We start from the raw sequence: 71675 nt of genomic DNA, 5'->3' as shown, positions 1-71675 counted from the left end.
TCTCTTCCTACCCGGACTCGAGCCCATCTCCCCTGGGGGGCGCAGGAGGTGCCATGCTGAGCGCGGCCCCGTCTGCCTCACTAGCCGGCTCGCCCAGGTCGTCAGCGCGCCGCTACTCGGGCCGTGCCACGTGCGACTGCCCTAACTGCCAGGAGGCAGAACGTCTGGGACCTGCGGGTGCCAGCTTGCGCCGTAAAGGCCTTCACAGCTGCCACATCCCCGGTTGCGGCAAAGTGTACGGCAAGACGTCGCACCTGAAAGCGCACCTGCGGTGGCACACAGGCGAGAGGCCCTTCGTGTGCAACTGGCTGTTCTGCGGCAAGCGCTTCACGCGCTCCGACGAGCTTCAGCGGCATCTGCGCACGCACACGGGCGAAAAGCGCTTTGCGTGCCCCGTGTGCAACAAGCGCTTCATGCGCAGCGACCACCTGAGCAAACACGTTAAGACCCACAGCGCAGGCGGCTCCGCGGGGTCAGGCTCCGGCGGCAGCGGCGGAAAAAGGGGCAGTGACACCGACAGCGAGCACAGCGGGCCTGGGAGCCCGTCATGCAATTCCCCCGACCTGCTGCAGACCACCGAGGCACTTCCACAGAATATAAACGGCCGCGCCAACTCCCTCGATTAAAAGAGCTTAAGACCACTCTGGATTGGAAGCGGCAGGGTTCATGACCTTCACAAACAAGGTCCTGACGTTTACATAGAAAAAAATTAAGAACAACAGAGGAGCCAGTTTCACTTCATAACGTTGTCAAAACATAAAGTTGTGGTAACGTAAAAAAAAAAGTCAGCACTGGCCCGGACATAACCCTGTCACACAGTCGCAGGAAAGAAGATAAAAACTTTTGAGGAAAATCTGGGCACAAGGCGAATTTGCTCCAAAGGCCCATTTTGAATGGATTCGTTTCGGATACCGTCGAATTCGTTTAATCGAAGTATTGAAATGTCAATCAATGAAAGGGTCAGCAATGTTTCGCTTCTGTTCTGTTTCCTCAAAATAAAACAGTGGCACTTTATTCATGAACACTCCTAAAAATTTCACATGTGGTAACACGAATTAAGAATACACCAGTGTAATGTTGCCAAGTCTTTTGTTCTAATTAATTTCTTTAATGTTGGAAAAAATAGCATAGCATATATGTCGCACATTGGTCTTTATTCAGGAAAAATACAAAAGCTGACAATATTTGTATGAAATTTACTTATTTGCTATTGCTGAAAGACGAATGTACATATTGAAACTGTATAGAATAGTTTAGAGGATTACATACCTGTGTAAAAGTTTGGGTAACGTATTGTCCGAGATACAATTTTGTATAGTAGCTATTTTTAGTTGCATATTGACTCTAGTAAATATATTAAATTGTATGGGAGTGCATTTTTGTCGTCATATTTATCCATTAATTGGACTTCTTTTTTTCTTTTCTTTTTTTTTTACAACTGAATTATATTTTGCGGTCCAACAGATTCGCACCTTTAAACTGTAAAACTGAAAAACCGAAATGAATTCGCTGTTAAATCGGGTTTTATCATTTATGTCAGCATGCACATGTGAGGGAAACACTCATTTCTCTAGCGTTTTTTCCTCAAAAAAAACATGCCTCTCTTTCTCAAAGCCACTCAATAAAGGCAACGAGTTAAGTTTCCTATCAATTTGCAGTTTATCTGAGTTATTTGTCTTCTCCGGTCAAAATACAAAATAAAACAAGGCAAAAATATGATTTCAGTGAAAATAAAAAAAGTTGTATTTACTTATCGTTATAAACACCAAAAAAAAAAAGGTATATAACCATTTCTTTTGGACGAAGAACATTGGGACAGCCAAAGCAGCCAGTCTTCAGACTTACACAGTCCACTGATTTATTTTTTATTGAATTAACATTTTTAATGACACAATCCATAAAGCAGGAATATTCGATTTATTTATTTTATTTTGCCTTCTATTTTATGAAGGATAATTGTTAGGTAGCTAACTAAAATCTTGACAAAATTACAAAAAATCTTAAGGCTCGCAATATGGCGTTGTCTTCTATTGGAGTTGGAAAATTCTACTTTTTTTATTATATTCTTATTGTTTTTTGTTTTTGTTGATTCACATTAAACGATTCTGCATTTGTAAAAATTGTTTGAGGAAGTGTCAATTTATTTAACCTGATAGTTAGAGCATAGATATGAAAATCATAAAATTGACTACGTTCATTTTATAAAATTAACTTTTAAACGTAATAAATTGCACTAAAATATGTTCTAAATGTTTCAGTCTTATATAGTTGGTCATTTGTAATGAATCATCTGGATAAGTATGAAGGTTTGTTCCGATAAACTGTAGATTAATTATACACAATGAGAGAACCGCAGCTGTGTGGATTGAGTCACAGTGAACTCTTCTAAAAACCTTAAAAATGTTTCAAACACGTAGAAAACAATACGAGAAGAAATAGATTTTCCGACTGTGGACTGTTCATGGGTCTTTCACATGTTCCACACTTGTCTTTATCTTGTTTCTTTTTGTTTGTTCGAAGTTAGATAAGTGTAAATGCTCAACTGAAGAGTGACTGTGTGAGAAAAACGTGTCCGAGAACGCTGAAGTGTGAGTTAGCAGCGCCTCACCGCGGTCACAAACCGCAACAGCAAGGCGCTGTATTACATGGGCTAAATTTGTTCGGCAAAAATAAAACTAACTAAAAGTGAGAAAAAAGTAATAGAAAAGCAACAACTAAAATCAACACCCTGGCTGACTAAATTTCGCTTATAAAAAGCAACGCGATGTGCTGGGTCTGGGGCACACTTTGCGAAACAGGTCTGAAAGAAACAATTAGTAACTGCACTGAATTGATAAAAATAACATTTTGAAAGATGCAAGTAAATTATATTAATTACTTGAAACGAATTCAAGTTTTGAATTCGTTTCAAGTAATTAATATAATTTACTTCCATCTTTCAAAATGTTATTTCTTAATTTACAAGGTATTTTTCATTTTATTCTCACCAAAAAAGTGCGCCAGGTAACTTATAGTCTAGCTGAACCTGGATTCGATCAGATTTTTTGTAAAATTAGATTTATAATTAAAATTAAAATATTTACATTTATTTAAATTGAAATACTGAAAGTATTAAAGTGACTGGGGATGTGTATATCTCTGGTCTGGAGGCCACCAATTAGTCATTTTTAGCCACAAATTGTAATTACAGGTAGATAAGCCAAGGTGGAACTTTTAAAACAATTTCATTCTATCTATCTATCTATCTATCTATCTATCTATCTATCTATCTATCTATCTATCTATCTATCTATCTATCTATCTATCTATCTATCTATCTATCTATCTATCTATCTATCTATCTATCTATCATCATTTGTTCCTTTATTCATTCTATCATTTTTCTATTGCAACAATGATTGCCATTTCATTTTTTACAATTTTCAGAAATAATCATTAATCATTAAATGATTAATAGTTCAACTAGAACATTCAACTTTTCTGTTGGCATTTATTTCGTGATAAGAAAAAAGCATTTTAAAGGTATTTAATCCAATTTTGTGGACAAATGCCAATGCAGGAGATATAACCACGAAATGCATTTTATTTGCAGTTGGTAAAAAATAGGTGTGGCACCAAAGAAGATACTCATCAAACCTTCAAACAATTTTATATTTGATTTCTTAGATTACCTACATTCCTGCCGTGGCTTAATGAAAAGCACAAAAGATTAGTTATGTCTATGTAGAACAGTAGACAAGAACAGTATTACTGTATAAGTGAGTTGTCTCATCCCAGCATAAAAAAAAAATACTTTTGAGATAATCTTTTGTACTTTCTATCAAGTAAGTTTCATTCTTCCACAAATGGCAGAAATTAACATAAAAAAATAGGCCTATGGGACTGGTAACACAATGTGACTGGCCCCCTATTTTATTAGAAAAAAGACAGTGCAAAATAATATTTTGTAGTTGTTGAGTTTGTATATAAAAGAATAGTGCAACACAATGACAGGCATATACACTATAAGCAGGATACACTTCTTGTTTTGCTTGTTAGCTTGTGGCTTCACTTCTCAACCACCTTGCCCTTCTGATAGACCTAATTAATGCCAGCATTCTGGAAATCGCTCATGCAGTGGCAAAAAAAGGATATACCAGTGGCGTTTATTATGTAGAGGAACTTATCTGCCTTCAAAAAAAAATTAACAAATCACACATTCAAAATATTTTTGTATTCTTATATGTAAAACTATCTTTAAACTATGATCTACAAATGGGCTAAAAGTGACAACTGTCTTTGTTTCCATACAAATAAAATGTTCAGAATAATAATGAGAAAACAGACTTTTTTATTGCAGAGTATAAGCCAATCAAATTTATAAATCTTTTAACCAACATATAAAACCAATCTATATCTAAGGATGTAGGAACTTGGATTCTTTTCAAACTCAAAGGTATTCTAGAATAATTGTAATTGTACTTTCAATTAAGGTCATGTCTGTCAGGGACAACTGACCATGTCACTAAAAAGCATTCTCCACTGAATTTCCAGCACTCTTGTATAGTTGTAACACACATTCTATTCCTGGAGTATATAAGGTGCATGGACACTTGCATTTACTGTGAAGGACTGAATCCCTTCTGCATCCTGTAAATTGAAAAAGTGAGAAAACGGGTAAAAGTCCTACATTCATTCCTCATGTCATAAAAACAACTATTGAGTTCTCATACTCACCAACTACACCAGATTTACACTGCCATGAAGAAGCGTATTCTGTTAGAGGGCTGTTAGAGAGAAATATCAAGCTACAACCCAGAAAAAAATTGGGTAACTATGCAACAAAGTATGACCATGTGCGCAAATGCATTGTGCCTACGGCGAGCATAGTTAATCTGCTGGTCATGGTGTCATGGTGCTCACAATCCCACTATTTTCCAGCCTTCATCCACTCTGGGGCAGCAGGAAACTGTACAGTAATCACAATTTTAAATATTCTTTATACTTCATGATGTTTTCTTGATATCTTTATGATTTCTTTTACTTTACTTCATGGTACTTTTATACAACACAGAGCCTGGAAAGTATAGTTTTTAATTATCGAATTTGAAATTGAATGTAAGAATTTTGTGTATGAAAATTATACACAACCTTCTAGATGCATTAGATTAAAAAGCAAAACGTTTTTACAGCTGATACGGTGATTCAGTGGAAAATCACTTGAAACTGGTGCATTAACAGACTTGCTAATTTGCAGTGGCAAATAACATCAATTGAATGATTAGTAGTGACAATACTGGCAAATGCTAAAAAATGTAATACCCTTTTCTCATTCAGATGAAAATAAACCAGCACCAAATGAACTACATGGACTCTTCTTTCTATAAAATTTTGTTTGCAAGTTTACCAAAGGCTTAAACATTTCAAGAAATCAAAAGGAAAAGCAACCCCACACTGTTACATTAATAATTTTGTTAATTCCTGTTAATGGTTATACATTTTTTGTTGTTGAGACTATTACAGTAAGAGCTTAACATTTTGCTGAATGGCCTTGACCCATTTTTTTTCCAGGAATGTATTTCCTGTGTTTAAATACCAAATGTTTTTGTTTGTTGTAAAACACAGCCAATAGATTCCAGATGGTATATTCTTCTAGTAACACTATGATTGTTTTTTTAATTTGACACTTTTTTGTTAGTGGTGAAGGATATATGGGCTTTAATGGATTAACCTAGAAACAGGTTTTAGTAAAAGGATAAGACATATGACATAAATCTTTCCCTCACAATGAACTTTGGTTGCACTCATACCCAGAAATCAGACCAAGATCTTTCAAAGAACAAAACTGCCTGGTAGTTGGCCCCTAATGTATTTTGAGGTGAGTCACAGATTTCTGAAATTTCTAGCTCTCATCAAATATGTTTTTTTAACTTCTATATGACACCTATTCAAGTGTCACGTCTTTCTTCTGCTCCAGTATTACAGTAATACATGTTTTATTAAATATTTTAAGGATATGCTGTTCCCATGTTATATTGGCAGAAAGTAGCTTGCACTTTCAACACTTTTCACTAAAAGGAAAATAATACATGATAAAGGTAAATGCTACCTTAAAATGTGTGGAGCAATACAGTATTTTTAAATTAACCACATTATAAAAATCAGAAAGATCTTTCTGATGGCAAAAAAAATATAGGACTACTCACTTTAACCATGTATATCACTTAATTAAAAAATAGCACTACAAGACAGGTTGTTTAGGTAGTTAAAGTTGCTGGTCTTTTTATTTTGATACCCTCCTGCATGTACAACACTGACATTCATTTTCTTCATTAGTGCCAAGTTTCTCTGATTCACAGAAGCACATTAAAAAAAAAAAAAAAAGTATATATTTATGTATATGTTTATATGTTAGGTTATATGTTAATTTACACTTAAGTCACTTTAAAATCTCTTTATGTACACTTTAAAATCATATTTACAAAACTGTAGAAAAAAATATTATGAAAAGTCTCACAAAATGTTGCACATTTACAGATGTACTAAAAACGTATATACACATATGGCTAAATAAACAATAAGAATTCTTTGGAAATTATTTTATTAAATGAACACACTGTCTGCCAAAAAAAAAATGTGGACACCAGATCATCATCCTAGGATGTGCTTGTTCACCATCCCAGTCCATATTTCTTCTCTCATATTACTTTGTTGCTATATGCCATTACGTTTTTGTTTTGTTTTGTTTTAACAGCCTCCATTCTTTTAAGAATGTGTTCCACAGAATTTGGCAATGGAAGTTTCTGCCACAAGACTGTTAGTGAGGTCAGGCACTAATGTTTGGGAAGTAGGCACAGTGCCATTCCAGATCCTCCCAAAAGTGTTCAGTTTGGTTGAGGTCAAGACTCTGTGGAGGTTTGATTTTGTCTTCATTCACCCTAATGGACCCACTTTGTATGCAGGGCCGTTGCCATGTGGGAGCAGGTTTGGGATAGACCTCACAGTGTTAGTGATTATTGAGGGCTCAGACACGTGTGGGAAGAACCACACATGAATGTGATGGTCAGGTGACCACAAAGTTTTGGCTATATAGTGTGTCATTCCTTGTATGAAACTAAAAATTACTTCATTGCAAAAAATGTGGTACAAGTATGTTAGAAGTAACATGCAATATGTACCTATTTTCCTTCAACAGTCATTGATTTCTAAAGTTAAATCAACAAAAACATTTGGTTAAATGTAACCCAAATATATAGATAACAGATTACATCAAGACCATATATTGCTTGAACTTAATTATTGTACACATAGTTCTACAAAAAATATATTTTGATTTTGTGTCAACTAAATAGTATGAAGATTAATAAAGTTAAGAGATTTTTGTTAGACAGCTAGCATAGAGTATTAGAACATATTACAATAGCAGCAACTAATGTGTACATAGGGTTGTGTGCAAGATTCTGCTGAATGTAAATTGGCATGACACATTAATGCTTAAGCAAATAAAGTGACATTTAGTGGGAGACCTGGGCATTTACAAGGTCATAGTATGCTCCTTGTTTGGCAATTAGCTCGCTGTGTGTGCCTTGCTCAACCACCCTGCCATTCTGAATAACTGCAATGATGTCAGCGTTTTGGATAGTAGACAATCGGTGAGCAATGACGATGCAGGTGCGGCCCTGTCGAGCATCATCGAGGGCTTTCTGCACAATCTAGACCATAGCAAAGAGAAGAGACAGTTATCAGAAAATGGTTCTCATGATGAAAACTTTATTAAACCTTATATGTTACCTACAAGGGTCAATATGGATAACTATTGTTTACCATTGGAGTAGCTGTATTTGGAAATCAGGCCAAAATGTACTAGACTGTTGGAAATAAATGTAATGTTGTAATATTTAATTAGCCATCCATTTCATTGTAACGTCACTTAAAATAATAATCTGTGCATGGAATCAGCATTTCTGTAACTTCCTCTAGTCTAGAGAAAGTTTCTTCCCAGTGTCAGCTAGTGAAGTTCATTTCATCCACACTGGAGCAGACAATCTTCAATTTTCTTTATCATTTCCCCAGGTGGGTTTAGATTGGTCTACTAGATTGGGCTATCCCAAAGTTTCCTGGTCCTTTTTGTGAACTTGTGTATCTGTTTTTCCTCCACAATCTCAAAAGCAATGATTTCTGACGTTTCTCACTAGTTTCTAATGACATGCTAGACAGCACATGTAACCCATGAGTAAATGTAGCTAGTTTGTAAGTTGTATGCATTGAGATAAAGCAAATATTTCTTAATGGAGACATGAAGGACAGCCCTACCACCATGAACTGAAGATGCACTTCTGTTCCTTCACACCTCAGTAATAAAGATATGTTTGTTGAAACAGTTGTGCAACACTTTCTATAAAATCTCTATAAAGGAAATTCCAGTTCCGAGAGGAAATTGTGTAACGTTGCACCTATTGTTCACCAAACAATGTTTCATAACTTTGTGCTGAGGATGACTCTGTGCTTTGATGGACTGTGTTTGTTCCTTTGGTTTTTTTTTGCTCACTGCTGCATATAGTGCATCCAGAAAATATTCACAGTGCTTCACTTTTTTTTTTACATTTTATGTTACAGCCTTATTCCAAAATGTATTATATTTATTTTTTCCTCAAATTTCTACAAACAATACCCTGTATTGACAACATAAATAAGTTTGTTTAAAATCTTTGCAAAAATTATATAAAATAAAAAACAAAAACAATTACATGTACATAAGTATTCACAGCCTTTGCTTGATACTTTGCAGAAGGCCCTTCAGCATTAATTACAGCCTCAAGTCTTTTTCAGTACAATGCTACAAGCTTGGCACACCTACAGTATTTGTGGGCAGTTTCTCCTATTCTTCTTTGCAGAACCTCTCAAGCTCCATCAGGTTGGATGGGGAGTGTCAGTGCACAGCCATTTTGACATCTCTCCAGAGATGTTCAATCTGGTTCAAGTCTGAGCTCCAGATGGGCCACTCAAGGACATTCACAGAGTTGTCAAATAACCACTCCTTTGTGATTTTTGCTGTGTGCTTAGGGTCATTGTTCTGTTGGAAGGTGAACTGTCACCCATTCTGAAGCCAAAGAGCTCTGGAGCAAGTAGAGTCCTGGTGGTTTCAAACTTCTTCCATCTATGGATGATGGAGACCATTGTGCTTATTGCGACATTTAATGCAGCAGAAATTTTTCTGTACCCTTCCCCAGATCTGTGCCTTAATACAATCCTGTCTCAGAGGTCTTCAGACAATTCCTTGAACTTCATAGCTTGGTTTGTGCTCCAAAATACACTGTTAACTGTAGGACCCTATATAGACTGGTATATGCTTTTCCAAATCATGTCCAATTAACTGAATTCACCACAGCTGGACTACAATCAAGTTGTAGAAACACCTCAGGATGATCAGTGGAAACAGCATGCACCTCAGCATACTGTTGTGTCATGGAAAAGACTGTAAATACTTATGTATGTGTTTGTTTTGATTTTTAATAAATTAGCAAAAATTGTAAACAAACCTTGCATGCTGTCATTATGGGTTATTGTTTGCATGGAAAATAATGAATTTATTCAATTTTGGAATAAGACAAAATGTGGGAAAGGTGAAGCGCTGTGAATACTTTCCGGATGCACTGTACAATCTAGAAATACAAATAATACTGTTGTACCTCTCTTGAAATCCTTTTAGTACCGATGGAATACTCAAAAGGTGATTTTATTTTTGGTGCCACATGACATAAACCTTTAACAATTTAAAAAAAACAAAAAAAACAAAGCATAAACTAAATACAAGACAGAAACATTTTCCTATCCCGTTTAGGTTCAGATTAAAGGGGATTCTTTATAGAAATGTGCATATTTATCTTGATAAATAAACACTAATATATGCATCAGTCATCCAGTATATAGTCTATGGCCATGCAAACTTAAATATATTTTAGTGCCACATGTTAAAGAAATCCACTAACTCTTTGAAGCTCACATGTTCTTGTTGTAAATATCAGAGTTTTGTCTCTAATGTAATGTAATGTAAAACCTGTAATTAACCTGTCTCTAAACAAATAGCGCTGTTAATTGTAAGGTTATTCAGTCATTTGTAAAGAATATAAAGACTCTGGATGATTGGCAAGAAGAAATTACAACCATAAAGAGTTGACGATTGTGGAGTGGGGATGAGGCAGTTCATTAACAATAAATCATCATATCAATATGTTAAAGTTGTAGTTAACCTTGAATTTTAATTCTAGATCTCAAAATCTTGGCTAAATTCATATAAATGCTAATTCATAAATTCATATGCTTATTTCTTTACATATATTATCACTTTTTAAAGTGGGCATTAATTTGCATTAAGGGTTTATCGCAAAGTATGAAATGTGTTGTCTGGTTGTCTGAGCCATTAGGTGTTCTACAGACATGTGGTTTTATGATTGTTTCTGTTTATTCTGTGGAACACTGAGGGAGGAGGTTGTCATGCCCACCAGTTTTTGGTGGACTTTTCTGTGGCTACCACCAAGCATATCATTTGTTATGGTTAGGGTGTGTTTGGCAACAAAAGTGCATTGATTTCATATTGCTTATTGGTCATGCTTCTTTTGGTTAATGCCATCTTATTTCAGTCAAACCTTTTTTATATTAAAAGTTTTTAGGATTGTCATGCATTGTAAATATATTATTGCATCGACAGTATAACAAAGACAATCAGAAACCTTTTACCTACCTTTTCACTCTCTGTGTCCAAGGCTGAAGTAGCTTCATCCAGAAGCAGCACTTTAGGTTGTCGGACCAAAGCTCGAGCAATTGCTATCCTCTGTTTCTGGCCACCAGACATCTGAGTGCCTTTATCTCCCACACGTGTGTTGTATTTCTAAAATTATATTGAACATGGTGTTCATGAATATAAAGTTAAAACTGTATAAATGTGACATGTAAAGCTTCAAAGCATAAATTATATGGTCAAAGGTTTGTGAACACCTGACCATCACACCTATATGTGGGTCTTACCCAAACTGCTGCCAAAATGTTGAAGGCACACAATTATCTAAAATGTCTTATTATCCAGAATCTAGTGAAAACTTGGGACTAAATCTGATCTGTCAGGTATTCACATATTTAGCTAAATATTGTGTAATTCATTGTGCAAGGGCCTATACCTATTATGCCTATAAAAGCTGTTTTATGACAGTTTGAATGTTTCTTGTATGTATGCATTTTGCAGTTGGAATGAATATTTTGTGGTAAGAGAAATCTGTTCTCTCGCTAAGTGAAGTTACAGCATTTTTAACATAAAAACATTTCCTCAAGGTAAAAAATGCCTGCACCTACACATTTTGTATATAAATTGTTACATATTTACAAAGAAATACATTCTTTATGCAATGAATAATTATGCTAAATTAACTTATTGAAGAACATGCACTGGAAAAATAATGCCTAGACTGAAATTTTACCTCTGGCAGGCCAAGAATAAAGGTATGGATATTAGCATTTTTAGCAGCCTCCTCAACCTCTGCCTGGCTGACCACACGGCTGTTGTCTCCATACTGTATATTCTCAGCAATAGTGCAGTCAAACAGGATGGGCTCCTGAGAGACAAGACCCAGCTGAGAGCGCAGCCAAGCAATGTTCAGTTTCTTTGAGTCCACCCCGTCCAGTAGCTAAACAAGAAAATTCCGAAAACAGTCAGTTTAATGGCATCTAGTGTCTTTTTGTCACAAAAAGGAATTAAACTATAAATGCTTATGCATAGCTGATATGACTGAGGTCAATTTAAAAGTAAGCTTCAGAAAAGTGTTTTTATTGTCCTAACGCACCACTTCTCCACTTGCAGTGTTGTAGAACCGTTCCAACAGCTGGACTGATGTGCTTTTCCCACAACCACTGCCTCCCACCAGTGCGAGCGTCTGTCCTTGAGCCACTGATACGTTTAGGCCTTGCAGAATTTTTGTGTTTGGACGTGTCGGGTATGCAAAGTGCACATCATGGAACGCTATATCTCCCTTAAAGTTTGTCTGAAAGAAGCGCAGGAACTCTTCTTATTAATATATTTTGTATGTATATTTATAAAGACTATACAGCAGAAGCGCTGAGCTGGTAATGTTTTAAAAAAGTAATATAATAAGGGATACAATAGGTTTAGAACTTAAAAGTCAAAGTCTGAGGTAAAAAACACTTACTGGTTTGTCTCCTGCCTCACTATAAATGTCAATCTCAGGCTCTTTCGCAAGTAAGTCTAAGATTCTCCAAGTTGCAACTTTAGCTTTGGCAAAGTCTGGGGCAAATGATGAAGACTGGCCGATACTCATGGCAGCAAAGACAATGACTGAAAACACCCTGATATAAATAAATAAATAAATAAATAAATAAATAAATAAATAAATAAATAATATATATCACACATTATCAGTGTGATGATATGACATAGCTCCCAAATTATGCTTACAGGAAAACATTCTCATATTGAGTGTAGCAATGTGCAATCAGCCAAGAGCCAAAGCGGAAGATTGCAGCATTAACAAAGAAAGGAATTGCTTGAGAAATCGCAAAGGTGAGTCCATAGATAGGTGCTTTACACAAGGCAGACCTAAAAAAAAAAAATTAATTTGTAAGATCAGACATTTAATCAATGTTGATAAAATACAGACATGCAACAAATGAAATGAAAATCTTGCTTTCTAATAGGTCAGGTGAATTTGGTCCATGATGGCCAAACACCATAATAAAACAGTTTTGTGTCATTTTGTTTTCTTAAATTTGTCACCTGTCTATATGTATCAAATAACTCGAATGTATTCCTTTATTTATTCTGTAAATAAATGCATTAAAAATAGAAGAACTGGAACTAAGATGTACCGATATGGTTTAGACAGGCTTTCATTAAACTTGCGGAAGAAGACATCTTCTCTTGTTAATGCAACAACAGTCTTGAAGTTTTCTACTACTTCTGTGGATATCTGTGAAAGATAAGCATCAAAGTAAAGTTGTGGTTTAAAGACATGTCACTTTGCATTTTATTTGCTTAGAGGATGTCAACATTAGGATAATGCAGCAGCCTGACATACACACACTTCATTTTGAAAGTTACTACTAAGTTATCTACTAAGTAGCAAAAACAAAACTAATCTTGTAGTAGAATTATTAAAGTGTGCTTTTTTCATTTTGGTTTGAATTGAATTGTAATAATGCAACAATATAATACTGTACCTTGCCAGACATCTCTAATGCATTCTGGTCTTTGGATGCATGACCTCCCAGAGCTCTCATCTGGATGAAATGGGACCCAATGAGAAATGGCACACAGGCGAGGATAAGAAAGGTAAGTTGCCAGCAAAAAATGAAGGCTATAATCACAGCAATGCCTAGGGAACAAACTGTGCCAACAGTCAAGCCCAGTCGAGATCCTGAGGCCTATAAAAGAAATTTAGGAAAGAAGAATTGTAAGAATGATCAATATTAATGTTAATAGTAACAAAGCAATGCAAACAAAAAAATTATGATAACAATATAATATTGTTGAAAACACATGAGCTTGGGTGTAAATGTGCTTTCTAAACTAATGCTGTGATGTGACAGTTTACACAATTTGGACATTTATGAGTGCAGTTTATAAATGCCTGTACAAGTGTTTAGCTGTGTTAATCTCTCATTTCTCATATCTCTGTTAGTCCAGACTTACCTTCCTCACTTACTAACATCAGTTAAAAACCTTTCCCTGTTTTACAGTAGGTTCTCAATAATTCATAGCAGATATGGAATTACACAGTCTGTGTTTACATTTTATAACCAAACAATAGTTTTGTACTTTTGAAAGCTACACAGACTAAATAAAGAGTTGCTTACTTACCCCTTTAACCATTGATGCATCTGTTGCTAATTTAGTGGTTAGAACTCCCACTGCATTGTCGTGATTATCAAACCAGGCAATGTCCTAAAAAAATTACAAAAAGCATGACGGGAGTACTAAAAGCAGCCTGTGTAGTACAACAGTGCAGCACAGTGTTGGTATACCTGTCTCAAAATGGCTTTAAATGCCTGACTCCTCAGCCTCATGGTTAAAATCTCCCCAGACTTGCCAAACATGAAGCCCTGGACATAATGGTAAGCATAAAGATGTGAATAATAAAAAAAAAAAAAACCTTCAAGAAAACATCCGGTTTAAAATAATAAAGTGGGTTACATTAAAGATGTTATTTATTCGTGTACCTGGAGGAAATAGGTGATGAATGACACAGCCCCAAGGAGGAGGAACAGAAGAGAGAACATTAGAGTCTTCTGTCGCTTCACATCAGGGTCAGGCTCAGCAAATACCTAAAGATTAATCAAATTTTTTACAATTGTAAAAAACATACTACTACTACTACTACTAATAATAATAATAATAAATACCTAAAATGTGAATGTATGCAAAATTGTGCCCTTGGACCAGTCTGCTCACTGTGCATGAATCACATGCATGCAAAAAAATAAAAATAAAATAAAATAAAACTGTTTGACAGCAAGCACAAGGAAAGACAGATACTCACACCAATGATTTTGGCAAACAGGATAGCCACACAAGGATAGACAGCTCCTCCCACAAAGCTGGCCAGTATGCCCACCATCATGTAGGGCCACTCAGGTTTGTTCAGAGCCAGAATCCTTCCAAAAGAGACATCTTCAACCTTTTCCTTCTCCTGAAAAAGGGACAAAAATATTTAATAACAAAACTGCATTTGTGTGGTTAGAATGTGTAGTTAATCATTCAATAATTCCATTGCTGCAGCTGTACAACAGTAGTGAACAATTAGCAAGGTCATTTCATTTTGTTAATTTATACCATCTTAAAATGAAAGGCAATGCGTGTTTGCATTGTACCTTCTTCTTGGATTTGGTCTTTTTTGACTTCTTTTTCGATTTCCTTTTTGATTCTCTCCTTTGAAGATTTATGCTACGTCTTATTGAATTCCTTGCAATACCATTATTTTCAATTGTGACTTCCATCAAGTCGTCAGCATTGTCGGATGATTCCTCTTCCTCATCATCATCCTCGTCAAAATCGAAATCCTCACCATCATCGTCACTGTCATCGTCCGGATTTCCCTGTGTCTATATGAGATAAATATAGATAGAAGTTTAGAGAAAAAATGAAGCCTTTTACAGTAATTAGACTTATGCAAGAACTGTTTATTCAGACTGCTTCCACCGCTTGTTGCACGTTTTACCTGCTGTGTGACAAGAGAATAGTAGACTCCTTTCTTGCTCATGAGTTCCCTGTGAGTGCCGTGCTCCACCACCTGACCATCTTTGAAGCCAGCAATTATATCAGCAGTACGAATTGTGGACAGACGGTGAGCAATCACTATAGTTGTTCGGCCTGCCCTTGCCTGGGAAGGAACATAAGCAGGTTATTCATCAGCTATTTTCCATCATGTAATCAGGATGGAAAAAATTACTATGAGGTGAATCATTAAGTGGTGCTTTGAGGGTACTTCTATTTGTTCTACCTTATCTAAAGCAGCCTGGACAATAGCTTCACTCTGAGTGTCCAGGGCTGATGTAGCTTCATCCAGCAAGAGGATTTTGGGATTTTTGACCAAAGCACGAGCAATAGCAATCCTCTGCTTCTGCCCACCACTCAATTGAGCTCCACGCTCCCCAACCATGGTGTTCAGCTTCTGTTTTCGAAAAGCAAGTTCAACATTTATGTGGTCTCTGAACAAAACTTGAAGAATTTATTTAGATGTTGTGCCTTTATTAGTATTATAAAGATTAAAATATTTAAAACCGAACACAGAGGCAAGCCTTCCTTCCATATAATCCTGCATATAAATTTGGTCATAGGTATGAAATCCACAACTCTTACCTCTGGTAGGTTAGAGATGAATTCATAAGCATTGGCCTCTCTCACAGCTTGTTCAATGTCCTCATCAGTGGCATTCTCACGACCATAACGTATGTTCTCAGCAATAGTAGTGCCAAAGAGTACAGGCTCCTGGCTCACAATGCCCACGTTTTCTCTCAGCCAACGCACATTTAGAGTGCGGATATCTCGACCATCCAGGGTGACCTGCAACCATGGATGCCCTAATCAGAGCAAGTAACCAAACAAGTATCTAACCACAGAGGCCTGAATTCTCAATTAACAATTTGATCGCCACTGATCTCCATATACTTACCTCTCCTTGATCTGTATCATAAAACCGCTGCAGCAGCTGAATGGTGGTGCTCTTCCCACAGCCACTCTCCCCCACCAGAGCAATTGTCTTTCCACTGGGTACTTTTAGGCTCATTCCCTGCAGAATCTATGACAGGATGAAATATAAGTGAGCAAAAATAATAGGTTACCTCTCTTAAAAAAGCTATTAAATGTTACATTGATTACCTTCACATCCTTTCTGGAAGGGTAACTGAAGTGGATGTTTTTGAATTCAATGTCACCTTTCATCGTATCTGGTTTGTAGCCTTCTTTTGAACTGCTGTCAATGGGACGAGGCTATGACAGTAAATCAGGATCTAATTAAGTTTTATATTGTTATAACATACATTTGTTATTTACTTTACATGGCCAATTACATAATTTACCAACTAATTATTAAAAGGTGTAAGGTTTAAAAAAGATAACATCATTACCATATCAATGGTATTGTAGATGGCGCTTGCAGCACCACGGGCTTTAGCAACACTCTCCAAGTTGGGAGCTGCCTGACCCAGAGAGAATGACCCTATCATCACTGAAAAGAAGACCTGCTCACAGAAACCCAAGATAAACATACAACAGTTGTAGCTATTACAGATTAAGCAGAAAAGGCTGTTACATGCTGGGACACAATGAGGGACCAAACTCACAGTAAGGACTTTTCCAATGGAGTAGTTTTCTGGTTCATCCACAGAGAGCTTTGTGCCATACCAAAATGCAAGGGCATATGTTCCTAATATGAAGAACTGAGTTACCCCTATTGACACATTTGTAGTAATAGCTTTCTTCACTCCAAAGTTTTTTGCATCTACCAAGTTAGTTTCATACCTACAAATAGGGAAATAAATTAAATAGAGTGCTTTTGGTCAGCTTGTAAATATGCTGACCTTTAAACAACATAAATAAAATTCAACAGGTTCTTACTTATCCAGAGCTTTCTTTTGACCATTGAATGCAACAACTGTCCTAATAGCCACAAGTATTTCTTCAGCCACAGCTCCTGCTTTGGCATAAGATGTCAACTCTTTACTTGTAAGAGTGGCAAGAATCTTTGTGAGAAGAAATCATAAATATAATCATTATGCACTGTATTGTGTTAGTGAAATCACACCTAATAAAAAGCTTTCCAAATATAAAAATGTAATCCTAGCAATCTAGTGTTTATTACTCTTGAATGGCAAAATAATGAACATTGTACATAACGAAAAAGTTATTAAAAGTTTGTAAGATTTCCTAGTAACAAACTTTACTTACTGTAGACCATACAGCAGCTGAACCTGCCAGCAGTGGACTCACTGCCAAAATGACTAAGGTCAACTTCCAACCGAAAATAAATCCAATAATTATTCCTGTAAGAAATCTGCAGAAGAACTGCACAAATATTGCAATCTTGTCTCCCAGGCCATCATTAATGGTGTTTATATCACTGTTGATGTCAAAAAGATCAGTGATATTAATTAAAGTGGAGTTCAATTACACTCAGCTTTGAACAGCAATAGTTCTAGCAGTTTTAAAATGTTCAATAAAGTGTGCAGAATGAATCATGGACCTGATCATAACCTACTCTGTGAGTCGAGTGTTAAGTTCTCCAATGGGATGTGTGTCGAACCATGCCATAGGCTGATGGAGGATCGCATGGAAGTAATTCTCTCTGATCCGCTTGGTCTGTCTAGTGGCTGTCATTACGAATAACATGACTTGAAACACTCCAAAGAAAAAAACCCCAGCCCCAATGGCAACAAAGTAATAGGCATATCTGTGAAAAAATTTGTGAAAAAGAGAATTTGTGGTTGGCATCAGGACTAAAAAATAATGAGTATTTATGACTTGTTAAGAAAAAAAAAAAGGTAAATTAATTTAATTTACGTTGTCATTGATGCTTCAATGTCAACTCCTGGTATAGGAACACAGAGTGTAGGATCCAGTGTGACGTTAAAGCTGTAGTTTCCTGTAAAGTTTCATTTAGAAGGTTAGAAACTCCCACAATGACTGGGATGACTAAATATTCAGCGTTACATTTGTGTACTGACATTTTGTCATGAGCTTGAAAAAAGTATTAACTGCATCCTATTAGCTAAGAATAATGTGACTGTGAAAGTATTTTCTTTTCTATATTTTTATACTGATCGAAATATTTTGTGAGCTTTTATGCTCTATGGATAGAGACATCAGCAGCCTATAAAAGGCCACTTCCAACTAAGAAAAAAAAAGCCAAACTTTGTCATATTGATGCTTGTCCTCTCTGAGAGGACAAATATATTCAAACCATGCAGCAAAATGTTCCATGTAATAATAGAATCACATTCCCATTTGTATCTAAAGACTCACAAGCTATATTGTTATCAAGCTACACAATATACAGAATAATTTGAAGTGACTAAAAATTTTTTTTATTTTTTCCTCCCACACATCGGTAAATGCTAGTGTTGGCATGTAAACTGTTATTGGTAAGAGCTTTTAGAACGTTCAAGAATGAAAAATCCTAAACAATTCTAGTGAAAGTATAATGTGCATTTTACATACTGTACCTGTGATGTTGAACGTTTGTCCACTTTGTACAAAGCTGTCAGTCATTTGTCCAAACACTATACACATTATGGGCAGTGCAGCACCATGTATAGCAGCACATACAAGAGCAATCAACATCAGGAACACCTCTGGACAGGTGGCATAACGAAACTGTAATTATAAAAGAACATATTATTGTGACATTACGGTAAGTCAAATTCAGTTATATTTGTATATATTTGTATGGCACTTTCTTACCAGCTGAAAAAGCCCAACTGATTTTATTTGTTCCTTTGGCTTATCAGACTTTTTTTTCTTCTTTCTTTAATAACAAAAAATTATTAATATGAATATTGAATTATTTACAATAACAAATTACAATAATGTACAGTACAGAAAGAATGAATTCCAATTTATTTATTTATTTACTTTTTGGTATTTGATTTGGATTTGGAGTCCTCCCCTGGAGGATTCTCTGGGTTCTCGTTCAAGTATTTCTCATCTTGAGAGAAGGCCAAGTTGAGATGACCAACGGGATTTCCCTCTAAGAAGAAAAAATTGTGTTCTTTTTAACAAGATAGAAAAGTCTAATGGGACATGCATAGTCAGTAATAAGATTATTATTTTTTTTTTAATCAGTGATGATTCATGCTGTGTGCATGGGAGGAATGATCATACCCTGTTGGTCTGGTTGGGGTTCTGCGTTCTGGTCCTCTCTCATAGTTCCACAATGATATTTATGTCACCTTTTGAAGATGTTATTCTAATTAAAGAAAGTATTGGTTTTTTTAGTGAACAGCAATTTGTGGATGTCCTAAGGTTCTTATTCATTATGTTTACAAGTCGTTAAGTTTGTAAATTAATTTTAAGCATTTTTAGCTAGTCCTTCAAGTATTTTGTGTTATACAATTCCTGTTTATCGTGTTTATACTCATTTATGTAAGGTTAGCTGCACAGACCGGAAAAGAACTATAATAACTGAAGGAAAACTTAACGAACAGGTAGTCTAACAAAACAGATTTGCAGATGTGCAGATTTAATGTGATACAATTGAAGATTTCTGTAGAGTAAACATAAGAAAGCAAACAAAATAAGATAGAACAAGGTGAACAGACATGAAAACAAGAATATCTGATTACAGTGTATTTTATTAGAATGAGTTGGAATTCTTTAGTTATAAAATCTGGTTATTCCTAAATACAGAGCTAAGAAATTTTTGAATTCATTGCAATTTCTCAAAAATGCTATAAATTGAGTATTAACTTGAAATCTATTTCTTAAAATATTATTACATATGACAAAATAGTTCAGCTGTGTATTTCTTGTTGTATTTAAATACTAAAGTCACAGAAATGTGCAGTAAAGAATATAAATTAGATCAAGATAGATGGAGTTGTGTAAGACATTTCATGCAGAGACACGCTGTGGTTTCTGTACAAAAACATCTGAGCTTATATGCACAGTTGAACTCATGCAGCAACACCTGAACCTGAACACCTTTAGGAACATTCACTTAAGGAAGGGAACACATCAGGCATCAGCCAAAATAGAGGATATATAGAATAATGAATAATGAATATATATATATATATATATATATATATATATATATATATATATATATATATATATATATATATATATATATATATATATATATATGTATCTTTTTAGTCGAACGGTGAGTCAGTGGCTGGCTGGCTGTTCTGCACCTGAATTATTTTCCCTCCAAAAATAAGGTGTGGCAATATTGTTGCAGGCTTTAAAGTTTTCCCACTGAATTTGCATACATTTGAACTACAGTAGGGTCATGAGCTTTTCAAATAGACACAAAGCACTTTTTTTTTTTACTTTATTTACTAACTTCAGAGAAGAACAAGAAAAAAACTAGTGTTATTGGCTGTGATATAAAGTGATATAATTAAGCATATAAGTTTAAATTAAAATTGTAATCCTAGCCATCCTGGCCAAATAAAATCAATTATACAAACTAAAATGTCCTGAAATGCTGTAAAATGTATAAATCAATGACTCAGTGGTGACATGGTGCTAATTTCCAGTTATCTTTTCGTTTATATATATATATATATATATATATATATATATATATATATATATATATATATATATATATATATATTTATTCAATATTAATTTTTAAATAAACCTTGGTTCTTTCAAACCAGTATCAAAAATGAAATAATTATGAATCAAATTAACATATATATACAGTGAGGAAAATAAGTATTTGAACACCCTGCTATTTTGCAAATTCTCCCACTTAGAAATCATGGAGTGGTCATCATAAAATTGTCATCGTAGGTGCATGTCCACTGTGAGAGACATGATCTAAAAACAAAATCCTGAAATCACAATGTATGATTTTTAAACTATTTATTTGTATGATACAGCTGCAAATAAGTATTTGAACACCTGAGAAAGTCAATGTTAATATTTGGTACAGTAGCCTTTGTTTGCAATTACAGAGGTCAAACGTTTCCTGTAGTTTTTCACCAGGTTTGCACACACTGCAGGAGGGATTTTGGCCCACTCCTCCACACAGATCTTCTCTAGATCAGTCAGGTTTCTGGCCTGTCGCTGAGAAGCACGGAGTTTGAGCTCCCTCCAAAGATTCTCTATTGGGTTTAGGTCTGGAGACTGGTTAGGCCACGCCAGAACCTTGATATGCTTCTTACAGAGCCACTCCTTGGTTATCCTGGCTGTGTGCTTGGGGTCATTGTCATGTTGGAAGACCCAGCCTCGACCCATCTTCAATGCTCTAACTGAGGGAAGGAGGTTGTTCCCCAAAATCTCGCAATACATGGCCCCGGTCATCCTCTCCTTAATACAGTGCAGTCGCCCTGTCCCATGTGCAGAAAAACACCCCCAAAGCATGATGCTACCACCCCCATGCTTCACAGTAGGGATAGTGTTCTTGGGATGGTACTTATCATTCTTCTTCCTCCAAACACATTTAGTGGAATTATGACCCAAAAGTTCTATTTTGGTCTCATCTGACCACATGACTTTCTCCCATGACTCCTCTGGATCATTCAAATGGTCATTGGCAAACTTAGGACGTGCCTGGACATGTGCTGGTTTAAGCAGGGGAACCTTCCGTGCCATGCATGATTTCAAACTATGACGTCTTAGTGTATTACCAACAGTAACCTTGGAAACGGTGGTCCCAGCTCTTTTCAGGTCATTGACCAGCTCCTCCCGTGTAGTTCTGAGCTGATTTCTTACCTTCCTTAGGATCATTGAGACCCCACGAGGTGAGATCTTGCATGGAGCCCCAGTCCGAGGGAGATTGTCAGTCATGTTCAGCTTCTTCCATTTTCTAATGATTGCTCCAACAGTGGACCTTTTTTCACCAAGCTGCTTGGCAATTTCCCCGTAGCCCTTTCCAGCCTTGTGGAGGTGTACAATTTTGTCTCTAGTGTCTTTGGACAGCTCTTTGGTCTTGGCCATGTTAGTAGTTGGATTCTTTTCTGATTGTATGGGGTGGACAGGTGTCTTTATGCAGCTAACAACCTTGAACAGGTGCATCTAATTTAGGATAATAAATGTAGTGGAGGTGGACATTTTAAAGGCAGACTAACAGGTCTTTGAGGGTCAGAATTCTAGCTGATAGACAGGTGTTCAAATATTTATTTGCAGCTGTATCATACAAATAAATAGTTTAAAAATCATATATTGTGATTTCTGGATTTTTTTTTTTTTAGATTATGTCTCTCACAGTGGACATGCACCTACGATGACAATTTCAGACCCCTCCATGATTTCTAAGTGGGAGAACTTGCAAAATAGCAGGGTGTTCAAATACTTATTTTCCTCACTGTATATATAGCTGTAAACAAAATACATGTTACAAAATTGTGCAGCACTAGAGATATAGCTTAACTTAGTAGAAGTAGAAAATAGTAATCGTACTAGATTTCACAAAGAAAAAGTAAAATTTTCTTTAAAAAACTTACCACGTGAGGTTTTCAGAAAGAGTTACATGAGCACTCTAAAGGTCATGAAGGTTTCTTTTGACTCCTAGAACAAATGCTTTATATTCTGCGGTATGTCAACTCCCAAAGAACACACCCCCAACACAGACATCTGACTGTGTCAGATGGCACAAGTTAAAAAAATGTGAGTGATTTTTTTCCCCTGTAAAGGACATTGAAGTTCATTTGCTGTGCCTTCTAGGTGCCTTAATGAATGACAGGTTCATGCGGGTTGCATAACAATATAAATAAAAAGAAAGCTACCAAAGTTAAAAATAATTCCATAGTGTGATCTGAAGCAATTTATTTAAGGACGGTATCCCAAATTTATTTAAGCACATTCTGTTTTATATATAATTATTTTTTTCTGTTATTAAAATTGTGTTATGAATAATTATAAATATAATATATACAAAAATAAATATGAACAAAAAGTGGATATGAAGTCTGCACAACAATGTGGTGCATCATTTTTCCCACATGTCGATGGTATTCACTATGTTCCAGTACATCATGTTACAGTACATGTATTGGAATTATAGAACATTTTTTTACTGATTTCATGATTCTGGTATTTTAAGAATAAACATTTTAGAATATTCTCAGACCTTTTGTGTTAGTGTTAGTTTAGCATTTGATATTTGTTTATATTTTATATTCTGATCCCAGATACTACTGACAATTTACTGACGCCATTCGTCTCTGGGACAAAGGTATAATGTAAGAATGGGAAAAAGATGAACTTTGTGATCTAACTGTGTTAGAGGTTGAAAAGATGATTGACATGTTTGGCATAAAAAAATGTAATGATTTGCGTTGCTCAAAACAATGACCTGCTCTTAACTTTACTATCATTTCATCATATCACAAGAAACATTTTACGTATTCATAACAGTGGTTCATGTTACATGGAAGTTACTATGTACAGAGGTAATCATCGATTTTAACTAAAACTAAAGCATACAAATGTTAAAAGAACAAAATGTGTGCAGCCAGGCAGCTTAAAAATAAACACAACAAATCAGTTTTAAATGGCTGTTCCTCTTTCTTCGGAGTGAAAAAAAAAAAATTGTCATTTTTCAATTGTTTTTATTTAACTTGCTAGTGAAAAAAAGCATTTATGTAAATTAACTAAACATTTGCATTCGTCTATTCAACATTTTAAATGACAAAAAAAAAGGTATGTAACGTTTCCTTATTCTTCTGAGATTGTCAAAACTAAATGTTCCTCGAGGGAAAGAAGTCGTCAGTGTCATTTGGCCTAGTCACTCTGAATATCTCTCTCATCTGTACCCTCACCTGGTGTTAACTCTTTGTGTCAATGTTCCAAAAAAAAGGAGTAAATGTTTCTGATGCATCTATTTCAAAAGAACACCTTGGCTTTCTAGTGCATTCCAACCTCTGTGCAACCATTCCACTCACGTGCTGAAGGTGTAGCCTTTGTTATGAAATTAAGATTTACCTGGAAACAATGTCACAAATGAACTCTGGTGAACCTCGTTCAACCAGTCTTGTCCTTGTTAATTATACTTGCATCTAATTTACTGCGAGTTGAATGAGTTTGCAGTGTCAACTATCAACATTTCATCAACTGTCAAACTAAAATGTGTAATTCATTTTGTGTAAATGTGACCCTTTTTAAAAGCACACTTTATAAATTAGCTAAAAGATTTGTATTCTTGTGGAATACATGTAAATCTGTCTAAGATATTAAATAGAGAAGTGGAGGAATTGTATTTTTTTGTATGGGGTTTTTGTTTTTGTAAACTTACTACCAATTTTGGTTGCCAGTAAGACTGTAAAGAGAAACAGGAGTACTGTAAATCATAAACGGCAACTGCACTGTAAAAAAAAACACAGCACTGTGCACTGTGTACATATAACTAGAATTACCCATTTTACAACTTTTTCTTTAAAATAACAGTACAATTATTGTAAGTTTCCTGTGCATTGGTGAAAATACTTAAGCAAATAAATTTACATGTACTGAGATAAATACATTTTACAGTAAATTTGAGCATTTGCATTTAAAATTTAATTAACAAAAAAAACATTTTTTCTATGATACCGCATTTGTAAAAAAACTACTTTTGATATAAATTCAGGAGTCAAATACTGCAGTGGTCTTTCACTTGTCAATTTATTGTCAGGTGAACAGTAAAACTTAACTGTCTCACAATACAATACAACTACAATATCAAGTACCAGTAGGCTTACCACTAAAAATAAATCAAATACATGGATAAACATGCACCATGAATTAAATACTTTAACTTTGCAAAAACTTGAATGAACAAAAATAAATATTTTAAACAAATTCACAAAAAAATGGCTGAAATGTGCAATTTATTTTATTATTATTATTGGTTACCCACTCAAAATCTATCAACTGTCGAAGGAGAGTACATAAATGTGGGTTTATTCCATGCCACTATGACTAGAGTAAATTGGGGAGTATATGGCGATACCAGTGTTTAAACCTTCATCCTTTTGATCAGTAACCCAACACCTTAACCATTGAGTTACCACTCCACCGCTCAGCAAACAGTCACTGTACCTAATGAATTAACATGGCTTCCTTTCCATACTTCAACACAATCAAATTCTGTCTGGACTGCGGCTAAAGACTGCGGATGTAAAGACTTCCTGACATTCCTACAGGTGTGAAAAGTATTAATACCTTACTGCAAGGTTGATACCTTGATGCAAACTTACTCCATTACAAGTTAGAAGTCACCAATTGCAGTATGACTTAAGTAAAATGTAGAGTATATGGCGATACTGGGGTTAGAACACCCGACCTTATAAGTAATCTAAAAATTTTACTACACAGCTACCGCTGCATCCCTACGAAGAAGTCACTGGACCTAATGAACCAACATGGCTGCCTTTCCATACTTCAACACAATGTAATTCTGTCTGGACTGCGGCTAATTGGAACCAACTTTACACAACCTGTGGTGTAAAGACTTCCTGACAATCGTACTTGCATAAAAGTATTGAAATCTTCCATTCCAGACTTCAGCACCATGTAATTCTATCTGGACTGCAGCTAATTGGAACCAACTTTACCACCACCTGTGGTGCGAAGACTTCCTGGCAATCCTATTTGTGTGAGAAGTATTGATACCTTACTACAAAACTTACTTTATTACAAGTTATAAATCACCAATTCCAGTATGACTTGATTAAGATTATGGCGATACAGTGGTTTGAACATCCAACCTTCTGAGCAGTAACCCAAACACTGAGCTACCTCTCCAACCCTAAGCAAGCAGTCACTGGACCTAATGAACCAACATGGCTTTCTTTCCATACTTTAACACCATGTAATTTATTCTGGACTGTGGCTAATTAAAACCAACTTCACCACAACGCAGATGGGAGTTTACTTACTCAAATAAGTTCTAAAGGGGCAGAAAGGAAAATGTAAGAAATGTATTGGTTTAAAGATCCAACCAATTAAATTGAAGAAAAGGTGGGCTCAGAGCGTTTGGACATGTGGAGGGAATCCTTTAAACAGTTATATTAGAAGGAGAAAAAGGACGGCGGTCTCCGGCCTTGTATCGATTACCGCAATCTCAACTCCCAAATAGTACAAATTAATTACCTGCTCCCTCTGGTCCCAGTGGCCCAAAAGATCTCAGTGGAACCTAATTCTTCACCAAATTAGACCTCCGGAGGGCCTACAACTTTGTGCGTATACGCAAGGGTGACGAATGGAAGTCGGCATTCATCAACCCCTCAGGGCACTATGAGTACCGTATGGACTGTCCATTTCTCCAGCGGTGTTCCAGATGTTTATGAACGAGGTGTTCCGACCGTTCCTCCATCAGTTCGTCATCATCTACATCAATGACATACTCATTTACGCCCGAGACCAAACAAAACCCAGGTCCTAGGCGTATCAACGATCTGTCCTATCGGCTCGACCTCCCTCCCAGGTACTGCATCAACCCTACTGTCCATGTGTCGCTCCTAAAGCCCTTTTCCACAGAGAACCCTGGAGCTACCAACGATCCGCCTCCCCTTGGGGTGCTGGACCCGGCACTCCTGATTTCACCTAAATGACCCTGACCACACCAAAAAGAACAAATTAAAACACTTAAATCTTTAATGAAAGACATGTAAACTAAAGAGTTTTATAGGTACAGTACTTTTAATTCATGGGATTGGTTATTGATTTGTCATTTGTTATTGAATTTGTAATTTAATTAGTTCCTTATTACAAAAAGATAGTCATAATTTTATTTTAATATTTTATTTTAATGTTTGAATGTTGCCCAGAAAAGCAATTCAATAAAAACATTTAGTAAAATAATTGTAAATAATCAGTATTTGTTTTTCATTTTTTTCTTATACAAAGCATCTGTATAACAGTCATTGACAAAAAAGGTAGCAAAGGAGAAAAATAACCATTTTGGCTAGGCAAAACCTGTAGGTAGTAGTGATTGTTTGCTCAGCAAGACATTTACCTCTCTACAAGATAAACCTCGTTTTTTCTTTTTTTTACCGTGTAAGTTACAGTGATGGCATCTTTTGCTTTTTGACACTTTTTCGATAATTATGAAGTGCAGTGACATTTCTTTTTCTTGAAAGTTTTTTAAACTGTGAAAAAAACTAATTTGTGTGCTCGCTGCACTAAACTGTACACTTCTTTATTTTAAATGAATTTTTCTGATTGGCTCAACTTTCGAAGATCTTTGAGCATGCTTTGCAGTGTACCTTTCTTTTTCTCAATGAACTTTAAGCAGTGTGACTCATCAGATATACTCTCACAAGATGATGTGTACAGAATGTTGTGAAATAATATACATATACATACATAGCTATTTGCAACACATGCAAAATATTGTCCCTTTATGACTTACTATTCCTTCATTCCCATCAAAGTGACAGACAGTAAGATTTTCAATATCTGTAAAGTAGGATTCCCTGTTGACAATTTTCTTGCTGCTTCTTTCCTAAGGTCTTGAATTACAAGTCCTTGTTTCTCTGTTTCTCTGTGAGATAACTAGGTGTTTGTGAGATAATTAGGTGATTGCACATAGATCCACATTGGAATCTTTTGCAATTGCATTTATGCATCACTAAGTCAACTCTGTGAGATTGTGTGCTTGTATTGGGAGAAACCAAACATACCCCATTTTTATACACTTCTATTTTTTGCATAAAGGCCTTTTGCAACCATAGAATGGACGGCATTAGTGGTCTCCTCAGCATTTACTCCTTTTATGCGCCCAGTTTCTGTCAGGTCATCGGGGTAACTAAACAATAAAATAAAAGAACAAGAAAGGAAATTGTCAACTGATGTAACAAAGAAATAATTAAAATGATTTTTAATAGATTTCAAAGTAAAAAAAAAATTGACAGTGAAAAACTATACTTATATAGAACAAATCTCTGGAATTCTGTGTATTATGGAATTAACAATGCCCTGTGAGCTGGCAGACCAGTTGGCTAAATGATTTCATGAGTAATATGTGCTGTTTAAGGGAATTACTCTATAAACTATTACAGGGGTGTCCAACCTGCGGCTCGCGAGCTGCATGCGGCTCTTACGTTCATATCGAAGTTTGTGTGTGTTTGATTTTTAATGTGCGTGTTCATTTTGCTTAAGGTCAATACGGTATGTTTAAGACTTAAATGAGCTTGCCCCTACTGGGAAACTTTGCGGTATATCAGACCTTGGCATAAGCCAATTATAAATTACAGCGATGCACCGAGAATTTTCGGAAATACCTAAATCACCGAAACAACAAGGCAGAAACACAATTGTAATGACGCAATAAAAAAGCGCAGCAGCACACGGTTATCTGGATAAGAGCAACATGTCTGCGGTGTGCGGATAGCGATTTGCAAAAAATGCAATGCTGACATTTCAAGAGGGATGTATCTGCAAAGAGTTTCTACAAGTCGGGTTTAATTTATCACCTGAAATCCAAACATCCCGATTGCCATTCTAAATATGAGAAGAACGCGGCGCAGAAAAGTAGTCAATCCGAGCACGCGCACTCCGTCTGTAGAGGACGTTTTTGAAGAGGCAGGAAAGTTTTCCAGTGATGGTGCCAAGGCAAAAAGCATAACACAAAAAATTATGGATTTCATTGCCATTTGAATTGAATTTTCATTTCGGTGCATCCCTAAAATATCATCGTTGGTGTGGCCCTCTGACACAATTCAGGTTTCTCATGTGGCCCCTTGTAAAAAATTAATTGCCCACCCTTGCGGTATATTCATCTCACGCACATGCGCATTTGACGAAAATACCGTATTAATCTCAAGCGAAGTGAACACACACATAAAAAAAACACACACAAACAAAATCTGTGTTTTCTACCCTGAAACACGTGAAATCAAAGCATCGATCTGTTCTGACTGACACATGTGAAAGAATTGCTTCGAGTGGCAACAACAGAATACGAGGCAGATTTGAAGGGGATTGTTTAAGGCAAGGAATGCCAAAAGTCCCACTAAGTAACATGCAAAGTAAAAGAAAAACGCTATTGTAAATTATTATATTTTTGTTTGTGGACTTGGTTGAACTGAGAGTTTGTGTGTGTGTGAGACAGTGCACACAATGTTAATTGTGTTAAAGGTGTGTGTGTGTGTGTGTGTGTGTGTGTGTGTGTGTGTGTGCAAACAAAAAAACAGTACAGACAGACAGTGCAGACAGACAACACAAGACAAGACAAAAAAACATTTTCCTCAGCCTTCTCAGGAAGTAGAGACTCTGCTAGGCTTTCTTCGTGATGGAGCTGGTGTTGAGTGACCAGGTGAGGTTGTCTACCAGATGAACACCAAGGAATTTGGTGCTCTTGATGATCTCCACCGAGGATCCATCAATAATCAGTGGAGATTGCTTGCTCTGTGCTCTCCTGAAGTCCACAACCATCTCTTTGCTTTTGTCAACGTTCAGAGACAGGTTGTTTGCTCCACACCAGGCTGTTAACCGTTGCACCACCTCTCTGCATGCTGACTCTTCGTTGACTAGCCTCTCAAAGCACTTAATCACGATTGGTGTGAGCGCGACGGGACGATAGTCATTGAGGCAGAAGACAGTAGATTACTTCGGCACGGGAACAATGGTCGTTGTCTTGAGGCACGTGGGAACAACGTTGCTGCTCAGGGAGATGTTAAAGATGTCAGTGAAGACATCTGCTACCTGTTCTGCACATTCCCTTAGCACTCTGCCAGGAATGTTGTCAGGTCCAGCAGACTTCCGTGGGTTAACTCCGCATAGAGTTTTCGTCACTTCAGCTGTTTAGACAGAGCACCTGGTGGTAGGAGGAGGGGTGGTCTTCCTCGCCTTCACATTGTTCTGTACCTCAAACCGGGCGTAGAAGTCGTTCAGCGCATCTGGGAGGGAGGCATCCCAGTGACAAGCAGGTGATGTTGTCTTGTAGTTAGTGATCGCCTGGATGCCCTGCCACATGCGCCGGGTGGCTCCGCTGTCCTGGAAGTGGTCGTGAAGTGGTCACTGGTGATGTGTACTCCTCCAAGTTGATGAAATCACCGTTGGTTGCAGCCTCTCTAAACATGTCCCAGTCAGTGCACTCAAAACAGTCCTGAAGAGTAGAAGTAGCTTCTTCTGGCCAGGTTTTCACCTGTTTCAGAAGCGGTTTAAAGTGTCTGATGAGCAGTCTGTATGCTGGAAGAGCGGACGTTTGAAAGTAAAATGGACGGGAGAGCCGGCTGGCTAGGGTTAGCATTAGCTATCACGGACACCCGCCCGCTTGCCGCGCTTCCGCTTCCTCGAACAGCGCTTCTGACGTCCCCTCTCCTGGCCACTGGCATCAGGTGACACCGAGGGCTGGGGCCTGGTCTTTGTGGCGGAGGTTGCAGCAAGCTGAGGTCGCGAAGGTTATTGAAAACATAATCATGCAGATTATTGATTGCATGATGCCTGTACCGTAGCAGTGTCAGGTGGTCGTACACATTAACACAGCTGATTCTGGTGTCAATGTATTGTGAAAGGTTGAGCTAAATATGGCGAAAGCACCATTTTTGGAGCCGGAGAGGCCACTGCGAGCTACTGCCGCGCGCCCTTTTTTTGTGTATAACTCTTGATCATTGCACCTGTTATTGGGTGGGATATATTTATTAGGCAGCAAGTGAAAGTTTTGTCCTCAAAGTTGATGTGTTAGAAGCAAAAATAAATTGGTAAGCATAAGGATTTGAGCGAGTTTGGAAAGGGCCAAATTGTGACGTCTAGACGACTGGGTTAGAGCAACTCCAGCTCTTGTGGGATGTTCCCGATCTGCAGTCCTTACGCCAAGGAGATTGCTACACAGGCCAACTAGAGAGGCGTTGCTTAGAGATGTGATTCCCTGTGTTCGAGGTGGCCCAAGAGACGAAGAGCTGGTCGCTCCTTCTAAAAGGGCTTGTCCCTTCTATATAACCCTGCAGGGCATGCACAGGGCATCACACATTTAGCCTCTGGTCCTCCGCAAAGGAAAAATAAGGAGAGTGAAAAGGGGAGAGTTAGGTTACACCACCAGTGAAAGCTGGTAAGCATTTAGGCATGAAGGCCGGGTTAGGCCTAAACAAAACCCTATCTCCATTGAGCGAGAACTTGGTGCACAAGGAGTGAACCGAGAGTGCATGAAAATCACTGACATTTTTGGCGGAAGCCAATGCCAGAAGCAGAGCTGCCTTTAAGGACAGACGTTTAAAGGAGATGTCCCCTAGGGGTTCAAAAAGCCGTTGGGCCAGCACCCAACCCAGCACCATGGAGATGTCCCACTCTGGGACTACACTTGTGGTGACTGGTAAGAAGCGGCGAGCACCCTTCATAAATCTACGGATAAGGGGGTGTCGCCCCACCATAGTGCCACCAAATAGAGCCTTGGGCCACCTGGGTGCAATGAGGATCAGAGACAAACCCTGTACTACCACCCTGGGCAGGGTTGGGGTTATCAGAGAGAGCAGAGGAAATGCGTAGAGCGGCACGTTGGGCCATGGATGAGCCAGTGCGTCCAGCCGAAGGGGGCATCCTCGTCACATAGCAAGAAGAACATAGGACAGTGAGCATTTTTGCACAAGGCGAAGTGATCGACGGCCGATCGGCCAAACATCTCCCATAGCAGCCCCACTATCTGAGGTGGGAGCCGCCACTCTCCCCCTCAACAAAAGTTCTGCACCCCTGTTTAGAATGCCCGGAACGTGAGTCGCCCGTAACAGCAGAAAATGCTGTCTGCTCCATTCCAACAGCTTGTAAACTAGAGCATGAAGCTTGGAGGAGCACATCCCCCTTGACAGTTGATATGTGCTACAGCTGTCGTATTGTCGCAACGCACCAGCACATGATGCCCCTACAAGCAGGGCAGAAAATAATTTAGAGCCTTCCACACAGTAAGGAGCTCCAAATAGTTTATATGGGCTGAGTGAAGTGCGTTTGGCCACACATTATTCACTGATCTGCCCTCCTGTTTTTTTTCCCCACCCTGTTAAGGAGGCATCTGTCGCTACCACTTCCCAAGCCTCTTTAAAGCGCAGGGAAGTTGTGCACGCGTGCGTCACCATGACATAGCGGCAAAGATCGCGCAATGGGCTGAGATGAAGAGATAAGATCCACTTTATAAAAGCCCTCATTCTCAGAAGACCTAGAGGCAAGACATAATCAGCCGAAGCCATAAGACCCTGTAATCTGAGACATGTGGGATACTGTACCCTCGCTCCTTCCCTGAATTGCAAGAGACAATTCATGAAGTAGGAAATGCACTTCTGCGACAGGCGCACGCGCATTGTAATGGAATTCAGCTTCAAACCCAAGAATATGACATCCTGAAATTGCTCTTGCTCACATTGTCTCTGAAACCAAACACAGAGATGTGTACGAATCACTTTCTCTCTTGAATTGGCTATAATCAGACATTCGTCTATGTATGTCAGGATCCTGAGACTCGCTGTTCTACAGCGGCGCAAGCTTCGCCTCCACACACAGACAGAAAGTCCTCAGACTCAGTGCGAGCCCGAACAGAAGGACCGTGAATTCGTAACACACGCCTTGGTAGGCAAAACAAGGATAGGTAGTGCGGAGGATAGATGCTTATATGGTAAAAAGCATCACTCAGATCCATCAAGCAGAACCAATCATTCTGCATTATCGAATGTGCAAGAGAGCCATGTAATAGCATAAAAAATTGTATTTCCTCAAATGTTTGTACAACATTCTGAGATCCAGAAAAGGACAGAGAAAAAACGGGTTTTTTTTCAGGACCAGGAAATAATGAGAGTAAACGCACTGATTGCTTAGGTTCAGGGCTACATCTCGAACCACCCCATTCTCAAGGATGAGATTTCATCTCTCAGAATGTAAGCGGAGCTCTAGTCCATGTGGGACAAAATAACAACTAAAAGTTGAAATGCGGGGAACCCCTGGCAAACTAAAGTCTGTAACCCCTTGTGATTGTGTGGATCACCCACTTGGGGGCTGAAACAGACAGCCAGCCTGTCACGTGGCTCCTGAGCATTCCTACGCAGCATGGTGGACTGCCGAAAGCTGAAATCACTATGTTGGGCGAACCTGGGGTGACATGCAGGGGTCTGGAGAGAAATCCTCTCCCAGAAACGATTCGTTGGATTTTTTAATCCTTTTTGTGTTTTGTGAAACTGAAACTCAATTTGTGGGAGGAGTGTGAGGGGGGCTGTGTGGTGACACTGTTTCTGCACTTTTTATCACATCATTCCCCTCTGGAACGAGAAAACGTGCTCTGGACGACACAGGGAACAGTGAAGCCTGTGTGAAACTGGTGATGGGGGCTGACCCCGCCGAAAGAGAGCCTTCATCTTTTAGACGGGTAAACCTGGAGGGCAGAACAGGTGTCCGGAGGGCTGGCCACCCATGAACGCCGACCGAAAACCCCTGTGGCCGAGCATCAGGTCGGCCGTTTATGTTTAGGACCAAAAGAGCGGGGTTGGGGGCTTCTTTGCCGTGGCCACAGCAAAGGACATCTTACCTCAGGGCCTAGCAGGGGTGGGACCACTCTGCTGAGCCGGTGGTTTCCCACAGGGTATGTTAGCTCTGCCAGTATGGTGGGAATAGCGTCCTACAGCAGGATTGTTAGGCTCTGGTGCGGCGCCGGTTTCCTAGGGAGACACAGTTTGCAAGCCTTATCCTCCTTCTTTTTATCATCGCAGCGCTGCTGCATCAGTGCAACGGCAGGGCCAAAAAAAACCTGACCAGGCTCAACTGGTGTTTTTGCGATGCAACGTTCTCACTATCGGGGAGACCGGATAGATTGAGCTTTATACGAAGAGAACAGGTGGATACCCGGTAGAACAAGCGGTGGGTGGGGCGAGGAGCCCGCCCTGAGATGGGTTAAGGTGTCTGGTGATGAAAAGCTCCACAATTGGGGGGGTCGCTCATGCCGAGACTCACCATATTTTTAACCTCAAGGGCATCACCTTTTTCTCCCTTCAAATCGGACAACTTGAAGTCAACACACTGCAAAGCGGCTGTTTTGAGCATGCGATGCAGGAGCCTTTTCGGGAGCGCTAGACAATGGCTACAGTTCTCTGGGAGGTCGATAGATTTCCGCGCATTTTTAAGACCCAGGCAGACAACGCAGAAGGGATTGAGCAATGAGTGTGCCTTACGTGGACAGGCAGGCTCACAACAGGTTGTCCACCGGTGTAGCCGATGCCGATTAGAAAGTGCCTATAGAAAAGGTGCAAGCGTGGGCGGCTTGCGAAAGCTAACCTGGCTAAGGACGAGCACGTCTGGCAGAGGCTGATCAGAAGATGTGTCCTCCTAAAGACATAATAGTGCGGTCTAAGAAGGTCCTGGAGGTAAGGCTACAAAAGTCTCAAGAAGCGAATGTTAACTTAGGAAAGGTAGCGCATGCAGGTGCTTTATTCACTCGGGTAAGGGGCGTTCCCTTACCTGCCATTGGGCACGCGCTCCTGTCTGTCAAGCCAGACTTGGTGCAATTGGATGCTTCTGCAGAGGTCAGGTATGAATGCCCTTCCCATAAGTGGATCTCAAACACGAGATGATAAAAGAGAACAGAAAATTTCATAAATGTTTCTCAGAGTTCAAGTGGCAGATATATTTAAACTGGCCTTCATGGTCAAATTCAGGCACAAGGAACACAAGGAATTGACATTTGATTAATGGAAAACTGTCCATGTCTTCTTGGACAAACAGAGGGTGAACGGATGGTTTCTGAATGTGTAATTACCACTGAAAAGCATGGAGAAGAAGGTGTAATGGTTTAGGGGTTTTTTGCTCATAAAACTGTTGATGATTTAGTCACAATTATGGGCATTTAACCAGCATTGCTACCAGGTCATTTTGCAGTGACATGCCATCCCATCTGGTTTGCACAGTGGGACCATAATCTATTTTCCAACAGGACAATAACCCCATATGTTCAAGAAGGAGAGTAATGGGCTGCTACATCAGATGACCTAGCCTCCGAAATCAGCTGATCTAAATCCAGTTGACCTCGTTTGATAACTTGGATTGAGGGTGAGGGGAAAAGCAGCCAACAAGTACACATCTGGGAACTCACTATTGCTGGAAAAACATTCTAGCTGACTACTCCATTAGGATGAGAAGAATCAAAAATATAAACCAATTTGGGGTATTCAAAAGGTTTTTTACTATATAATTTTAGACTTGATCTTTAATAGTTTATATTTCTTCATTATTGATGTACAATGTTCAATGTACAAAAAAAAAGAAAAAACACTGAAGGAGAAGACATGTCCAAACGTTTGCCTGGTACTGTATCTTTACATTCTTTCTGTCATAAGTTACAAGCTTTTTCCACTTAGTTTTATTTATTTTGTTTCTGTTTGAATTATTTTGTTTATCAAAATTAAAATTGGGAAAAGATCAGGCATGTTTTGTTTTGGTTTATATTTTCATATAACAAAAGCATACAGTTTGAACTCTAATCGAACTACTTTCTATATACACTTTGCACAAATGTAGCAATGAAAAAAAATTTAGGGTAGTGCAAAAATTGGCCATTTGTCAGTATTAAATATAATTTTTCCAAAATTTGTAACAGATAGTCCTATTTGATTTAAAATGGTCTAAAGAGATTTCTGTGACATGTGATCTTCTACAAATCAAATGTCAGTTTTAATACTACCTTAATTAAATATTAATTGAATCATGGTCAGATAAATAATGTATAGTGTATAATAATTGCCAACTGACAGGTGTCAATTATAAAAGACGAGGGAAACTTTACTGGAAATGTAAAAATGTATACAGTAAATAAATGTCTGCATACAATAGCTACTTGCCCTCTGACACAACTACCACAAATTCCAGGAATCCGTGTGATGTTGAGGAAGTCATATCTCACTTTGAAATCGCATTAGCACATGATACCAGTACAAAATGTGCCAAGCATTGGAGAGTGCCAAGAATTACCCAGGGTAAGCCTGGCACCACAGAAGAGATAGTGCTAGGTGTGCTGTCCTAAACTAACCCCTAATTTAAGCTCAAAAAGTGTAAGAAAAAAAAAATATTGCTACGATGGGGCCCTTATTTTTCATTTGTGTGGAATACAAGAATACAACACAAAAAAGACATACATAATAAGGTAACTACAGTGAGGAAAATAAGTATTTGAACACCCTGCTATTTTGCAAGTTCTCCCACTTAGAAATCATGGAGGGGTCTGAAATTGTCATCGTAGGTGCATGTACACTGTGAGAGACATAATCTAAAAAAAAAAATCCAGAAATCACAATGTATTATTTTTTTACTATTTCTTTGTGTGATACAGCTGCAAATAAGTATTTGAACACCTGAGAAAGTCAATGTTAATATTTGGTACAGTAGCCTTTGTTTGCAATTACAGAGGTCAAACGTTTCCTGTAGTTTTTCACCAGGTTTGCACACACTGCAGGAGGGATTTTGGCCCACTCCTCTACACAGATCTTCTCTAGATCAGTCAGGTTTCTGGCCTGTCGCTGAGAAACACGGAGTTTGAGCACCCTCCAAAGATTCTCTATTGGGTTTAGGTCTGGAGACTGGCTAGGCCACGCCAGAACCTTGATATGCTTCTTACAGAGCCACTCCTTGGTTATCCTGGCTGTGTGCTTCGGGTCATTGTCATGTTGAAAGACCCAGCCCCAACCCATCTTCAATGCTCTAAATGAGGGAAGGAGGTTGTTCCCCAAAATCTCGCAATACATGGCCCCGGCCATCCTCTCCTTAATACAGTGCAGTCGCCCTGTCCCATGTGCAGAAAAACACCTTCAAAGCATGATGCTACCACCCCCATGCTTCACAGTAGGGATGGTGTTCTTGGGATGGTACTCATCATTCTTCTTCCTCCAAACACGTTTAATGGAATTATGACCCAAAAGTTCTATTTTGGTCTCATCTGACCACATGACTTTCTCCCATGACTCCTCTGGATCATCCAAATGGTCATTGGCAAACTTAAGACGTGCCTGGACATGTGCTGGTTTAAGCAGGGGAACCTTCCGTGCCATGCATGATTTCAAACCATGACGTCTTAGTGTATTACCAACAGTAACCTTGGAAACGGTGGTCCCAGCTCTTTTCAGGTCATTGACCAGCTCCTCCCATGTAGTTCTGGGCTGATTTCTCACCTTCCTTAGGATCATTGAGACCCCACGAGGTGAGATCTTGCATGGAGCCCCAGTCCGAGGGAGATTGACAGTCATGTTTAGCTTCTTCCATTTTCTAATGATTGCTCCAACAGTGGACCTTTTTTCACCAAGCTGCTTGGCAATTTCCCCGTAGCCCTTTCCAGCCTTGTGGAGGTGTACAATTTTGTCTCTAGTGTCTTTGGAGAGCTCTTTGGTCTTGGCCATGTTAGTAGTTGGATTCTTACTAATTGTATGGGGTGGACAGGTGTCTTTATGCAGCTAACGACCTCAAACAGGTGCATCTAATTTAGGATAATAAATGTAGTGGAGGTGGACATTTTAAAGGCAGACTAACAGGTCTTTAAGGGTCAGAATTCTAGCTTAAAGACAGGTGTTCAAATACTTATTTGCAGCTGTATCATACAAATAAATAGTTTAAAAATCATACATTGTGATTTCTGGATTTATTTTTTTAGATTATGTCTCTCACAGTGGACATGCACCTACGATGACAATTTCAGACCCCGCCATGATTTCTAAGTGGGAGAACTTGCAAAATAGCAGGTGTTCAAATACTTATTTTCCTCACTGTAAATGTGAGTAATAGAGGGTACTCATCATTCAAAAAGTGTGCACTGATCCAGTATTCATTTTGAGATATGGAATCTAGTACTATAAATGGTATAGAATTCTAGCATTGGTTGCTGTGAATACAGAGCTATGCCTGAAACTACACTCTTGAATGCACACACATTTTCTCACTCATTCATACTTAAGGCCAGTTAAATTTAGACGGCTTACCTTTTGACATATGTTTGGAAGTTGGGAGCAAACCAGAGAACCCAAAGAAAATGCACATAATCAGGTTTCAAATTAAAATAAAAACAAATCAAATCTTATTCGTTACATACACATTAATACAGATTATGACATGTATGACATGAAATGCTTTTAAAGACTGTCCAGCATGTAAATAGAATATTACAGTACAAAATACAGTGAGGAAAATAAGTATTTAAACACCCTGCTATTTTGCAAGTTTTCCCACTTAGAAATGGGAGGGGTCTGAAATTGTCATTGTAGGTGCATGTCCACTGTGAGAGACATAATCTAAAAAAAAATATATATCCAGAAATCACAATATATGATTTTTAAACTATTTATTTGTATGATACCGCTGCAAAAAAGTATTTGAACACCTGTCTATCAGCTAGAATTCTGAACCTCAAAGACCTGTTAGTCTGCCTTTAAAATGTCCACCTCCACTACATTTATTATCCTAAATTATATGCACCTGTTTGAGGTCGTTAGCTGCAAAAAGACACCTGTCTACCCCATACAATCAGTAAGAATCCAACTACTAACATGGCCAAGACCAAAGAGCTGTCCAAAGACACTAAAGACAAAATTGTACACCTCCACAAGGCTGGAAAGGGCTACGGGGAAATTGCCAAGCAGCTTGGTGAAAAAAGGTCCACTGTTGGAGCAATCATTAGAAAATGGAAGAAGCTAAACATGACTGTCAATCTCCCTCGGACTGGGGCTCGATGCAAGATCTCACCTCGTGGGGTCTCAATGATCCTAAGGAAGGTGAGAAATCAGCCCAGAACTACACAGGAGGAGCTGGTCAATGACCTAAAAAGAGCTGGGACCACCGTTTCCAAGGTTACTGTTGGTAATACACTAAGACGTCATAGTTTGAAATCATGCATGGCAAGGAAGGTTCCCCTGCTTAAGCCAGCACATGTCCAGGCACGTCTTAAGTTTGCCAATGACCATTTGAATGATGAAGAGGAGTCATGAGAGAAAGTCATGTGGTCAGATAAGACCAAAATAGAACTTTTGGGTCATAATTCCACTAAACGTGTTTGGAGGAAGAAGAATGATGAGTACCATCCCAAGAACACTATCCCTACTGTGAAGCATGGGGGTGGTAGCATCATGCTTTGGGGGTGTTTTTCTGCACATGGAACAGGGCAACTGCACTGTATTAAGGAGAGGATGACCGGGGCCATGTATTGCAAGATTTTGAGGAACAACCTCCTTCCCTCAGTTAGAGCATTGAAGATGGGTCGAGGCTGGGTCTTCCAACATGACAATGACCTGAAGCACACAGCCAGGATAACCAAGGAGTGGCTCTGTAAGAAGCATATCAAGGTTCTGGCGTGGCCTAGCCAGTCTCCAGACCTAAACCCAATAGAGAATCTTTGGAGGGAGCTCAAACTCCTTGTTTCTCAGCGACAGGCCAGAAACCTGACTGATCTAGAGAAGATCTGTGTGGAGGAGTGGGCCAAAATACCTCCTGCACTGTGTGCAAACCTGGTAAAAAACTACAGGAAACGTTTGACCTCTGTAATTGCAAACAAAGGCTACTGTACCAAATATTAACATTGACTTTCTCAGGTGTTCAAATACTTATTTGCAGCTGTATCATACAAATCAATAGTTATAAAATCATACATTGTGATTTCTGGATTTTTTTTTTTTAGATTATGTCTCTCACAGTGGACCTGCACCTACGATGACAATTTCAGACCCCTCCATGATTTCTAAGTGGGAGAACTTGCAAAATAGCAGGGTGTTCAAATACTTCTTTTCCTCACTATATATAAAATTATTACTTTATATTTGTATTTTAATTCAAGTATAATAAAAGCATAAAGTATAATTATAAGCATAAAATATAATAAAAGGATAGTTTTATATATATATATATATATATATATATATATATATATATATATATATATATATATATATATATATATATATATATATATATATATATATATACTCACACACACACACACACACACACACACACACACACACGCATTGTTTATACAGTATACAATAAATTATATATACAAGAATAAGACATAAATGGATAGGTATGGATATTTAGTTCATGTGCTTATATTAAAGTGACACAGAGGTGTGAAAGAAAAGTAGACAGTAAGAGAAGTCCAAGTACTAGGTGCAAGGTGTTTTCATGGTTTCAACTCCGAATGGCCTGAAGGAAAAAACTGCTCCTCATTCAGTCTGTGTTTGCCTTCAAGGAGCCTATTAAGTATTTAGCTCATCTGTCAGAGACGCATCCCCTTTCACCATTCTGAAGGATGGTGTTTTATAGTCTGTGATCATTCTCAGTGCCTGCCACAGGCTCTTAGTTACCATGTTGAATTTGTAATTCTAGTTTCCTCCCGTAGCGCTGGATTAGGATTGAACTTGGAGCTACCTTCCACAAAATGGAAAGTAAAAAAAAACAAAAGTAAAATCCAAATAAAATCTATATTGTATTTTTTTGTATTCAAAACAATGTATTCTTGCTGATTGCAGGTTTTTTTTGTTTGTTTGTTTTTTTGTTTTTTGCACACAATTTTTGAAGGAAATCAGTAGGAAGGTTGTTTCAAACATCTTGTAGAACTAACAACAGAGATTCTGTGGATGCAGGCTTGCCTTAAATCTTTCTTTATCTTTATGTAATCCCAGACAGACTTGATTATGTTGAGACCAGAGAACTGTGGGGGCCAAAATGATTACTTTCACTACTCTTTGTTCTACTCTACACTGAGCCCAAAACCTTATTTTCAACTACTTATTAAAAATAATCTCACAAATAAAGTCATAGCTGTTGTGGCAATTTAGAATCAGGAGTTTCTTCAATTGTTCATTGCTATCAAAATGTTGCTTTTGTTGCTTGCTGTTGATCTGATGTAAATAAATTCAAAACACGCTCTACCCTGATTGGTTTGTTGCTGTTTGCTTGACCAGGTACGCTTTTATCCACTCAAAAATAAAAAGGAATGACTGATTTCACCAAATGATGATGAGTAAAAATATAAGAACAGATATGTGAAAAAGCTACATTAAAGTACATTACATTTACTTCATTACTGTCCACCACTGCCTGCTTAGTATAATTAGTTCATCACACACCTGTCTTCAGTCCTACAAAATCCCTTACCTGATTGTGGAATTGTACAATGTGTGCAAAACTAAGAACTGAAAGCCAAAAGGTAGTTACACCAAATTTTTATTTGATTTGTTAAGTCACCAAAATAAATTTACAGAACTCTACATCTCCACTCCACATCCTATTCTATTCAATCCTATTCTGCTGAGGTGAATGCAATTCATAGTTTGTTTCATGTCTGAAGTTAGCCAGTAGATGTCAGTCTCTGTCAGGTTTTTGTTTGTGACACGTAAAAAAAACAAAACAAAGAAAACAAAAAACCCATAAAATATAAAATATAATAATTACATCTTGCAATTTCTGCTTGGTTTGTCATTATATTCGTTGCACTTATCCAAATTGATTTGATTGATTCTGGAATTCACATCTTTCTTTCAGAACAGGTTAGAAAGACTGTAAAACAATAAGTAAAAAATCAGCCTTGTTCAAAGGTTTGTATAGATTTTATTATTTACTATATGCTTTAGTCTTTTTAAAGGGGTTACACAGTTCAAAATAGTTTGAGTAACTAACTTAGCCTGCGTCTAGAAAATTTTATTGCAAAAAAAACAAAAAAACAATTAAAAGCAAAAACAAATTCAGTTATATAGATCCTTTGTGTTGTATCCACTACTGTATCTCTGTGAAACAACAAACAAAAAAGACATATGCACAGAGACATTTTTATAGTTTAAAAGATACAGTATATACTTGGCTAAACACAAACATTTTTTACAAAGGTTTTTACAGATTATTAAATTAAAATTAAAAACAAAAAGAAAAATTTATGCATCGCACATTTTACTTGCCCTTAACATAAGATTCAATAAAAAAAGATACAAACAAAGAAAATAAAGAATAAAAATAAATTAGAGTAATAAAATAGAATATAGGACTAGTTACAATACAATACAATATGGTTGCAGATAATACAGTTTGTTGCATTCAGACTATATATATATATATATATATATATATATATATATATATATATATATATATATATATATATATATATATATATATATATATATCACTGTGCAAGTCTAAGGCAAGACATTTCTGTACAAATATGGCAGTAGATGCTTATTATTGGAAGAATATTTATTATTTACAGACATGGCTTTGCCAAAAAAAAAAATCTAATGTAATAAATTTTTTTTAAGTTAGCATTTTTGTTTTTGCATTTGGTTTTGCATGTTTAAAAAAAGGAATTTAAATAAATGTTTATGTGGTAAATGTTTAAACCGGCTTTTCTTATTAAACAAACAATTGGGTGGTCACACTTAATATTGACTTTGTTTAGTTTACTGTGTTCATAATGATTGAATGTTTTTGATAATTGAAGGCAGCTTTGCTTCACATCATTTCTTTGCACAAATAACGCCATGTGGACATTTACAGTCACATGAAAATGAAAGTAGACCCTCTTTGAATTCTATGGTTTTGCCCACCAGGACATAAAAATCATCTGGGTAATTTTGGCTCATTTTTTTCTTTTTACAATGTTGCTTCATGTCTTTGAAGTTCATTCATTGCTGCACAGCTCTCGCACAGGTTCAGCCACAGCATTTCAGTCAGGTTGATCCCTGGACTTTGACTGGTCCATTGCAACACCTCAATTATTTTCTTTTTTCAGCTATTCTGTTGTAGATTTTATGGTGTCCTTGTGGTCATATTTCTTTAGCATTGCCCAATTTTGGCCAGTACTTTGGTATAAAGAGGAGTTCATGACCAACTTAATGACTGTGAGTTGCTCAGTTCCTGTTTCTGCAAAACAAGTCCAAATCATCCACCTACACCACCGTGCTTGACAGTTGGTATGTTTGTGCTGATACAGTATATTGTGTTTGGTGTTTTTACCAAACATCTCTGCTTTAGTCATCAGTCCAAATGACATCGATACAGAAATATTATGAATTGTTTTTGAAGCAACTATGCAAACCTAAGACATGGTGCAATGTTTTTTTTTTTTAATAATCCCTTCTTAACAAAATATATTTGTTTAGTCTTTTTCTTATCGTAGTCATAAACCTTCACATTTAACATGTTAAGTGAGCCTACACTTGTAGACTCTGAAATGTGTCTCTTTTTTTTTATTTAGCAATTTCTCTGAACACTGCAAGATCTGACATTGGGGTAACTTTCCTGGGATGTCCACATCTGGGAAGATTGGCAACTGCCTTTTTTCCGCTTGTGAATAATGTTCTTCACTGTAGAATCTTCTTCTTCTCACTGTAGAATGATGAGCTTTAAATTGTTTGGAAATGGCCTTAAAACCCAAAACAGTTGCTTTTCTAAGATCAATAATGATCTAATTCTTAAATGGCAGTGTTAACCTGAATGTTAACCTGAATGTTTATAACAAACTGCTAAAACTTGGGCTTTTATAGAGGTGGTCACACTTGCTGATGATCAATTTGATTAGCAGCACCTGCTTCTACTTAATCTCTTAAATATCTTAAATTAAGTTGTAAGGGTGTACTTTGTTTTTCACACATTACTTTTTAATTTCACTTTTATTTTTGTAAAGTAAATAATTACGCAATGTTATACACCATGTGTTGTTGATCTGAGGTTGTATTTAACTCATTCTAAAACCTGCTATAGACCAGATTATTTTTTATTTTGTCTTGATACATAAAATAACAATGTAAATGAATGTACAGGGTTATTCAAAAAGAATGAACCAGTTTAATTGCACAATATTTTATTAAGGAAAAGTAATACAAAACTCCAGCCAAGTTACAAGTATTATACTCACAATCAAGTTAGATAACTCTTTTTTCAAATGGTCACTGACTCATTCCATGACGATGCTTGAGAACTGAAGCAATGCCTCATGATGTTGATTCATTCTTTTTAAATAACCCTGTATATAGAGAGAATGGATGCAAAAGGAGGAAAACGTGCATTCCTGTTATTTTGTGGAAATCAGTTTCTGGCATGTTTTGTGTACATGTGTCCTCTTAGAGGGAATGAGCAATCCAAAGTTATTCTGACTGAAACACTGTAATTAATGATTAAACAAGTTGTCCTTACAGGATTTCTGGGAATTCTCTTCCAGGATGGCAGTACCCCAACCATAGAACATTATAGCTTTTTTAATGGTTCGATAAATGTGAGCTTTGCTTCAAGAGAAGTCCTCTCCATAATCATCATCCTCATCATCACTAAAGCACCTGTTGTACATACTGAGGGAACACCTTCATTGAGGAATGTTTCTTTGCTCAGTTGCTGGTAAAAACAGTTAGAAGTGTACTAATAAATTTGATGTTGTTGATGATTTGCTACCTCTCTGTGTGTAGTGAGGTAGACAGACACATGGGAAAATCTCTTAACTTTGCATCTCCTCTCTATTTTTAAAACAGCTGAAAATCAATTTATTAGCCTACTATTTGGATTTCAAGTCTTATAATACTATTTAAACAATACCAAAAACAGTTTATCTTTATTTTTTCTGTCTGCAAAGAAACTGTTCTATCTACTTGATCTCTTAACTTAAAAGCCCAAGCATGATGCTGTAAACCCGGTATGAACATAAAGCCCGTTTTCCCACGGATACCGAAACCACCTTTAGTTTCAGGTGTTGCAACCCTTGTTTCATACAGAAGCCACGGAATTCTGGGTATCAGAGTCATAACGTGGAACTACAGAACTCCGATTAGTTTCTAAAAGACTACATATCCCACAATGCATGTGTTTACTATGTAAACCAAGTTTCAGACGTAATGTGAAAGGTGTACGGCTGTTGACACTCCCTATCTCCCGGGATTGTGGTTTTTTTTTTATTATTGAAAAGTTGCCTAGTAAACGTGGCAGCTGAAACGCCGGTCTCGGGTGAGTTATATTTCGTTTATCAACGTTTTTACTGTGTTGTGGAAGCTGTATCTGGCAAAATTTCGCAAAACCTACAACTTTTTCTTTTCTTGGCACTACTGAATCTCTGAAGAGCTAAAATTGGTGAATGGAAGCGCGTCCATGTGAGGGGTTTAGATGTGTAGGTCAGCTTCGGCGTGGTTTTCATTTCACTTAAATATATAACATATCTTATGTAAACATGACTGCTGATTCTCACCACTACCTTTTATAGTCGTACCTTTTTATTTAAAAAAATAAATAAAAATGAAGCTTTAGACTTCCGGACACGCTCCTACACTCGTAGTAGATACTATAATAGCAATTTATGGTAGTATTTATTGTAGTAGTATTTACACACCTATCTGACACACTGAATATGTTTTATGTTAGAAACATAGAGTTTATTTCATACCCTAACGAGTGCACTTAGGGGATGTAGGAGAGTGATTTTGGATGGTTTCAGGCAGGTGCGTTCGCGTGTATACAGTGTGTGCGTGCGCGCGCGTGCTTGTGAGCGTGGCGAGTTGAATAGAGGCTTTCTGTCCTCCAGCAAGATCCCGGTCAGGAAGCGGTGTGTTTCAGACAAGAACAACCTGTTTATTTTTTTTTGTTTTTTTTTTTGTGTGCAGCGGCATAGAAAGGCGCATCATTAATGTCTGACTTGTTGTGACAAACTAAACACCCGAGTGACTATTGCACACACCTAGAAATTCTCCTTTTGCACTAATGACTAGATTCACGTTTGCATTGTTATTGAGATACTTGCGTATAATTGTTCACAAGGGTCACACTGAGGTTAGGCAGAACTATTCTTTACAGCACGAAGGGGTATTTTGATGTAATAAAAAATTAAATAAATGTATAAAACATTATTTCACTTGAGCTTAATGTTTTCTGGCTGTTGGTTAAAATTCTTATTGGGCTAACACTAAAATTATAAAGAAAAGTTTCACTTATTAAATTTTGTTTGTTGTATATGCTCAGTAAATAAGTATCTCAATAATATCCCCCCCCCAACCATCTACTGAAGATTACTTTTACAGTGTCAAAGTACACACGTATATTTCTAGCGATTAGAATTATAATACCTACCATTAACCCTAATGTTTTTTTCTTCTTCCACTCAGATGTAAAAGATGGCAGGCGTAAGAGCAAAGTCAATACGACAAACTGGGAGTCTGCTTCGAAGTCGCTCAGAAGGGACCCTGATCGATCTAGATGACAATGTAACCATCAATAACAATAGCTTACAAGGTAATCATGAATAGTTCATTAATAGATCAGGTCATGAATGTGTGCATGTATTTTATTTATTTATTTATTTTTATGTATACACAAGCTGCTAAAGCTAAGCGACCTTGATTGTATTCTTTTGGGAAACATTTTTTTATGTGCCATTGAGGTGTGGTTACATTTCAAGACTTAAGGTGATATTTAGTTCTGTGTGCCTTCAGTTTGTCAGGCTAATTATGCAGAATTGTCACTAACCTAAGATACTTGTTTCTGATTTAGTTTCTGAACATATTTGATGCTACTGGCATTTTTCTTTTCTTTTTTCTTAATACCACTTAACTGACTGGAATAAGGTGACTAAATCTAGAGGCCATCATGCATTCTTTAGTTCTGAGTGTATAGTCTGGTTTTACAGGTGAGGTCATAGATAGCTGGGTTTCTCCACATTTTTATATTTTAGTCATGCTGGTAAATGTTCATCATTGTCTCAGACTTTAGCATGTGTGAAGACAGCACTTTGCTACACCTGGAGATTCATGTAGTTCTGTCTATATTCTGCAAACAACAGTGAAATATTTTTTTGTAATATTTGTACTATATTATTTACTACAATTGATTTTTTTGTGGTGACTCAGCTAACAATCATTTATGCAAACGAATGCTATACAAGTACCAGTGATGTTAGTTAGGCAGTAAAGTTGTTGTGTGCAAGAGTCATGAAATGCTTAAGATTCCCTTACTGTTTGACCTTACTCTTCTATATCTGTTCTTTATCCAGGGAGTTACATTTCAAAACATTTGGAATGGCCTGTTTTGCAGCCTGCCATCCAATCTCAAGGACAAACAACAAATCCCTTCTGGAACAAACTGTCTCAGTCAAATCCTTTCTTAGATGACATTGTACATAGAAACACCACTGAATTACAGGTGTCCATACTGAAGGAGGATCCATCAGCCTTGTTTGGTAACAGTACTGAAGACTGTGAAAGTACATCGTCAGATGAAAACAATTTTGGTAATTTTTTGGGGCCTGAGAGGAATAGCCTTAATCGATCTGGACGTTGGAGAAGTGCCTCAGACATTCTTGATAGTCTTGCAAAAAAAGAATCCCAAAAGGAGAAGAGTGCTCAAGGACCATTCTTGAAACCTGATTTTGACTGGCTTAAAAATGATATGGAGGCTTATAAAATGGCCTGGCTGAGTCACAGGCAATTGACCAGGTCCTGTTTGAACCTCAGCCTGATAAAGCAAAGTCCTGGTTGGGCTCAAACACAAGCCACAGACACACAGGTTTTTTGTAAAGTTGATCACAATGGAGGCTCAGTGCAGTTGCCAGACTCTCATATTAGTGCCCACATTCCCAAAGGTCATGTTGCTCCAGGGGAGATCCAGGAAATTGGACTCAAAGCTAGTCTTGATCCTCCACGTGGAATCAATAATAATTATGTTACATCTGTGAGTCCTCTTTTGGAACTCAGTTTGAGCAATCCTAATACTATGGAAGGCATCTCACTTGATATTAAAATGGCAGCGGAAGTGAAAAACGACCCTTTGAGTCAAGTCATGACTACATTTGTAGGTCTGGTGGCCCATAGAAAAGATGGACCTTATGAAAAAGTTAAAGACTGTTACATATATAAGGACATGTTACAAATGAAGATCCAGGACCTAAAACCTCACATGTTCATCATTGCTGCTGCAGAGGCCACAGTCATCCAGCCACCAGCAGCCTCAGTGTGGGACTATTTAAACCGACATTACACAGTCGCAGTATATGGTCCCAAGCATATTCATCCATCTTTTAAAGTTGTGCAAGTCATCTCTTGCTATAATCTTGTTCCACCCAGACTTCCTTTCTCAGACATCCAAAAAGGTAAAAGGAACTTGCCCCCTGTTGTGTTGCAACTGTGGGGAAAGCATGAGTTTAATCCACAAAGCCTAACTGATTTGCACATTACAACCAGTGTAATGGAATCAAAGTTTGAAGTGAAAAATGAGGATCAGAAAAAAGTGGTCAAAATGGAGGTGCTCAAAGCAGGCAGAGTGATCCACTTGCCATTGGACCTATCCAAGACAAGCAATGGAGATATGGGTTCGTTTAATCTCGCTATCCATGTAAAGGATTCAAATAGCCTCTTATTAGCAGAGTTTAACATTACTTCTCCTGAGGCTGCTCCTTTGAGGACAGAAAAGCATGGATTCAGAAATGTGGACCGTCATAGGGAAGTGACCCGTACTCAAGCTATTCCAGAAGAATCTGTCCCAGAGTTTCCAAAGTTTCAGGATATGCCAGTAAATATACAGTGGTATGGAATTGCCTTGAAATCTCTTCTAAGACAGCCAAGAGTTGAGTATCTCCTAGAGTACTTCAAGGGTGACACAATTGCTCTGCTTTCCAGAGAAACTGTTAAATCTGTTGGACAGTCAAAAGTAAAAGAGTGGTATATTGGCTTCCTCAGGGGAAGTGTTGGTTTGGTACACTGTAAAAATGTGAAGGTCATAACAAAGGACCAAGTAATTGACTATTCTGGGGTTAGACTCACAACACAAACCTTGCTGGACAACATGACTTTGCCCTTTAAAAAGCTCACCTACATGTACTCTGCAATTCAGACCTTAGTAACGGATCACATAAACTCTTGGAGGACTTTTGCTGCAGCTCTGGGCTACACAAACCTTACCGTAGACAGTTTCTCTAGAAGGCGAGCTGATACAGAAGCAGAGAAAGTAGCATGTGTACTTGAGAAACTTAAGGAAGACTGCCACACAGACAAAACTAAAAGGAAATTTCAACATGAACTCATAATTGTATGTATTTTTATTCATATAAATACCTCTCAGTAATTTAGTTCATTAGATTTTGAATATTGACCCAGTGTCCTGAATATATTGAGATGAGCTTGTTTTTCATAGCATGGCATTATGTCCTTTTTTTCCTTAACAGGGCCTCTTTAAAATGGATGCTCAGGGCCTTGTAGCCCATTTAATTCAGAACACAGTTATTCTGTCCACAGCAGTTGAGCTTGGTGTACGGTGGAGGGAACTGGCTGAGAAGATTGGAAAACTTTCCAATTCTCAGATTGCTGGTTATGAGGCACCACACAGAGGGAAAAATGGAGAAGTCAGTGCCCAGGTAAGCATATCTAAAGCATTTCCAGTGTGGATTATATTCAATGATGCTGGTGCTCTAATTTCTTTTTACACATTTTGTAGTGCTAACAGACTGAAAATGAAATGGCCTTTATTGGGATTATATTGCATGCACCTTCACATAGTATTTAAGTTGGAGAAAGTACCAATACATTTAATTGAATTATATAATTATTATTAATTAATCTATTTGTATAACTTTCTTCTTCTTTCTATAAATAAAACTCACTCTCTATCTATCTACTTGTAATTCTCTCACTTTATGGGACATTCCACCTGTATCACTCTTTGTCATCTATTTTTCTACCAGTAACTGCCTGCCTGTATTTCTGTTTGTTTTAAACTTGCAGACTAAGTCAATCTAACATCAAAGTTTGTTGTTGGTTTAAGCGAGTCCATCTACTGTATGTTCATTTAAAGTTTTACATGATCTTAATAAAAATGCACCACATAGGTTCATAGAACAGTTTTTAAAATATTAAGTATTAAAAGTGCATTAAAGTAGAACATTTTGTATAGGTTAGCAGTGTATACATAGGTGTGTAATGTGTTTACTTTTGTCTTTCAGTCAATGTGGAAGCCTGCATATGATTTCCTGTACTCGTGGAGTATGCAGTATGGTGAGGGCTATAGGGACATGATTCAGGATCTCCATCTGGCCCTGGACAAGATGAAGAGCCCAGTGACTAAACACTGGAGACAGATTACTGGAGCTCTCATTACAGTAAACTGCATGGAGTTCTTAAGAGCCTCTGCCTTTCACACAGCATAGTGAACATCAAGCTGCAACCTTTTAGAATGTTAGAATGTCTTTTTTCTGTAGATACATCGTCTAAATGCTTTCTTTGTATAGTTTATAATTGAAAATGTTAAAATATGAATGTTTGTTGGACTTTGCTGGAATGTCTTTTGTTTGTTTGTTTTTGTTTTGTTGTTTGTTCGACATGTGAAGTTTTGTAGGACAACAAAAAGGTTTTCAACAATACGTGTTTCTTCATGTTAATATACTGTATAGTTGAATATTATGTTACACTTTGTTAATGTGCATTTCAATCTCCTAACATTGAAGTAGCGAGAATCTGGGCACTGTCTTTATATCAAGTGCAGCCTCTTAACACAAAGCCTGAATACGTTTATTCTGTTGCCTCTACAACTGATTGCTTTAAATGTGACTTTAATTTATGATCTAAATGAGGGGAAAGCCTTTGCGTTATAAGATGTTTTGTAGAATTACTGTAAATATTTTACCAATGCACAAAAAAATATTGTTAACTGTTACTATTTTTAATATTTAATCTGGAAACTATTATTGCTGAACTTAAATAATAAAACACATTTTTTGGATTAACATTTCATTTAAATTCATGTTATAAACACATGGTATTTTCTGCATTGAGTCTACATGGATTTATGCATTTAGACTCACAGAAAGCTGTGTCAGCAAAGTGTTTTGGCTGTTTCTGTGTTCGTAATTTGCTTTCTCTCAGTAGCTTTTTAAATGATGCTGTTTGCAGGGTACAGGATTGTGCAGTGACCTCGATATCACAATAGACAATTTGCTGCAGAGAGCAACAAGGAATACAAGCTGTTCTTCAATGTATATGAATACAGATCCAAAGTATTGCTTGATTCAGTTAGGTCAGTTATGAGCAATATCTATTTAATATTTTAATTCACTACCTGATAGTACCATGTACTGTAGTATCCATACAAAGCAAATGTACTCTCAATGGTGCCACATTCATTCTTCATGCCTATTTTCCATAGATAAAACTAAACATGGACTTACCAAGTACTTTTTGACTGGTAGGGTGGGATCTTATTGTACCCAGATTTGTGTAAATGGTCTGGGTTATACTTTTCATCCTTGTGTATTTGAATTTATGAAAAATCATTTGCACAGCATTTAGAATACTGGGAAAAAAATCACAGACAAAGGGTTTGTCATGTTTTAAAATTTTTTCCCTCTATATACTTTATGAAAACCTGATCTTTGCATCTTATGTGTGTGAGCTTGCTAGATGTCTCATTCCAAATATATAGGCATAAATATGCAGTTGATTCACCCACCCACCTTCTTTGCCAATAATGGCCTTCAATCGAGTGGATTTCTGAAAGAATTTCTGCAAGATGTGGGAGTGTGACCGCTCAATCAAAAAAGCATTTGTTAGGTCAAGCAGCAGTGTTGGCGGAGAAGGCCTGGCTCATAATCAATCCTGCAATTTGGCCATATATTGTCAGATAGGGTTCAATCTGGTCAGGGGTTTAGGTTCCTTCACACCAAACTCAAAATTATATATTTATGTGAACCTTGCTTTGTGCATGGGGAAAGTGAATTATTATCCCTCGTCTATCATACCTTACTGTTGGCATGATTGGCAATATGCATTTACTATGCTTCCACCAAACCCAGATTTGTCAGTTAGACTGCTTTTCACTGAGCTCCAGAATCTATTGGTGTCATGCTTAACACCATTCCAGCTGACACTTGGCACTACACATAAGAATCTTTTTTTTTTCCAGCTGATCAGCCATGGAAACCTTCTTCTTCTTTCGGCTACTCCCTTTAGGGGTGGCCACAGCAGATCATCCGTCTCCATACCCTGTCCTCTACATCTGCCTCTTTCAAACCAACTACCTGCATGTCTTCCCTCACCACATCCATTAACCTCCTCCTTGGCCTTCCCCTTTTCCTCTTTCCTGTCGGTTATATCCTCAGCATTCTTCTACTAATATACCCCATGTCCCTAGTTGGCACATGTCCAAACCATCCAAATCGCACCTCCCTCACTTTGTCTCCAAAGTTGCTCTAAATGCACTGTCCCTCTATTAAACTAATTTCTAATCCTGTCCATTGTCGTCACTAATAATGAAAATCTCAGCATCTTCAGCTCTCCCACCTCCAGCTCCACCTCCTGTCTTTTAATCAATGCCACTGTCTCTAATCCATACAACAACGCAGGTCTCACCACAGTCCTATAAACTTTCCCTTTTACTCTTGCAGATACCTGCACTCTTTTCTTTACTTCTCTAATACACTCTCCATTACTTTGCACTGTTGACCCCAGCTACTTTAACTCCTTCACCTTCTCCACCTCTTCTCCCTGCAACTGCAACACTCCACTACCCTCTGACTTTCATTCCCCTTCTCTCTAGTGCAACCTGCTCACTATTCTCACTGCAAATCACAATATCATCCGCAAACATTATAGTCCATGGAGACTCCTTTCTGACCCGTCCATCACCACTGCAAACAGGAAAGGGCAAAATCTACCACCATCTGAACTTCCACATTCCTCTCCTTAAATCCATACCTACCCATCACCTTCTTGTTACCTCTATTCTCTTTACCAACATGGCCTTCGGAATCTGTCTCTATCACCAATCGTTCATTCCTAGGTTCACTTTCCACCACTTCATCTAACTCACTCCAGAATTTTTCCTTCTCCTCCATCTCACAACCCACTTGTGGAGCATAGGCACTGATGACATATATCATCACCCCTTCAACTTTAGGATTCACATTCATCCCCCTATCAGAAACTCTCTTCACCTCCACTACACTCTTACTTAACTCTTCCTTCAGAATCACCCCTACATCATTTCTCCTTCCATCCACACCATGATAGAACAGTTTAAACTCCCTCTAATGTTCCTGGCCTTACTCCCTTTCCAGTTGGTCTCCTGATTCACACAACATATCTACCTTTCTCCTCTCCATCATGTCAGCTAACTCTATCCCTTTACTAGTCCACTGTCCTACACGTCTCCTTTCCGTGCTGTCTCTGTAGACGTCTTCCTCTTCTTCTTCTCCTCCTTCGGCCAACAGCAGCTCAATTTACACCAGTACCCTGTTGGCAAACAATACCTTGACCAATCTGGTATGAAATTCAAGTTTGTGAGCCACATATTTGCTTTGGCACATGTTTTACACTGGATGCCCTTCCTAACGCAACCCTCCCCATTTATCCGGGCTTGAGACCGGCACTAAAAGTGCACTGGCTTGTGCAACCCTAATGGCTGGGTTGTAAACCCATTTCCCGAATCTTCTGAAACATGTTTTGTGCTTATGTGAATAATCTACTGTAGTAACTAATTAAGTGGGTGATAAGCAGTTTCTATTTGCTGTGCACTTTAGCACTCAGCAGTCCTACCAGTACATGGCTGAGCAGGATTTATGAACTCACTTGTGGCATCCTATGACAGTGCTATATTTGAAAGTTTCTGTAATCTTTAATATGAACCATTCTACTCCCAGTGTTTACCTCTGGCAATTGTACTTGATTTTATTTCCCTTTTGACAAGTGATCTGACTGAAACATCTGAACTGTCCAAATTCACTATATGGACAAATGCTTTGGGACACATAACTTTTCCAGCTATATGTGATTCTTTCCCAAACTGTTACAAAGTTGGAAGCACACAATTGTATAGGACTTTCTGGATGTGGTACCATGAAATGTTCCCTTTACTTGAAATAGCAGAACCAAGCCTGTTCTAGCATGACACTACCCCTATGTACAAAGTAAGCTCGTGATGATGGTTTACATTGGTTGGATTAGATCTTGAGTGGCCTTGTATAGAGCTCTGACCTCAACTTTTGACATATATTGGAACACTGACTGCACCCCTAAAACTTATACCCTACATCAGCATCTAAATTTATAAGATGAGCACAAATCTCCACAACTACACACCGAAATCTAGTGGAACATATTATTGGAAAAATAGAGTTTATTATAACAGCAAATAAGGACTAACTGTGAAGGGGATGTTCAGTAATACATACAAATACAAATATTATGGTTTGATGTCAAAAATTTTGTCTATATAGTGTATGTTCGCTTTATGGAGTTTTTCTGAATCCACTGGAAGCAGAGATTGAGGAATTAACAGATTAAGCTATTTGATTATTTGACTCCACCATGCTGCATGAATAACATTTCATTGGTGCATTTCATTTCAAAATGAAATTTGAATTGTAGTGTATTCTTTAAGTACTCACCTGTGTACAGAACATATTAGAAACAATATACGTGCTATACTTGTATAGCGTTTTATATGCTATACGTGTGCTTTTTCCATTATGCACACTGTGTAATCAGGTTATATATTCTAGAATCGAGCAGGCTGGAGGAATGCCATGTTTAACAGCACAGTGATAAGAAATGTTTGACATTTTTGTTATCATGATCCTGGGATTTTGCAGTACCCACTGAGGCCTTGTAAGCACAGAAACAGTGCGGCCTCGAAATAGCCTTTTTTTTTTTTTTTTTTTTTTAAATACGGAGGCAGATTACATTGGGATTAAAGGAATCTGAGCTCTATTGTTGCTGCACACTTACAAACAACTGGATCAAGGATCTGTTTACATAACAAAGTGAGGGGGTGGGAGTGGGGTTCTAAAAAAAAATTTTTAACTGAGTTATTGCCCCACAGTGTGGTAGGCAGATGTACAAGCATCTTTGCTACATCATTTTTTTTTCAAACCAGTCTGTACACGTATAGCAGAAGTAATACCTGCAAAGTATAACATTTTATTTGACTTTATTATTTTATGAAATAAAGCTTTATTACAGCAGCACAACAAGCCCTTAATTTATTAAAGTGTCGTGTGACAAAACGGAGCAATTATTTGTTTACATTTTGTAAAGTATAAGTTCACTTGTATGTTTCCATATTTCAGGGCAAGTTGAAATATGTAAGTGTGATATCATTTTATAAATTGTGCAGACCGATAATTTTTTTCATACAAAACAGTTTACAGACGATTGCCTTTTTTCAGTTTATTTGTGTTGTTTAGATTGTTTCTGATGAAATATTTGACTGAAACTAAAACCTAACAAAAGTAAATACATTTTAAATGGTGTCTATATTTAGCTTCTAGCTGGAAAATTACTTGATATTTAAAAAAACATGGCTCTTTTTAGCTTTTTGCTGAAACAGCACCTGGGTGAACAGCTTGCTTATCTATGTGCAATAGCTGGATCCTGCTATGCCAGAACGTCAGTGCTTGTCTTTTTGTCTTTCAAATACAGAATGCCATTCATCTACTCACCACATCACTGCCTTTAGTAAGTTGCATTATGCATCACTATTATTTACACTTGCTGTTATTTAAATATTCACTGAATATATATTTTTGTTTTATTGTAATTATATTTTATAGTAAGTGTTCCTTTTATTTTTTTTGTATGTATTTTTTCCTGTGTTTGGTTGTTAATAATCCCAGTAAAGTTCTTGCAACACCATCAAATATTTTGAAGATCGGAGTAGAGATTCTGAACTACAGTATGCACCCGAGCCTATACTTATATAACTTAACATGGTTATATAACTTAAACACTTTATATATTGCCTCTAATCAGAGTAACTGCAGTCAGTAGATCTGTAAGAGCACTTATTTAGATAGCAGCAGCAAAATAATAAAAAAATAAATCAAATCAATATTTTGACAACATGAGTGCAGTGAGAAAACCAGAGCCTGCACAACAGCTTACTCTTTAACATGCGCTGCAGTCTGCAAGTAGAACTTTATGCGCATGCGTCGTACAAGTGTGCGATGCACATATTTATGCAAAACGTTTTAAATTGCTTAAACTGATTTTTTTTTTACGTGCACAGAAACAAACATCAAATTTCCAAATGCACAATGAATAAGCACAAACAGTTCACAAATGTGTGCTGGTCATTTTATTCCAATACTTGCTTTCACACGTACAATGTTTTTAAAACTGCATGCAATTTGATGGTCCTTTGTGGCCGTCAAATCTGTTCAGCATTTAGTGGTACTGCTTTCCCAATGCAGAGACAACAACAGCCATAAACTTCTGCAGAGCTGCCTGTACTTCAGCCGTGAAGGTGGCACCCAGGGACGCGGCAACGACGATGGTGAAGCAGTCAGCCAGCAGCTGTAGAAGAAAACAAGATTAAGCAGAGTGATCCCAGGTTACTCACGGAATAAACCCAATTGTTTGTCAGTGCGTAATATTAAGTGCAATCAGGTAACTGACTAAATAGGGGATCTTATAAATGAATACACACCTTGAAGTTGTCGGGATCCACGTGCAGTTTCTCGGAGTGCAGCACACTCAGCTCAGCAAAAATGGCCTTAATGTTGTCCATGTTCTTCACAGCTTTCTCCAGACCACCGGCGACTACTGAACCGTGGGCAGCAACATTGGGGTTTCCAGAGATGGCAGCGGCGTTGTACAAGTTTCCAAATTTACCAAAGTACCTCTGGGTCCATGGGTACACGACGAGACACCTGAGAGACAAAACAAGAGGCATGTGGTTTTATATTTACGTTCACAAAAAAAATAAATAAATAAATAATAATAAAAAATAATAATAATAATATATATATATATATATATATATATATATATATATATATATATATATATATATATATATATATATATATATATATATATATATATATATTAATAATAATAATAATAATAATAATAATAATAATAATAATAATAATAATAATAATAATAATAGCAGGTCAAGGTTTTTTTTTTTTTTTTTTTTTTTTTTTTTTTAAGAAAAATCAAGTTTTGAAAAAAACCCATACCTTGTCAGTGCCTGGTGACCAACTGCATCTTTATCGATTTTGGAAAAGATGTTCTGGATAGTAGCGCGCTCGAAGTCTGTCCACAGAACCATGATGCTGGCTTTTGGGGTTTCTATATGTTCTAATGAACTAAGTGCCCTGTAAATGTGCTCTATTTGGGCAGCTTATATAGGCCTATGCGTTGATTTGCTCCTCCCCAGACCAGGCGAGAAACGATGTAAGGGGTGTTTCTGCAGTCTGAGTGATTTCGATTAGATAAGAATCCTTATCTCGCAAATAGCATTGTCATGGTACACGAGGCTTCCTGGTTACGCGTGCGGACTGTTTTACACAACTTATTAGTAGTAGTGGGGGGACGTTTTCGATGGGCATTAGATACACTGGAGTGGATTACATAACGATCAAAAGTATTTGGTAGTATTAATAATGACCGAGGTTCCAGAAAATGCAATCATGTTTGTTAATCACAGCAATGTAATTACACTGGTATCACTGGACGCTTCGTGTAATAAATAAATAAATAAAAATACACTTTCTTTTCAAAAATGTGCAATGGATTTCTTATTATTACTGACCTAAATAAAATCTAACTTAAAAATAATAGTAAAATAAATAAATAATATGATTAAAAAAGATTTCAAAATGTTTTAATTCAGGCATAAAATGCTACTTTTTTCTTTCTTAACATCAGCAAAACAGCATCACAGCACATAACCAAAATCTTCCATAATCATATTCTCATCATATACATACATACATACCAAGAGGCCGACCATCTTGATATTGTATGAACTTAATTCAGTGTCAACAGATTAAGCTAAAAAAATATTATCACTAAATCGTAAGACATAAAAGTTCAAATAAGCTAAAATTTAATATGAACACAGTAAAAGTTAAATTGTATATTCAGTAGTAGGCTTATGTTCTATATTTTCAGGTTTGCCTTATTCATAAATGAAAAAAAAAAAAAAAACAGAAGAAAATGTATAAGATGCCGCATAAAACATCATTTTTCACACAAAATCCACAAATGAAACCAGTCCTTTGCATGAATTCATGCAACTATTTAATTTTTATTATTTTTGATTTATTTTAATTTTCACAATTACGCATAACCACAGATTGCAGTTTGATATTATTAAATGCTGAGTCAGGAATGTGGATACATTAACAATTCATAAAAACAGTTAAAGAGTTAACAGAGTTAATAAAAAATAACTATACAATATATTATAATACTTATATTATAATGCTAACTTTTGATACTGTATAAATAGAGATTCGTGAGTTATAAATGGTTATCAAATATTTAATGGCTTTATAAAGCCATTATATAATGGATAATAACCATTTATAATAAGAAGGTTACTCTATAAGCCCAAAAATTCACAAATACAGAAAACTGCAAATAGTGTAGATTCAATAGATTTCAAAACATTATTTGTGGGTGTGGGCAGAGTTTTCAATTTGGTAAATAATAAGTACGTAATGGGAGGTTTGTTGTAACTCCTTGAATAAAAATATAGACGTGTTCGAATGTAACTGATCAAAATCACAACCACAAGTTTTCCAAATATCACAAAATGTCCATGAATGTATTTGCAAAAACTTTGTGTTAAATTCAGCTCAACATCCCAACACTTCAGATTATGCGTAAGGATGGTGGTTTTGTTGTGGTGGGCAAAATATTTATTCAAGTAAGACACGTGTTAAAATAAATAACAAAATGGTTTCTGTATTCTATTGTTGTAATTGCCAGCAGTGTGTCGGAGATCCACATGTTCAGAGATTATACATGATTTTATTCAATATGGCGCACTTAAAAACATAACTCACGAATCTCTATTTATATAGTATCAAAAGTTTGTATTATAATCTAAGTATTATAATATATTGTATAGTATATTTTTATTAACTCTTTTAACTCTTTAACTGTTTTACTTTAACAATAACTCCTTCCCCCAATAAGGAACTATAAATAGGAGGAATGTGATGTGTATTTCACCGTGACTGTATTTCATTATGCATTCAAACAAACAGTACAAATAACTGGCTATTTAGAGACACTGTTGGATGCTGTAATCGGAGAGATGGCCAGGCTGGCAGGGTTCCAGGGTGCGGCATAGACATCACTATCACTCATCTGCGCGTTCATTCATGTCAAGTCACGTCTGAGTCACAACCGCCCTAGTGTGTGTTAAAGACTCTTGTCATAAACGTTTCTGCCTGATTCACTTTTTGGCAGGAAAATACTAAAACATTTAGATTACTTCCTCCAGCACCGCATATATCTACCTTAACATAAATAAATATCGTAAGTATTAAGGCAGAATTGATTAATATTATTAATGTGTGTGTTCTGTAGTCCCTATTTTATTGTCTTCTGTGCGCAACATTCCAATATTTACCCATGCGTAGTATTCAATAGACTTAAAAACAGACTAATTATGTCAGTACAGTAAATGCACTGAAAATAATGTTTACAAACATCATTTAACCCCCCCCCCCCCAAAAAAAAAAAAAATAATAATAATTGGCTGACAATAATTTCCATATATGGCAATTCACTTTATTTTTCCACAAAATTGGAATTACATTATTGTTTCAAAAATCTTTCCCAATCTCTTTAATTTCCCTTCACTGAAGAGGCAAGTGAGATCCATTGTTTAACAGAGTGACCTGCATAGAAGCACTTAAGTGACCAGCGTATCTATAACCTATAAACCTGAACATCTCTGGAATGAATTTGAACATGAACTGCACTCCAGGCCTCTGCATATATTAATGACTTGACTTTGGAAAAAGATCTTTAACAAGCATATATTATATAAGTGTCAACATACTTCTGGCCATAAAGTTTAGAGTGACACCAAAGAGCAGATTATAAAACCTATAATTATGAACATAAATATATTAGGTAAGTCTTTCAAAGATAACTAAATCATTTAATGCTTTATGTATCGTGGGATAAATATTAATCAGGTTTTATGATGGTGCAGTGAGTAGTTTGATTTTAGTGAGAAAGGTCAGACTCTAGTATTTCACTTTTCTCATGTGATTTTACCAGCATAAAGGCATCAACTCAACTCATTAAACCGGCCATTAGGGTTGCACAAGCCAGTGCACTCTTAGTGGGGAGGGTTACGTTAGGAAGGGCATCCAGCGATAAATATGTGCCTAATCAAATATGAGGATCACGTAGCAGAAATTCATACCGGATCGGTCGAGGCCCGGGTTACCAACGACCGCCACAGGTATCATTAGCCAAAGGGGTACCAGTGGAAATTGGGCTACTGCTGGCCAAAGGAGAAGAAGAAGAGGAGGAAGACATCTACAAATACAACAGGGAAATAATTGTAGGAGAGTGAAGGTTAGGGTTGGTACTTTAAATGTTGGTACTATAACTGGTAAAGGGAGAGAGAAAAGTAGACGTGTTGTGGGTTCAGGAGACCAAGTGGAAAGGAAGTAAGACCAGAAACATTGGAGGGGGGGTTTTAAACTGCTCTATTATGGTGTGGATGGAAAGAGAAATGGTGTAGGAGTGATCCTTAAGACTACAGTCGGAGTGTAGTGGAGGTGAAGAGAGTTTCTGATAGGGTGATAAACGTGAAGCTGGACATTAAAGAGTGATGATAAATGTCATTAATGCTTATGCTCCACAAGTTTGTTGCGAGATGGAGGATGAAGGAAAAATTCTGGAGTGAGTTAGATGGAGTGGTAGAAGGTGTACTTAGGAATGAACGATTGGTGATTGGGAAAGACTTTAATGGGAATGTAGGTGAAGGGAACAGAGGTGATAAAGAGGTGATGGGTAGGTATGGCTTTAAGGAGAGGAATGTAGAAGGGCAGATGGTGGTAGATTTTGCTAAAAGGATGGAAATGGCAGTAGTGACCACTTATTTTAAGAAGAAGGAGGATCATAGGGTGATGTATAAGAGTGGACAAAGGTGCACACTGGTGGACTATGTTCTATTTAGGAGATGCAACCTAAGGGAGACTGGAGACTGTAAGATTTTGGGAGGGGACTGTGTAGCTAGACAGCATCGGCTAGTGGTCTGTAGGATGGTTATGGAGGTTAAGAAGAAGAGCTCGGTGGTGGGGAAGAGGTGTTGGATGATTGGGCAACTACTGCAGAAGTGATAAGGAAGACAGCTAGAAAGGTACTTGGTGTGACATCTGGAAATAGAAAGGAAGACAAAGAGACTTGGTGGTGGAATGAGAAAGTGCAGGAGAGCATAAGGAGAAAAAGGTTGGCAAAACAGAATTGGGATCAACAGAGTGATGAGAAAAGTAGGCAGGAGTACAAGGAGATGTGGCAGCAGGTGAAAAGGGATGTGGCAAAAGCCAAGAAAAAGTCATATGAGGAGCTGAATGGGAAGTTGGCCACTAAGGAAGGAGAAAAGGATTTTTACCGATTGGCCAGGCAGAGACCGAGCTGGGAAGGAGGTGCTAATATATTTTTAGCAGCTGATAAATGAGGAAAATGAGAGAGAGAGAAGGTTGGATGGTGTGGAGTTGGTAAAGCAGGAAGTGGACAGGATTAGTAAGGAGGAAGTGAGAGCAGAAGGATTAAGAGGATTAAGAGTGGAAAATCTGTTGGACCAAATGACATACCGGTAGAAGCATGGAGATTTTGTATGTTTTAGAGACAGTGGCATTGACTAAAAGACAGGAAGTGGAGTTGGAGGTAGCAAAGCTGAAGATGTTTAGATTTTCATTGGAATTGATGAGGATGGACAGGATTAGAATGATTTTATTAGAGGGACAGCGCATGTAGAATGTTTTGGAGACAAGGTGAGGGAGGCGAGATTGAGATGGTTTGGACATGTGCAGAGGAGGGACATGGGGTATATCGGTAGAAGAATGCTGATGATGGAGCCACCAGGAAGGAGGAAAAGAGGAAGACCAAGGAGAAAGTTTATGGATTTGCTGAGGGAAGACATGCAGGTAGTTGGTTTGATAGAGGCAGATGTGGAGGACAGGGGAGTATGGAGACAGATGATCTGCTGTGGCCATCCCTAACGGGAGCAGCCAAAAGAAGAAAAAGAAAGGCATTAACTCATTATCATTAAAGCAATATACAATGACCAGGACACTGACTAGTAGCAATTGTTGGTTAGTTTTGATAGTTTTACGTACAAAACATTAATACATCATTTCTTGTAAACACCTACAACAGAACAAATAAAAAAATTTGGGCCTTTTTATGCCACCAACTAACTCTTTCAGTGAGGAAGGTGAAACAAGTAAAATTAATGCATATCCCAAAGTGAGGATGCTGGCAACAGTGAAAATAAAAGACAAAGGAGACAGCAAAATGTTGATTTTTCCAAGTTATTAAAAATATTGTTAAAAAAAAAGCTAGTTGATCTTTTTTGTGTTAAGAAAAAAAATAACAAGGAATTTATTTTCTGAGGTGTCTAGATTCTTGTAACCAAAAAAAAAAAAAAAGAAAAAATAGTTATGTCTGTCTAAGTGCTGGGGAGATTCAATTAGATGCATTCTGAGAAATGATGAACCTAGCTATGGCATTGTAAATCTAAATGTAATTATTCAACTACAGTATAAATCTCTGCTGTGACTTAAATGCTGCTCTTGTGTTGCATTTGTGAGTTCTATTGAGAATGTATAAATATTGCAAATAAGCTGTTAGTCTACAGTTCTCCATGACAGACAATGTAAAATACTAATAAAATTGAACAAATTAGAATATGAAAAAAAGCAATTTACAGTACATAATTAAATGTTTGTGGACACCTAACAATCCCACCCATATGTGGGCCTTTAATAAATTGTTGCCACAAAGATGGAGTAGAAGAATTGACCTGGATAGAGGCCTGACCTCAAGCCCACTGAACACCATTAGGATAAACTAAAATTCTGTCTGTCCCCCAAGACACTGGATATAATCACTTAATATGGCTAAAGGGGCAAATCCATACAGTCATGCAGTAAAATCTAGTAGAAACCCTTCATAAAAAAATGTCATCTGGAATAGAATCTTCAGCAAGCACATACGGTATAGATTTGATGGTCAGGCATACACAAACTTTTGGTAAAATAGTGTGCATAATAAATGTGACACAACAAATGTATCCAAGACTTACTGAATATATAGTTGTGCTTATCAAACTTCAAATGAATGTATCTCCTACCTACACCATTCAACCACCTTTTAGCTTAGATGGTTTTGGATTACCTTGCAATTGTCAATTCATACTTTAATAGTTATTATGATGAAAAAAAAAAAAAAAGAAAAAAAAAAAGAAAAAGAAAAAAGATCAAAATTCCCTTCTATGTTATATAGACAAATAAACCACTATAGGTCTATTCATATTTATTTAGAAGTTTAGAAACTTATTATCAGCTGCACAGATCCTGTTACACCCATGAAAACCTTTTGGTGATAACGTATTTACACTGAAATACCAATATTTTCTTGGCAGTCTTTACAGGATCACACCCTTTTAATTGGCAAGAAAAATGTTTTGCTAAAAAAATGATAAAATCAAAGTTTTTAAAATGTCAGTGCTCGGATTGGAGTGCAGCAAAAAGATTCAATATTTCATGTTGTGATTATTAATGTTTATATTTGTGTCTTTCACAAATTTTATTTATATATATATATATATATATATATATATATATATATATATATATATATATATATATATATATATATATATATATATATATATATATGAAATTATTTATACAGTATATTTGATTTTTCAGAGTAGCCAACTTTTACTTTAATGAGAGCTGTGCACATTCACTCAGGCACTTGGCATTCACTCAGTCAGCCTCATGATGTAGTCCTGTTGGTAGAATAGTTTTAACAGTCTTCCTAGATTTGCCATAGATGCTGATTGCATGTTGTCTGCTTTTGGCTGCTTTTTACTACTTTTCCCTACGTTTCCCACTCCGGTCCAATTCATCCCAAACCATCTCAATTGGATTTAGATCCAGGTAATTTAATGCAGCACTTCATCACTCTCTTTTATAGATGAATAGCTCTTACATAAACTTGATGTGTGTTTGTAGTGCAAACCAGATAGAATGGGAGGTTGCTGCAAAATGTTGTGGTAGATATGCTGGTAAAGTCTGCCCTCTATTCAACAGTGTCATTAGCAAACCACCTCAACACCATTGCACCTCCTCCATGCTTCACAGTGGGAACTATACATTCAGGAAATTTTAATTCACCCTCTGAATGTCCCCAAAATCCCAAATTTGGACTCACCAGACCAAAGGATATTTTTCCACTGACCTAATGTCCATTTCTTGTTTCTTGGTAGTAAGTAATGGTTTCTTTGCCACTATTTGACCATGAAGGCCTGACTCACACAGTCTCCTCTAAACAGTGGATGTTGAAATATGTCTGCCACTTGAACTGTGAGAAGCATTTATGTGGGCTCTAATTGGAGGTGCTGTAAATCGGTGATTTGTGAGGCTGGTAATTCTAATAAACTGACCATTTGCAGCTGAGGTAACTCTTGGTATTACTTTCCAGGGACAGTCCTTATGAAAGCCTGTTTCATCATAGCATTTAATGGATTCAGTTACAAAGCTTGGGAATACATTTAAAGTTATGGGGATTTTCTTTTTTTTAATGACTAGCCTTCATTTCTAAAAGTAATAATGGTAATAAAGTCATTTCTCCTAAATTACTTACTAAGTGTTTTTTGCCATAACATGGATTTGTACAGTAATCGTAGTAGCAATAATAAGGCTACAAGACAACTGATTGTCTTAAGCACATTAAGAAGGCAAGAAACATTACAAATGAACTCTTGACAAGCCACATTTGTGAAATGAAAACCATTCCTGGTTATTACCTCATGAATCTGATGAGAATCTGATGAGAGACTGCCATTTGTTTGCCAAACTGTCATGAAAGCTAAACGAAACATGTTCTGTTGTTGTATATAATATATATATATATATATATATATATACATATAAATAAAATTTTCTATTATATACAACAAAAGAACGTTTTATATTTTAGATTGCCCAGTAATCATTTATTTGATGTCCTTTGCATTTCTGAGCTAATAATGGTGACCAAATGTCTTTTGACATGGGCAAATTGATTCCTATCAGGCGTGCCAGTTATCTTTTACGAACAGCAGAAGTGCTGCCTAATCTGTCTTTTTTGAAAGAGCTCCAAGTTGTCACGTATTTGAGGTGGGTCATGGGCGTGCCAGCTTGAGCTCCTTGTATAAAAGGATGATTGTCTTTTGGGGCAGTTACCGAAGTCTTCTTCCAAACCCTGAAAACATGAGTCTCTCTGCCAAGGACAAAGAAACCGTCAAAGCCTTCTGGGCTAAAGCAGCCCCAAAGGCTGAAGACATCGGTGCTGAAACCCTGTACAGGTCGGTGATTGAGTAACTCTTCTCCTTTACTTCTCCAGTAATTTTTTGCTATGCACATCCATCCCTGCTTTAGCGCTGAGAACTAATTATTTTGAATTTCCCTATGCGCAGGATGTTGACTGTTTACCCCCAGACAAAGACCTATTTCTCTCACTGGAAAGACCTGAGCTATGGCTCTGCCCAGGTGAGGAAGCACGGAAAGACTGTCTTGGGTGGTGTGGGAGAAGCTGTCAGCAAAATCGACGACCTGACCAATGGCTTGCTGAGCCTGAGTGAGCTGCACGCTTTCCAGCTGCGTGTTGACCCAGCTAACTTCAAGGTAAACTGATAAATCATCTTGAGATGCTCTGCAAATCTTTCAATCTTGCATTTTTTTTTAAATTTACAGTAGATCTACAACATGCTTGCTAAATGTCAATGTTTTCTCGTTCCTCTGTAGATCCTGGGCCACAACTTGCTCGTTGTTCTGGCCGCCACGTTCCCTGATGACTTTACTGCTGAGGTGCACGTGTCTATGGATAAGTTCCTTGCTGCCGTGGCCCTGGCTCTCTCTGAGAAGTACCGATAAGCAGCTCTGCAGGCAGCTGATGGACACGCGCGATCTGTCTTTCACAGATCCAGTTACATGTCCTTGGTTGATTTAAATAAATGGCAAAAATATTTTGGCCTGCTTTAAAAAAAAATATAATCTTCTCTTGTCGTCTCTAATTTGTGTATAAATCTGTGTTCATATTAGAACTAGAAATAAAAGTGTAAGGAAGGATAAAAAAAAACATGTAAAACAAGACAAATCTATAAAAAAAATACACATAAATAAAAAAAAAATGCCTTGGCAAATATAAACATTTTATTGGTCTTAAAACAAATCATTGGTCAGAAAAGGAGCAGAATGAATTGCATTCCAACCAAATTAAATGCCACCAATTGTTCTTTGCTTGAAATATTATTATGATTAGAATAACATATTAGAATAGGATATAATGTCAAATTTCAAACATGACTAAGAGCATAACGGAGTGAAGTGTTGGAGAGTTGCTGTAAGGCCAATAGGTAGAGCATGCTGAAAAAAAAACATATAACTAATTTAATTAAATTATGTACCAGATTTATGCATCTAATCACATGACCATGATCGTGTTGACTTTGCTATTCTTTTCTAAATATCTCTGACAGAGAGTAAATATCCTTTTCAAGTGTGTGTTTTGGAAATAAGCCTGGTTCTTACATGTGGTGTTTATGGCTTAATGTGAATTAATGTGAATTACGTAGATGCCTAAAGGTTCACACTGTAAAACATTTTTGTTTTTACTCCAATGAAAACAGTTAGAAAACTGTGCCTTTGGCTGTTAGGAATCGAAAAAAACTGTGTGTGTGTGTGTGTGTGTGTGTGTGTGTGTGTGTGTGTGTGTGTGTGTGTGTGTGTGTGTGTGTGTGTGTGTGTGTGTGGGAGACCCAAAATAAAAAATAAACCAAAGCCATAACTTGCTCACGGTTTTCTCCCGTCAAGCGCAAGTGCTCTCTCTCTCTCTCTCTCTCTCTCTCTCTCTCTCTCTCTCTCTCTCTCTCTCTCTCAATCATTAAGTACATTTAGTATACAAAGTGCCTTCTTTCTCAGCGCCCCCTGCGCAGTTGCGGTTTTGAGCATGACCGACCACATAAACCTTAAGTAACCATGGCATATCATAACAATGCCTCTGCTTCAGTTTAACCTCTTTTTTTGCGGTATAGAGAATAAGAGGTTACTTCCATAATACGTTTAAAGCATTGATGGTGGGATTGCAAGGCAAATCGTTTAGGCTAAAAAAATAATGTAATGAGTGTATGAAATGTAATGGAAAACATTCTGCTCGAGGCGGAAGAGAATTACGATGGTCATTCCTGCTCAAATGTGTTCAAACTTTAAGAAGTTCACAGCAACTTTTCTTAATTCTGGCATTCAACAGTAAAAAATCGGCATTTTTCTTTTGAAATAATAATTTATTAGCTACACTATTTAGAACTAGAATATTTCATAGGTATAATGGCACGTTGGTACGTAAACAAGCCTTAAAATATAGCCATCACTTTTACACCACTTTAAAAAAAATGTAATAATGTAAATCTAGAAACAAAGATTAATCATGTCAGAGCTAATGTATTGAAGCAAACAGATGTTTATACCAGGGGTCACGAATAAACCTTTTGCCCATTGCCATGACAGAAGTGAGAGAACCACATCAGTGCATCTTTTAAACAAAGAGTTTAAAAAATCTGCTGGTTCAAAAAATCTGCTATTATTAAGAGAAAAAGAAAATATCCCATATGGCATACAAGGCAAATATATACAGAACAGATGCAACAAGTCAGAAATGGTCTTTTAAATATTTCTGCCATCTATGAAAACTTATTATTCAATGGTGCAATTCAGGAGAAAGGTTTCAAAGACTATCAAAAACACTGGAAGCATGATGAAGCACTGTGGAGATATGGAGGGTTCCTTAAAAACCTAAAGAACTAGCTGAAGAAACAAGAAAAAGAAGGCTACCAAGAGGCAAACCGCTCATTATATTTTCATGCATTCAAGACAAATGATGGCAAAAAAAATATTTACAATGGATTATAGTCAGATGAGATAAAACATTTCGGTCTTAATTACCAAATATCCGTTTGGCACAAATACAGCACATTTCAGCATCCATACTACTGGAAAACATGGTGATCGTAGCATACATTTTTGTCAATACTTCTCTTTAACTGGGGAAGGGGTTCTAAACAACTTCATCTCCAGATATAAAGTCTATGTAAAAAAAAAAAATTTTTTTTGCTATTCAAAACAATGACTCAAAACACATGTTCAACCAAGGAATGTCTTTAGAAATAAAATATATCTAATTTTTGGATGTCAGAGCCCAAAACTCATTTCCATACAGTGGTGTAATGCATCATTTCAAGGCTTAAGTGAGGAAGGTGGCCCTGTGGGACTGGGGGTTTATGGACCTTTTTCACACTTCTGTGTTATGAATGTAAAGCTGGCTGGCTTTTCTAAGTTTGTCAAAAACATTTTGCTGGACAACACGTTTAATCTGTCTGTTAAAAGGGACAGGTGCAATAGTTTAAATATTTACAGCAATTGTTTTTTGAGTATTCACATTCTTTATAATGCTAGCTATAGACATACACAATTTGGCACAAAGTTTAGGGACACATGACCATTACATCCATGAGTGCTTTAGAACGTACCATTTGAGACCTGCCATTTCCATTATAACATCCACTCTAGTGGGAATGCTTTATACGAGATTTTGGGACATGGTTATAGGGATTTGTCACTTGCACCATAAGAGCATTAGTTAGATCACACCTCATTTTTTTGCACAGAGATATTGACATGCAGAGCACATTTGACAGAGGCCTGTTAGTTGTATTGAAGAGAAACTTAAATTGACCCAAATACTGGGATGGCACCAAACATGTACTTGATGCATCTTCTATATGTAGACGTGATGTATGATGCATGAGAAATGTAAGAAAGTGTGAAACATCTGAGAACATTCTTCCCCCTCTCTATGTGTCTTAGGAGCTTATTTTATAGTGTGGCTAATAACATGCTCTGTGCCGTGAAAGCGGAAGTAACACCACTTTTTTCCATTTTGCATATAACATGCTAACAGCGTTAGCTCATTTTTCCGCTTAGTAAAATGACACCATGGCTAAACACAAGAAAATCATTTATAGGACTTAACACAACATAACTCTCCATTCAACTAACACTTTCTTGGCTGCATTATTTTAGGGCTAATATGTAATTCGCAATATAAATAGCAATACAGTTCTGTATTAGGCAAAAAAAGCTTTTTAGAAAGCGCTAATGGCTCGACCAATCACATCACTTGTTTTTTTTTAATGTAACAGGAGGTGGTTTGAGTGGTTTTTGAAAAACAGTATGTTTCCGGATAGTCTAAATGCCCTGGCAGTGAGGGGACCAGAGTCCAGGGGCTTTTAATTAAAAGAGCATCATTCATGGCATTGCTGGAACGAAAGACTATCAAAAGTGTACTGACTTGCTGTAATTTTGGTCATGGCCGTGCTAATATTTGCATCCATTTTACAAGCGTTTAATTGTTTTCAAGACAAGTTTAGTGTTTTAGTCATTGGTCTATCCTGTTTTATGTTTCGGAGATTGTGTTTTCTCTTTGCATGAAAAATAAAATGCTTTATAGCGCTATAGTGAAGATCACAAACCAACTAGAAGTTACTCGTTTGTGTAAATGTGACCAAACCACCACAAGATGTCGCTACCATCTATCTAAGGCTCTCTGGTGTCTATCTTACTTTCTCTGCACAATATTTATTGATATCTGGCAGGGTTTGAATTGTTCTTGTAATCTTAAAGATCAACGAAAGAGACACAACGAACCTCTTTACATATAGATCTCATGTTCATTGGTTTAACCTTGAGATGAATGAATCCAAAAAGTTACACAAATGAATAAAGTGGGTCAAATATGACCTCTAAATTCAATTCAAAGTTTCTTTAAAAGATTAAAATGAAGATGAAAGATGAATAAAGCACACATCTTTTTCTCTTTCTTTTTTTCAAGAAAACTACACAATTTTTTTTCACATGAAAAAGGAAACATTTTTCCAACCTATAACCAAGAAACATGAAAACTACATTGATGATGCAACCTTGTAAGATTAAAAACTGAAAATCGATGTTTTTATTGATTAAATATTTCAAAAGCCACACCATGGTCAATTTGGCTTAGCTTTAGTAATCCACTGTTAAGAATGTTAATTTCTCTTACTTTATAGGTTTAGTGATTTAAAGCTTTTCCTACTCATTAGGCTCATGGAAATTCCCTAATGTGTTCATTTCTCCAGTGCTACATTAGTAAATGCTTCAATTGTGAAATCTTGGTAAAAAAAAAAAAACCTTTTCTCTTTCAAATGAATGAGTCACTATCTGAATTGTAGTTTTCTGTTCCTGGAGTAGCTTTTCATTTTCAGAACATTTTTTATTATTGTGACAAATTCAGTTTGGTTTTAGTCATAATCAGAATTTGCTTTTACTATCTTTATATTAGTCAATATTGCAGTCATTATTTTTGATGGACTTTACATAAAAAAAAGTGTGAATCCTGTCCAGTCTCTTACGATCATAAATTTGTGCTGTTGAAATTCACAGTTGCCAATTCAGCCTCGTGCATTTTCAATACTTGTCCAATACAATCAATACAATCCAAAACATAGTTTACATCAGGAAATACTAAAATAAAGCATTGTCATATTGAAAAAATGATTAAACGTTTTGACTATCTTGTTCGTAAACAATGATAAAAGGACTTGGTATTTCGATGGCAATGATATGTTCATTGACACAAATACTTAATTTTGAAAGAAGTACTAAGGATTTTGAGGGGAAAAAAAGGCTTTTGCAAGAAATCCAATGCATTGTGCTGTTTGTTCACATTGTTTTGAGAATGCACTTACTGATTTGCAAATCTTAAGGATGATTCGAGAAATGCTCCAAAGCGACTGAGAAAAACTGTAAGTATAAATGTCATTTTAGTTTCTAATACATAATTATTATTATTTATTCTTTTATTTAACCTAAAACAAGTTTGTGCTGCATTGGGTTTGTGCTTATTAGCAGTGCATACTAGAATACCTACACACCACCTCCTCTGCATCTAGTGAACTCAGGGCTTTCACAGCCAGTGAGCCATCCACAAATCACAGTTACATACAGAAGCATTCCTGCATCCTCCTGAATATAGAGGTCCTTATTTTGCCCACATGATGTATGCTGGGGGCAAGGAGTCATTTAGCTTGCAAATTTATTAACTGTGTTACTTAAAACCCTCTGGTGTCTGCAAATCTCACCTCTTCTACCAGTGCACTCTAATAAATGTGTGACTGATGATGTGACCAGGGAGAAATACAACAATTACAGAAATTAAAGCAAACAGAAGATAGCAATTTTCCATCGACTTAGAATAATTGTATAGAATTCAGCCTTTTTTTAAAAAAAACTCATTTTATTTAGTTTAATGAAGTGTGACTTTGAGGATTTGACACTCATTTTAGAAAAGTAAATGTACATTCAAGTGAATTGTAATGTGTCACTGATACTAAACACTTCTCAGCATTGTTTGAGTTTAAGTGTGTTTTTAGGACAAAGCCCTCTTGATGACTTATGACATATTGCTCCTTGCAGCTTATTTTTTTCCATCATGTGCTTTTCTGTGTTGCTACAGAATCCCTGTTCTAC

General features: G+C 37.1%; 5 protein-coding genes across 8 annotated transcripts in view; 3 read left to right on the top strand and 2 right to left on the bottom strand.

Annotated features, from left to right (window-relative positions):
* sp8b (sp8 transcription factor b) overlaps positions 1-1651 on the top strand; it is a 5339-nt gene extending 3688 nt beyond the window's left edge. For both annotated transcript variants that reach the window (XM_083559800.1, XM_083559799.1), the window contains exon 2: positions 1-1651. This exon is cut by the window's left edge and continues 724 nt beyond it. In XM_083559800.1, coding sequence (XP_083415926.1) covers positions 1-626 — 626 coding nt within the window. In that variant the 3' untranslated portion in view covers positions 627-1651.
* A 5057-nt stretch (positions 1652-6708) lies between these two features.
* On the bottom strand, positions 6709-22776 carry abcb5 (ATP-binding cassette, sub-family B (MDR/TAP), member 5). 2 transcript variants are annotated; one of them, XM_083566158.1, is made up of 29 exons: positions 22660-22776; positions 19361-19445; positions 19112-19226; positions 18941-19004; positions 18703-18853; positions 18041-18122; positions 17739-17930; positions 17429-17600; positions 17099-17223; positions 16825-17002; positions 16609-16722; positions 16361-16471; positions 16155-16280; positions 15842-16045; positions 15483-15653; positions 15201-15362; positions 14854-15084; positions 14523-14672; positions 14203-14307; positions 14008-14085; positions 13844-13927; positions 13204-13407; positions 12853-12953; positions 12443-12583; positions 12177-12333; positions 11814-12011; positions 11451-11657; positions 10721-10867; positions 6709-7691 (listed from the first exon to the last, which is right to left on the bottom strand). In XM_083566158.1, the coding sequence occupies exons 2-29, from the start codon at positions 19401-19403 to the stop codon at positions 7494-7496; spliced, it is 4011 nt and encodes a 1336-aa protein (XP_083422284.1). In that variant the 5' UTR covers positions 19404-19445; positions 22660-22776; the 3' UTR covers positions 6709-7493. The 2 variants fall into 2 exon arrangements, with proteins under 2 accessions (XP_083422284.1, XP_083422285.1); XM_083566159.1 differs by having other exon boundaries at positions 19361-19428; positions 22660-22775.
* A 22159-nt stretch (positions 22777-44935) lies between these two features.
* On the top strand, positions 44936-50801 carry macc1 (MET transcriptional regulator MACC1). 2 transcript variants are annotated; one of them, XM_083542546.1, is made up of 5 exons: positions 44936-45058; positions 46207-46333; positions 47091-49120; positions 49257-49445; positions 50031-50801. In XM_083542546.1, the coding sequence occupies exons 2-5, from the start codon at positions 46216-46218 to the stop codon at positions 50232-50234; spliced, it is 2541 nt and encodes an 846-aa protein (XP_083398672.1). In that variant the 5' UTR covers positions 44936-45058; positions 46207-46215; the 3' UTR covers positions 50235-50801. The 2 variants fall into 2 exon arrangements, with proteins under 2 accessions (XP_083398672.1, XP_083398673.1); XM_083542547.1 differs by having other exon boundaries at positions 44940-45058; positions 49327-49445.
* A 5339-nt stretch (positions 50802-56140) lies between these two features.
* On the bottom strand, positions 56141-57199 carry LOC310726832 (hemoglobin subunit beta-2-like). The gene is made up of 3 exons (XM_083542796.1): positions 57045-57199; positions 56507-56729; positions 56141-56373 (listed from the first exon to the last, which is right to left on the bottom strand). The coding sequence occupies exons 1-3, from the start codon at positions 57134-57136 to the stop codon at positions 56245-56247; spliced, it is 444 nt and encodes a 147-aa protein (XP_083398922.1). The 5' UTR covers positions 57137-57199; the 3' UTR covers positions 56141-56244.
* A 4340-nt stretch (positions 57200-61539) lies between these two features.
* LOC310736546 (hemoglobin embryonic subunit alpha-like) lies at positions 61540-66105 on the top strand. The gene is made up of 4 exons (XM_083560107.1): positions 61540-61660; positions 65297-65422; positions 65534-65741; positions 65862-66105. The coding sequence occupies exons 1-4, from the start codon at positions 61650-61652 to the stop codon at positions 65988-65990; spliced, it is 474 nt and encodes a 157-aa protein (XP_083416233.1). The 5' UTR covers positions 61540-61649; the 3' UTR covers positions 65991-66105.
* Positions 66106-71675: the final 5570 nt, after the last annotated feature.

Source organism: Silurus aristotelis (assembly GCF_946808225.1).
Source record: "Silurus aristotelis genome assembly, chromosome: 1".
NCBI classification, from domain to species: Eukaryota; Metazoa; Chordata; class Actinopteri; order Siluriformes; family Siluridae; genus Silurus; species Silurus aristotelis.
The sequence above is the reverse complement of the archived record's forward strand: the minus strand, read 5'-3'. Positions and strand labels throughout refer to the sequence as shown.

What these genes read in the sequence shown, in the direction of transcription:
- abcb5 (XM_083566158.1), bottom strand. Translation starts at nt 19,403, where the DNA reads ATGAGAGAGGACCAGAACGCAGAACCCCAACCAGACCAACAGG. An exon ending in TCTACAATACCATTGATATG is followed by an intron (nt 16,472 to 16,608) that starts GTAATGATGTTA and finishes TTACTGTCATAG; the next exon opens with CCTCGTCCCATTGACAGCAG. An exon ending in TCATCACCTATTTCCTCCAG is followed by an intron (nt 14,086 to 14,202) that starts GTACACGAATAA and finishes CATTATGTCCAG; the next exon opens with GGCTTCATGTTTGGCAAGTC.
- macc1 (XM_083542546.1), top strand. Translation starts at nt 46,216, where the DNA reads ATGGCAGGCGTAAGAGCAAAGTCAATACGACAAACTGGGAGTCTGCTT. An exon ending in CAATAACAATAGCTTACAAG is followed by an intron (nt 46,334 to 47,090) that starts GTAATCATGAAT and finishes TTCTTTATCCAG; the next exon opens with GGAGTTACATTTCAAAACAT. An exon ending in ATGGAGAAGTCAGTGCCCAG is followed by an intron (nt 49,446 to 50,030) that starts GTAAGCATATCT and finishes TTTGTCTTTCAG; the next exon opens with TCAATGTGGAAGCCTGCATA.
- LOC310726832 (XM_083542796.1), bottom strand. Translation starts at nt 57,136, where the DNA reads ATGGTTCTGTGGACAGACTTCGAGCGCGCTACTATCCAGAACATCTTT. An exon ending in GGTCACCAGGCACTGACAAG is followed by an intron (nt 56,730 to 57,044) that starts GTATGGGTTTTT and finishes TTTGTCTCTCAG; the next exon opens with GTGTCTCGTCGTGTACCCAT. An exon ending in TGGATCCCGACAACTTCAAG is followed by an intron (nt 56,374 to 56,506) that starts GTGTGTATTCAT and finishes TTTCTTCTACAG; the next exon opens with CTGCTGGCTGACTGCTTCAC.
- LOC310736546 (XM_083560107.1), top strand. An exon ending in GGTGCTGAAACCCTGTACAG is followed by an intron (nt 65,423 to 65,533) that starts GTCGGTGATTGA and finishes CCCTATGCGCAG; the next exon opens with GATGTTGACTGTTTACCCCC. An exon ending in TTGACCCAGCTAACTTCAAG is followed by an intron (nt 65,742 to 65,861) that starts GTAAACTGATAA and finishes GTTCCTCTGTAG; the next exon opens with ATCCTGGGCCACAACTTGCT.